We start from the raw sequence: 72,089 nt of genomic DNA, 5'->3' as shown, positions 1-72,089 counted from the left end.
CAGGCTGGATTGATGGATTAAAGTTCAACAAGATGACATGCTATGTCCTGTCCTGGGGTCATAACAATCCTATGCAGGACCATAGGCTCGGGAAGCTGCCCAGTGGAGAAGGACCTGAGGATGCTGAACATGACCCAGCAGCATGTTCAGGTGACCAAGAAGGTCAGTGGTACCCTGGCTTGTATCAGCAATAGTGTGGCCAGCAGGAGCAGGGCAGTGATTATGTCCCTACACTCGGCACTGGCAAGGCTGCACCTTGAATCCTGTGTGGTCCAGTTCTGGAGTGCTCATGACAGGAAGGCCATTGAGGTGCTGGAGTGTGTCCAAAAGATTACTGGAGCTGGTGAAGGGTCTGGAACACAAGTTGTGATGCACAGCTTAAGGAGCTGGCATTGTTTAGAGAAAAAGAGGCTCAGGATGACCCTGTTGCTCTCTATGATGACCTAAAAGGATGATGTAGTGAGAAGGAGATGTGTCTCCTCTCCCAGGTAACAAGTGACAGGGCAAGAGGAAGTGGCCTCAAGTTGTGCCAGGGGAATTCTAGACTGGATACTTCACTTAACATTAGATGCAAACAATGTAAATAACTCCATTTTTTATCCTTGAGATACATTAATTCCAAAACAAAGAGTGTGAAGTTAAGCACAGAGCAATGTTCTGGCCGACAAAATTTTCTGGCTGGAGAAAATGGCCACACCCACTTTAGTTGATGTACAAGAATGACTTCTGTGCTTATATAAGATTGTTTTCTTGGCATGAGCAATGCTGTTTCACTGCAGATTTGTATGTTTCGTATTTTAGTAGATAAATGTGGAGGTGAGTTTGCTATTTTTTTTAGAAGAAAACAACATACTACCAGTAAAAGTTATTTTAGAATCTGAGTTCAGCAGTGCAGATCTATGGTGCAGAAATGTGAAACTAAAAATCAAAGGGCATTCTTTCCCTGAATACTGTTAGAATTATTTTTCCTCTGTGGCAAGTCTTTCACTCAACCTCCTCCTATCTGATTGCTTAGCTGCGAAATATTTTGCTGTCCTCTGTATATGCTGCAATATGTTACTGATCAGGTAGCAGAGATGCCGTGACAGAAGGTATTGTTACTGGTAAGTAAAATATTTGAAGAAAATTAATAAGCAACAACTTCACACAGTTTATGGTATATTTTTTCTTCAGACACAGGTTTATCCTGTCACCTGTTTTCTTCTTGTATGTTATCAAGTAGTTGTTTCTGTAACATACTGTAGTTTGTTTTGCATTTGCAAGCTACATTGTCTGACAATTTGAAAATGCTTCTAGCATTTTCCCCAGTGGCTTGTTTCTAATGAGCAACTCCAAGGCATAAGATCTGTTTGCTTTCTGATTGCAATCTGAATAGCACATTAATATCAATCCTGATCCCTGAGAATACTCTAATTTACATTTATCCCGCGGAAAACTCCATCTAGTTAACAAGACAAAAGCAATTCATTTCTCAGATATAATAATTTCTCACAATATATGAAGTGTGATCAGATTGGCAAACATGACATATTTAACAAATTGTAAACCAGGATATTTTGATAATCTTCTACAGAATGTATCCTTTAAAGATTTCTGAGAAAAACGAATTCTGGAAGATCCAGAGAGAGCTGAATGGTGGTTCAGAGGATGAATTGTTATTTGGCTATGTGCACTCTGTACTTTGAATCTTTTATTGGATCAAATAAATTGGATCATACATATTCCAATATTCCAAGTAATTTGGCAAAACAGGTGTGATTATACTATCTACTAGTCTCCTCCTGTAATTCTCAAATTTTCTAGCCAATTTTAACTAAAAGTAGGAGACTCTTTGCCAAGTCTTGTCAGAAAAAGTTTTGGGTGATTATACATTCAGCCTCTTGCAAAAACAGGACTAATTTCACATCAGAATTTAAACAAGGAAGCTAGAAAGGTTTCAAGCTCAAAACCTAATTTCAAGCTTGAAACCTAATTTCAAGCTGGGAGCCTAATTTCAGGTTAGAAGCTTGGAATTTTGTCCAGTCAAGTTTTAAAAATATCTAAAAAAGTGATTATCTATTTCCTAAAAAAATCTCTTGTTATAATTACATTTCTAAAATTTCATAAAACCTGTCTTCTGGGTGGAGAGGTCAATAGAAGTGGTATTGTCAAAGAAAAGGCACATAGAAGGCAGTTAGTACACACTTTGCTTGACTTTCTCTAGTTAGCTACTCAGCTCATGGCTGAGGTTTTTATGGCATACAGAGAAACTAGCAAGAAGAAAACTAGTGAACACTTCAAGGATTAAAAATATACTTTGTTAACTCTCCAGAATATATTGGAAAATAAATAAATATATGATGGTAAGCAGAATTTTAGTTCCTCAACTGTTTTTTTCACCTATGTAATGTAGTTCCACTTCCTTAACAGCTTTTACATTAGAGCTTTAAAAATCTTGTTTGAAGACATTTTTCAAATAAACATAAACCATTTAGATGGATTTTAAGCAGAATTCAGCCTGTTTTGGAAGGCTGAAATCAGATTGGCAGATTCGTTATGCACTAATCCTGAGATTCTTTCACAAGTTCAAGAATGCACTTGATGTAACATAGGCTTTTTTAAAATCCGTAAAAAAGTGTCAAACATTGCAGAATAAATGTCAGTGTCTCAAATGAGGTTGTAACACCTATAGTTCCACACATTCCTACAGATGGGGACTAGAAATATACAGTCAACACTGATGTACTCAGACTTCAACATTCAAAAACTCAATTTATGAGTCAACATCATGGAAGATGAATTGCAAAAAAATGGCCATTTGTTTAGTTTATGGCTTTCATCTGAAATAAAGACATTCTAAATATAACATATGCTTATAATAACAGAGTGTTTTTAGATTTCTGGATCTTTTAAAGACCCAGTGAATTAAAAAAAATTATTGCATGGATGGCTGTCATGTCAGTTGTCTAGAAATGGGGGACAAAAGCCTTCTTTATACATTTACTTAAACATTTTCTTGCACTTGATCAGACATATCAAGAAAAAAATCAAAGCATAAAGTTGAAAATATCTGTAAAGCAAACAGCTCAGGCAAAATTTGTTTTCCTGACTGATTTTGTTGTTGTTTAATTGATATCTATCCTTTAAGTACTAAAAAAAATAGTTTACAATTACAGAAATCAATCTCAGTTTAGACCTGAAGGCTTACATTTAAACCACCTTGGGAAATTGGTTATACATAAGCATGGCAACTGTGGTTTCTGCATACGAGCACTGCATCCAGCTACACTTAGCAATTCAGCACTATATATTCTTGAAAGGGAGAGTGACATCAAAACCACTAAGCATTTCAGAGATCCAGTAATACAGACTGATTATTTCTTTTTTCAGATGTGGAGGTTTGTTTAACTGACAAATTGAATTTTATTTCCTAGTCAACTGTATCTTTCAATGACCGATCATCATCCAGCCCTGAAATAAATGTTACCTGATTAAAGTAGTAAAGGTTAAAACATTTAAAACATATGCTGTAGACCTCAGAAATCAAGTCAAGATGTGTAAGGGTATGAATTATTAGAGGACTTATGAAATCCGCCCTGAACAAATTAATTCATCAGTTTAGCCAAAGGCCTGTCAATGAATTCAAGAGCTTTTCAAAAAATGAAACATCTGTTGCATATTTAAAGGTTCTGTGTATATGTAAATGTGTAAATGTTGTAGATTATTCTTTCCAAGGTGGGATATGCAGTTTAAATAAATGTATTTGGAAGTTGCTTTATAATTGCTGTAATGTCCTTGAGGATCACAGGCAATTCATGAAGGGTTCCAGCAGCCTTTGAATTCTCTAGCCTTGGGAGTTATTGAGGCAAATTAGATCTTGAGTGAGGCTGAAAGATACATCCATAAATCTGCATAATGACATCATTGTCAAAACAACCTATTACCCCACAAGAGTTAATAGCAGCTTGCCTTTTTATTTTTTTTAAGGAATCAAGATTACATGGCTTTTTAGAAACAAGGTGAAATTCTTTCTGGATTCTGTTTTCTTTCTAAGATGACATAATAACCAAGGGTCTAATTTGTTCTACAACTAAGTACTGATTAATCTCATTCTGTTCAGAAAATAATTTGAGCATCACTCAGCTAAAAGAATCTGATGTTTTGTCTTTGTTGTGAAATGATGGTAGTGATTGAAAAATTTGCATTAAGGGAAAGTTTAAGCACTTTTTTCCTTTGGTATATTTAGACAAATTTTGTGCTGTAAATGAACACTCCAGATTCTGGAGAATACTTGATTGTGATAGTTTGTACTACTTATATAAACTCAATATGCACAAGTGTAATGAATACAGCCATATACTAACTGAGATATTTTAATCTTCCTACATTTTGCCTAAAGTAGTCTAAGAAAACACTACATGAATGCAACTGAATTCAAATCTTTTTCATACCATGTAGATGAAATGGAACCTCAACTATCTGGCTTAGAAGGTGACTTCTTTGTCTCAGTATCTATGGTGATAATCACTACTCCATTTATTTTTATGCTCCCATAGTTGTAGTAGTTAGGTGATAAACATTGAAGAAGCAATAATAACAACAAAATTGTCTTAAACCTGAATTATTCCCTCATACTTACATATACAAAGCTAGGTTAATATATTCTTTGAGAAAAAGAAGAAAGACATGCAATGAGTGACTGGATCTTGAGAACATTTTGTTCTGCCATTTTCTTCCAGTTAATTAAACCTATGATTGCAGGTCTGGAGTTTTAGCACATCCTTTTTTGGTCAAAGTCAATGGCCCTCCTTTTACATTCAGCCTTGGTAGTTAGTTACTAATTCATTTTACCCAAAAACTCACATGGAGAGAATCAGCCCTCAGGTTCAACCACAACAAACAGCTGAATCTCTAGAAAGGCTGATAAGCTCTGGACTGGCAATTATCTTGAATGTTGTGAGAAGGTGGGCTTGTGCAGGAAACAGAAGGAATAGACTTTTTTTTCTGGCTACATTTGTTTGATTTGAACATTATGACTTAGCTATTATAGCGTGGGGGTAAAGTTTGTTATTTTGTGGTTTAATTATGCTTCAGTTACTGATACTTGCATTAGAACAGCATTAATTACAAACTAAGAAAGGATTTCAGTCTGCTTTTGGGCCAGGAGCACATCATATGCATGTGCACATATATGTACAGGCCAACAGATTACTTTGAATAATCCCAACAGATATAGTACCTATTACAGTGATCAGATACCTAACAACAATTTTAAGTTACATCTGTACATTAAAAGGAAACTTTTGCACGTATACATGCATGAAAACTTAATTTTTAATATAGAATGTATTTCTAATGATTAGTTTCAATTAAAGTAACTTTAAAGATAACTGGTTTGATAAGTCCTTTGATGCTTTAGAAATCATATAATGATATTTCTCCTGTTTTATCTTCCATTTTATTTATAAGCAAATCCTTGAAAAAAGTATACCAGGAGTTTTACTGATATTATAATCTATTGCCATTGTCACAAAAGGTTTCATACTTTTTAACACAAGAGTGATCATTGGACAGGAATTGAAAATTTGTCTAAATCAAAGATATACTTAGTAGTGTAGTTACCATTGTTGTATGAAATGTGCTTAGGTTACTGACTTAATACATTTGTTATATTGAGAGCTGATTCAGCAGAAATAATCTCTGACATAGTGGTCCCAGACGTTTGTGGTTTCTGGCACCACCAGCAGTCTGATTCCCCTAGTAGAAGAGGTTAACTGACTTCAGAGTTAGAGAAAAATACCCTCGGGGATAGAGCAAAAATATCCCTGCCTTCCACACAAAACCCCAGCATTCTTACATGCTTTAGGGGAGCTGACTGGTGAATTGTTTGACAAGACCCCAGTTTAGCCTGTCTCTAGTTTACGTCTCTAGCATATTTGTATACAGCTATAATATTCCCCTAAAAACTGCCACTTCATCAAGCTACCCCACTTTGCAAGATGTATAGACAGCACAAAGAAGAAACACAGGAAATAACTTGTGAAAAGCACTGGATTCTACTCACAGTATTGGAATATATTTTTTTGTGTTTGAACAGGAGTCCTATACTTAATGGAGCTCCAGAGCTGCTTTAGTACGCTTTTTTGTGTGTATTGCATGTATGTCTCTGCTTGTCTCCTCAAAAGTATAACACATCATGTTATGGTTCAAAATTAATGATGTAAACTGCTTAAAACAGGTCAGAAAGGAAAACAACTTTTGTCTTTAAGAAAATCACTATACAGTTTTTCTCTATTTTTGGATCCTCATAGCAGCTTAGAAATTTACAGCTGGCACTCACATTTCCTATATTTTCATTTGCTTAGAGATACTCTGGCTAGGTTTGACCTGATGATTGAGTCAGATAGCTGTTTATAAGGGCTGTGTATTACAGGTTTATGATTTTAATTATGAAAGATGTGTGTTCAAGTCTTCCACACCAGATCACATTTTTATCTCATCTGCTTAGTAGGATTTAAATGAAGATTTTCTTATCTCTTGAGGATAACTTGCCATGTCATCCTACCCAACTCCCCCCATCCCCGAGTAGACTTTTTTGCTTTCTTCCTGTGTGTACTGCTTTTAAATCTCTCCCTTCATGCTTTGCTATCAATCAGATCTCAAAAATAGTGAAATTAAACCTGAGGAAGCAAGCACTTTTTATTTTTTCCTCAAGGAAAAAAGAGATTACGGGAACCAAACTCAATTGTAATTAAGCAATTTCTATAACTACTAGTCCTAATGGAAAGACCTGTTCCCTTTCTAAAATAATTTTTATTTGTAAAGTGAAATGTGTAACACGTAATAAAAGATCCTCTGAAGAACCATTATGCTGATTTCATTTAACCAGACGCAGAGCACAACTGAGACTGGTCCATGAGTCTGTTCACAGATTTTTCTGAAACATTCAAAACTGCTCTATACCAGTACCTGCTACAAATCCAGTGGAGCTGACAAGTCTCATTATCCAGTTCCCACTCCAGGCAATCATGAAATCTGAGTGTTGCTGACATGATCCATTTATATACAATATTTATTTAAGAACAAAACTTTACATTTTCCTCAAGTCACCCTTTAGCCAGACACTCAAAGGAAATGAATCAATACTTTGTAACACTTGCGGAATCAGTCTCTCAGGTTTATTCAAGCTGAGTAACACATCATCTGGCAGACAAACTTTAAAGGACAACTTTGCAGCAGTTGTAAGAATTATATTACCCTGGCTTCTAAGAGTTAGTAAGATTTAGGACTAGCCAGAGTATTTTTGAGGGAGAATGAGTTAACAATATAAGGAATATCTGACTCACTGAGTTAAACAATCAAAGTGTTATCTATTTTTATGGGTTGTGTATGTATTTAAGTGTGCAGAATTTCCAAACATCCTTAGTTAGCATTTTCAGGCTTTTATTTTACAATTGAGGAAGCAAAAGAGAGGAATGACTTGAATATCTTTAAGTTATTAAGATTAACCAGAAGTTAAGATGAGAAATATGCACACAGGCAGGTTGGAAATGGTGCCATATCTTATAGTACTGGGCAACAGGACAAGCTGGATTCTATGTAAGCAATCTGCCTGATATCTACAGCTCTTAATTTTTAAATAATAGCACAAGCAGCTAGCCAGAATTCAGTTTGACCTCCACAACTCCTCAGTCAATTCCTCTTGGTCAGAAAGACCGAGAGTGGAAGGTCCTAGAGAACCTCTAGCCCAACTATGCCTACTCTGAGTAGAGTCACCTTAAGGTGGTTGCTGAGGCCTGTGTCCAGAAGAGTTTTAACTCTCTTCAAGAACATGGATTATACCTCTTTCAGCAAACTGTGACAAACTGTGGCAAACTGTGTTCTGCCACAGCTGAAAAGCTTTTCCTTATCTTTAAATGGAATTTCCTGTTTCACTTTGCACCTGTTCCTTCTTGCCCTGGGGACCACTGAGCAATGTATGGACACATCCTTTTAATACCCTCACATGAATTACTTGTGCACAGAGAAGATCTCCCAAGACTTTTCTCAAGGCTACACAATTCCAATTCCAATTCCAATTCCAATTCCAATTCCAATTCCAATTCCAATTCCAATTCCAATTCCAATTCCAATTCCAATCTCTTGAATTTCATGACCTTGGATTTTCTCCATTATGTTTTTCTTGTTGTGGGGAGCCATAAACTTTACACAGCACTTCAGATGTGTTCTAACCTGGGCTGAACAGGCCAGAAGGCTCACCTTCCTTCAGAGGCTGAGCAATGCTCTTCCTGACATAGACATGATTGGGTATTCATACTTCTGAATGCATTGCTGGTTCATAGATAATTTGATGGACACCAGGATCCTTAAGCCCTTTTCTGCAAAGCTGCCTTCCAATTAGTCGACCTCCAGTCTATAGTGCTGTACAAGGTGACTTAACCACTGGTCTGGGACTTTGTTAAACATCATGAGATTACTACCTACCTGTTTTCCTGCATGTCACTGCCCCTCTAGCATGGGACCACAAATATTTGGTTTGTTAACCACTTCTCTCCACTATTATCTGTAAGCTTGCTGAGGATGGTCTCTGTCCTACCACTCAAGTCATTAATGGCCAGTATCAGCCTGAGGATCATCCTCCAAAATAATCTGCAATGGGACTGCAACTGGATTTTGTGTTGCTGATAACACCCCTTTAAGTCCAGAAGACCAGCCTGTTTTCAATCACCTCACTGCTAGTGAGTCCTAGTCCATTTTCATCAGTCTGTATTTTGAGGATGTTACAGGAGAAAACAGTGAAGGCACTGCTGAAATCAAGATAAACAACATATACTGCTTTCCTCTAATCCCTAAGACAGCTAACTTCTGAGTTCAGGCTGATCATCCTGCTACTTGATTTGCATTGTTTTCTTCTCTCAAGATCCTGGACTCCAACATCTCATGGTCTCTACAGACCAGGCAGAGCTCCAGACATCCCTGTGGCTGTCTGACATAAGAGGATAAATCTGCTCCCAACTGTCCTGACCTGTCTTTTCTAAATCCTGCCCATATCTGCCCACTGTGGCATTCAGCTGTGTGAGCTATCCTTCCACATCTCTGTGATCCAAGGATGCAGCTGCACACCAGGGCTCCACTGCTCTTTGCTCTGTATGGATGTGATTCAGAGCATCCTGTCAGGCTCATTTTCATTAAGAACTCTGAGAGCTTCTTGAATACTGTTGATGGGTAATGTTTAAAACACAGCAGCAAATAAACCATTGAAGATACAAAAGGCTTTCAAAAATGTTAATTCAGTGAATACCACACCATGAAATTCTTCTCTGTGGCACTTTTAATGCTGTCTTGCTTAATTAATGCCAATTAACTGAACCACCTCTTCTTTCTCCTAATATAGAATTAAACAATTGACATTTAAAAGAATTCTAGGTGCTGTACTTTCTATGGGTTAAGCTTTGAAATGCTGAGCATATCTGAGAATCACTCTTGCTTTGTTTTTAGACATATTGATGTGGAGGATGCTGTAAATGTAACCAAGCTGCCCTTTTTAGATGCACATCAGTTAATTTGTCTCCACTCTCTGTCAAAGAAGAGTGAACAGGAAGGCCACAATGTTACACATGAAATGCTTTCAGGGATATAGCACATATTTAAAAAGTGCTTATCCCTATTACAGTATTCGCTTTGGTTGTTATCTGAGCCTAATACTTCTCTTATGAAATCTAAACTAAGTCAGATACGAGCAGAGTTCAAATTTTAACATGGAGTTTGGATATATTCAACTTTTCAGTACCGGCAACAGCTTTTCAAAATGAAATCTTTTACAAACCTTTTCCTGAAGAAACGCAGTGTGAGATATTTTTGACATCACAGAAAATAACTTCTAACTTGTGCTAGAAAGATTCCTGAAAGCACTTACATATTCCAAAAATCCTTAAAGATACATGACAGAGCTAAATATTCTCTGGCCTTGGGAAACATTTTCATTATGGCCCCAGTCCAAAGATGGGTATTGAAACAAGTTCTATGAAATGAATTTGCACAAAAGATGTCCTAATCACAATGGGACAGCTTGTTTCCTAGTTTCTTCTTCGAAGTGAAGACACAGAAACTGCTTATAGTTGGCAAGAGAAACCTTAAAGGTAAAAAGAAATCTACTTGTTGACACACAGCCAACCGTTTCTAATAAGGGTGCTTTCCTCCCTTTGTTCTCCGTCCTGAATGGAAAAGCTAACTGTAATAGCAACTCATCCCAAATTCTGTTTCCAGCTAAGCCACTGAGGTCTTATCACTGACAAAAAAGCACAATGGATCACTGAACTGTATGCAGAGTTTTTCTGCCTTTTTTATCAGAGAAATTGAAGTGTGAAGTCTTAATGTCAAATTTGTCACTGTAAAATAGCAGCACTGCAAAATAACCTGTGTCAGAGTCCTTATTAAGCACAAACACTTTAATAAGAATCAAATGCAACCTTATTGAATAAACATGCATTTATCTTCAAACACAATTCAGTTTAAAAGCCTCCTTAGAATCAGAACCTGTATTCTTGCTCCTTTTTCAAAAATGCTCTCAGGATCAAGGTCTATTATGTACCTGAGGTCATGTACAGTTTACACGTATTTCTTCTGTGAGAATTTTAAAATCTGGTATGCTACTCCTTTCAGTTTTGGGGCTTTTTTTGTGGTTGGCATAGTTCTTTTTTTTTGTCATGTTCCTTTGGAATGAATCCATGACTACATGCGCGTTTTTAAAATAATTAACATTGATACTATTTCATGTTCTATTGCTGAACAACCTCCTGCAGTGTATGTGGTGTTCAATATCCATGGAGTTCATAGTTGCAGCAAATGTTAGTGCTTTCATGCTTGCTATATTCCTACTAGTCTCATTTAACTGGCTGAGCAAACATCACCCATCTTTCATTAACCTCCTTTAGAACAAAATTCTGGCCAATGCAGACAACTTAAAGAAGTAACTTTTTGCTGCTCTAGGCTGTGCAAGTCTATACAACTCTTAGAGCAGACAGGTAGCCTTTTGCACGTTTGCTGCAAGCAGAAACAGCATGCAGACCCATATCTACTGCCTTGCCTTGCTTCTGAAAATACTGCAGGATTCCGAATTTTGATTAGCTAGTCGAACTATCCATCTTCATTATACAGAATTTTGTGGAACATGCCAAAATTATCCAGGTTTTTTACTGCTAATGGTCATCCCCTTCTAAAAATTCACCAAAATTATGTAAGTTGAAAGATAATTAAAAGGAATGGAGAAATCATCCCAAATTTGCTGTGTTCTGCATTATAAATCAACACTGATTTAAAAACAGATCTTGCATGCTCCTTACACATATGTGTTTAAGTTTCAGAAGTGAAATTAGTATAGCACTATTAAATGCATGTGAAGGCATTTTGTCAAAGCAATAGCAAGGAGCTGGGAAGCAATACCCTTCATGTAACACTTTATTGCATTGCTACGGAGATATGAGCCAATCTGGATAGCTTTCTTGGTGGGGCTCAATTCTTTTTTCAGCAAGAACAGGATAATTGCTACTGACTGCAAAATGTAACTGTGCCCAGTTCAGCTCTCCTGAAGGCAGAGCGGAGGTGGAATGGCTGTAAACAAATGGGCCTCTCCTGATTTCTGCTCTTTCCGAATGTCCGATCTTTGTCTCTCAGCACCCGTCACCTCTGTGCAGCTGGCTGCTCTGTACTGTGGCAGCTGTGCCTTCCACTGCACCGGCTCCGTGCCCTGCTTCCTCACCTCCCCAAGCTTCTACAGAGAATAACTTTAGATCTGTTTCTCCCTGCTGCCCAGAATCATAGAACAAGTAAGGTTAGATGGCACCACAGTGGGTCATCTGGTCTAACTTCCCTGTTGAAGCAGGGTCAGCCTGGGGCACATTCCACAGGATCGTGTCCAGTGAGTTCTTGAGTATCTCCAGGGACGGAGACCCCACAACCCCTCTGGACAATCTGTTCTAGTGCATGGAACCCGCACCACAATGAAGTTCTTCCTCATGTTAAGGTGGAACTTCCGTGCATCAGTTTGCTTGTGCATCAGCATTTCTTTCTGTCCTATTGCTCCACACCACTGAGAAGAGCCTGGTTCCACCGTCTGACACCCTCCCTTCAGATATTTATACACATTTGAGATGGTCCCCTCTCACACATCTCTTCTCGACACTGAACAGGCCCAGCTCCTTCAGCCTGTCCTCACAAGAGAAATGCTCCCAAGGCCCCTGTTCCATGCTGGACTCACTCCAAGACTCTTTTCCCCTGAGGAGCCCAGAACCGGACACAACGCCACAGGGCAGGACAGGCCCCGCCACCACACCGCTCCCACCCCAGCCCGCGCCGCCCCGCCAGGAAACCTCGCGATACTTCCCGCCGGCCTGCCGGCGCCTGTAAGCGCGGAGCACCATGGCAGCGCACTTCTCGCGATACCCAGCGGCCGCTGCCGGTGCCGGGCGGGGCGAGGCGGACGCGCGGCCCCGGCCGCGGGCTCGGCTGTCCCGGCTGCGGCTGTCCCGGGGCCGCCCGCGGTGCGGGAGCGGGGACAGCCCCGGGGCCCTTCCCTGAGGCGCCCCGGCAGCTCCCTCGGCGCCGCCCCGCCGTGACCTGCCCGGCGGAGGGGCGGCGGCGGGTCCCCAGCGCGCCTGTGCCCGTCGGCCCCCGGTGCCTCTGCCCGCGGGCCCCGTCGGGCTTTGAACAGCCAAAAGTTAAAATGTGTGGTGATGATGTCCCAGGTAAGCGTCTTCCGTGTGTCTTGCTCTACAATATCCTCGAATTTTGTTTTTACAGTCATTTATTAGAATGTAAAATAAATAAAAAAACAGAAGGGAAAACAAAACCTTACACTCTACATTAAATGGTCATTCCTCACTAGAGTTAGAGAGCATTCGTCATAATTCCGTAGTGGAGTAGTGGTTGAAAGGAACTGGTGTGTGACAGGAGGCCATTACCGCCATGATTTAATACAGTTGCTGTTGACAGTGGCACATTTTTTCCACCTGCAGTAAGAGGGGTGATAAGGCAAACATCTTAAATACCAGCTTTCATCATTGGTGGCAAGTGTACTATACCCATGCTAGGAAGCCATAGGAGATTTTTTTGGTTTTGTTTTTAAAGACAGTGGTCCACATAAATTACGCTTCTCATTCAAAAGCCAAGAACTTGGTGAATCATGCTAGTTAAAGTAAGCAGTTCACGCTTTGGGTTTGGCCGCATTATTTTCTGGCCTTTTGTAAGCAATGGTGTCCTTTATACCATTTTATGTCTTAGCCTTTTTCTCATTCTGTTCCCCACTTCTCCTTAGGTTTGGAGCTTAGTAACACCAGTACTATTGCCCAGTGTAATTTATTCCACCTTGCCCTGAACTCCAGTTGTGATGAGTCATATACTACTCCTTAGCCTCAAGTAAATGCTTCGTTAAAAACAAAAACTCTGTATTCTTAAATCATGGCTTTGAGAGCCTTTAAACATGCGTGTCCATTCACTACTGTGGAAAAAAAAAAAGGAATTACCAGAAGTTCTCTGCTATTTAAACTTTGATTTGCGTATTTAAAAGTGTGCTGTACATAGCTGGTTTCAGTTTTTCAATTTTGGTTCCTGTTCTCATGAAATTGTGGAAAGAATGCTGCTGGGAGAAGTTAATGTACTCTTCTTTTTGCATTGAGATGAGAGATGCTTACAAATGCCATGAACTTTAAGAATTAGTTATGTATGATTTGTTGACAGTATAGCCTGTACTTCACCCTAGCCTCAAAAGGTTACATTTGAGCTTCACATCTTTGAGAATATCTGAGGGAATGGCTGAAGATCTTGGAGCAGCTTATGTAGCAGGTCCCAAGGTGTAGGGCTGAACTCCAAATAAAGATGGTGGGGGCATTATTAAAGACATCTGCAAAATGTTGAATTGAATGGAGAGGCTGTGGTTTATGACCTTGCTAGTGTAAGAACTAGTGAGCAATCAGTTTAGGTCTTTGGATTGACATTCGTATCAGGCAGAAGCGTGAGATGTCTCCAGAGCAGGCCCATAATATTTTTAGTCAGAAGTCACCAAATACTGGGAATCTGCATGCGTTGAGAGGGGAGTGGAGCTACTCGAAAGAGAGCAGTCTGCTGGTTTTGCTAAACAGAAAAACCTGGCCCATGTAATCTCTCCAACTAAAAGAATTACTTTAGAGGCCAAAGAATTTTGGAATTACGGTGTTTTGTAGGCTTGTACTATTTTTATTGTTACCTACATGTCAGCTTAGAGCCAGTGCTGGCTGCAGAATAGTGAACTTGGCTACATGGGTTCTTTTGATTTCTCTGAGTGTATAGAATTAAATCTATTTAGTAAATGAATTGTAGTTATAATTGATTTAACTAATAGATTGTGGACAGTAGTCCTGTAAGTGTACGCTTCCAAGCTCTCAGAACTTGATGAGGAGAGCCAGTCTTCTTTCAGTTTTTACACAGAGACATTAAAATGGGTGAAGGTGGAGTTTCTTGCCTTCAGAACTTTTTTCCTTACCTCTGAAAAGTGTCTGGGTTGATGTGTCCAGGAACATATACCACCACTGGTCATAGAGTGATGAATGCTTGCTCTGGTGCAAGACTCTGTCTGGCTCACACTTCCTGTAAAAAAGGTGCCTCTCACGGGAATTGATAATGACTTTCTTATAAGTATCTGAACTTACTCAAGCAAATGGATAAGAAGCAATAAAGGTTCTGAGATTAATCATGTATCTCCTTGTTTTGGGATGACTGAGCAGGACAAGATTAGAAATTGGTTCTGCAAACTCAGATGATGACCCTTTTTCTCTCAGTTCAGGTTTGGAGAACTTTGTATGCAGCCATTATTTGCGAGGTCTTTTTACTGTGAAGAGTGAAGACCTTGTTTTTTCTAGTAGAGGTATTTTGTTCTGTTTTTCATTGTCAGTATGATGTGAGGTCTTCCCACTTTGATACATACTACTGTGTTTGCCTGTATGAAGCCACTGTGTAAACTTAATGCAATGGAATTTGGATTTGCTTTTTTTTTCTGTACATCTGTTATTTCTGAAATAGTGGTGTTAAAGCAAGCTATAATTTTATGTCTAGCTCAGGCTATTTTGATTTTAGTGCTACCTTCAATATGAAGTTGTATGCATTTTGTCAACTAAATTTACATCCATTTTTTTAATAGTGAAGAAAGTAAATACTTTGTACATCAGACCAGTTTATCACTATGTGTGTTTTGGTTTTTTTTTTATAGACCACTGGCATATTGGGGAGAAATGCCTGGCCCCTTGTTCTGAAAATGGAAAACTTCATGAAGGAACAATAACTTCTCTTGAAAAGGACAAGAATGGAAAATCATTTGCTGTTGTATCATTCTTGGAATCTGAAGAAAGGAAAATACTAATAACAAAACTTTGTAAAGTCAAAGACAGTAGAGGACCCTGGAAAAGCTTAATATTTGATGAGGGTGATCTGGAAAAGCCATATTTTCCTGACCAAAATCTTCCATCTCCTGCAGTTGCTTTTAAATTATCTGACAATGGTGATTCTATCCCGTATACAATTAACAGATACCTGCGTGATTATCAAAGGGAAGGAGCCCAGTTTCTGTATAAACATTATGCTAATAAAAGAGGGTGTATTCTTGGAGATGATATGGGCCTTGGAAAGACAATACAGGTATTTTTTTTGTTTGTTACAGTGGGACAATATTGTATTTTCTGGGATCTGTAAATCTTTTTTAAAAAGCATTTTATTTATGAAGTTTATACTTACCTCTGCTGTTGCAGAGATGGGTGAGGCAGGACATGATGTCCAGGACAGCACTCAGAGCCAGGAGCCTGTTGCTGATTTAGGACTCACTCCTTACAGGCCATAAAACTTGGATGTGGCTTCTTTCAGTATAAGCATGAGTAATTACGATAATTAAAATGTTAGCGTGTTGAATTTACTTTGAGGATTGCTACCTGCCTATCATAAAAGCAGTTTGCACTGGAGTACGCTGAAAGAACTTCAGGTCCTTATCTGGCTCTTGCATTTAAAATACCTTTTTCCTTTTTTGCCGAAAACAAATAGTTTCACTGTTCTAGGAATGCAAAGGAACTGACAGTTTTACTCCCATCTCTGGAAACAGTGCTTTGGTATTCCATGCTACTTCTGTCACTCTTTTGGAAATGCAGCTTGATGCAGACTGATGAGAGGACAAAATGTTGCTGGACTTTTTCATTATGCTTTGAATTTGTGTGACCTAAATTATGTATTTTTTTACTTTTTTAAACTTACTTTACTATAATTAAGGTATTTTTATGTGTGGAAATTCTCTATAATCTTTCTGATTTAAAGTTAGCAGTTTGAGTTCTGTGGAGGATAATCTGTGTCCCACTCTCTTTTCTTTTGCTCCATGTGTCCAATGTAAGCTCATTCCTTCACTGACAGGTATTGACTGTGGTATCTATTGCCCTTCCATTTAGGAGAATGTTGACAGATGCCTTTTGGCACAGAAAAGTGTTGTTCTGTAGCAAACTTAACAAGAGGAGTGGGTGATCGAAGCTGTCAAAACTCTGCACAGAGCATGTAGAGGTGTATCACGTAGTTGTATACATAACTGATGATGCTCTGTTAACAGATGCTTATTAATACTAAACTCCATTTCTTTTAAGCATGACCGTGGTTATTGTACATGGTAGTTGAAGAATTCAGTAATTATGGAAGACTGCTACTCAGAGCTGCAAATAATCTGATTTAATGTAGTAAGAAATATCTGTCTATCTATCTATCTATCTATCTATCTATCTATCTATCTATCTATCTATCTAATCTATCTAATCTATCTTATCTATCTATGTGAAAGATAATAGTAAACTTGGGGGGGCGGTGGGAACTAAATTTAGTTGTCTTGATTGCATCTTGCATTTTTGAATCTCAGAGCTGATTCTCTAGGCATATTTATCACATAGTGACAGTGCGTTCCTATGTGGAATTTACATCTTATGGCTATTTTTTAAAATCTCTGTCAAGTTTTCAGAAGGAAGGTAGAGATTTCAAAGAATATCTTATGTGAAGAATATTGTATGTAAAGAATATTAAGCAGGGATTCTATGAGTACATAGGTCAGAAAAGAAAGGTTGAGGAGTCTGATCTGAGACAGTGGCCAAACTCATGCCTGACCAGTCTGGTGACCTTAGATAATGGGATAATGGTAATGGTCAATATAGGAAGATGAATGGATGTCTCTGCTTCTGTAGGGCCATTGATATGCTTCCACATGACATCCTTACCTCCAAACTGGAGATGAGTGGATTTTTATGGATGGATGAGGGACACTGCCATGGATAAGGAACTGGCTGGCTGGCTGGATGTAGCCAGAGAGTTGTGGTCAATGCCTCTGTGTTGAGATAGATGCCAGTGATGAGTGATGTTCCTCAGGCTCTGTTTTGGGACAGGTTGTGCAGTGTCTGCTGCAATGATGTAGACAGTGTGCACCCTCAGCAAGTTTCCAAATGACAAATCTGAGCAGTGCAGTTGACACAACAGAAGGAATGGATGCCATCCAAAGGGATCTGGACAAGCTTGAGAATTGAGCCCATGATAACCTTGTGAAGTTCAACAAATCCAAGTGCAAGGTGCTGCACCTGGGCCGGGGCACTCCCAGACATGAGCACAAATGGGGAGTTGTTGTAGGAAGCAGCCCTTACAGGACGGACTGGGGGATTCTTGAGGGTGAAGAGCTGGACATGAGCCAACAGTTGATTTACTGCCTAGGGGTGTATCCAAAACAGCATGTCCAGCAGGTCAAGGGAGCTCCCTCTGCTGCACTCTTCTGAGACCCTACCTGGAACACTGCATCCAGTTCTGGGGGTCCCCAGCACAGGAGGGATGTGGTCCTGTTAAGAGTAGGTCCAGAGGAAGCCACGAGGTAGGCACAAGGGATAGATGCTCTCTCCTGTGAAGAGAGGCAGAGAGATTTGGGGCAGTTCAGACTAGAGAAGGCTCTTGGGGGACCTCACTGTGGCCTTCCAGTAACCTTTGTGTTCAAGGCCAGGTTGGATGGGAGCAATCTGGTCTAGTGAATGGCATTGCCCATTGCAGGTATTGGAACTACGTGACCTTGTAAGGTTTCTTCCAACCCTTATCATTTTATGGTTCTCTGATCTTGTGTATTTTTTATAAAACACAGTGTTCATGTTTAAGTTCAGCATGGGAAAGGCAGTTCAGTGGATATGAAGTAAAATGTTAGAATTCACTTGTTTAGGAGAGTTTAGTACGTATGAAAAAATGTAACTAAACTTCACTGAATAACTGATATAGTTGTAGAGAAAAGTTGATTTGTGCTTGTAAGTTGGCTGAAGCTCACTGTTTCTGAGTTAGAGGATGATTCATGAGATAAAGACTTTTCTAGAAATCCTTTGAATTTTAATGTTCTTTGTACTTCTGAATTGATTTTTGCTTTTAATGGCCTGACCATATGGTTCATTCATAATAAGCTGAAGTTTAAATGAAGGCAAATAGAATAATGTTGTTTCTTAGTGTGATTACACTAGTTTGCTGTCAAGGCATTTAGGCTGCTTCTTGCTTTATCTAGAAGTGCCAATGATTTGTGATAATGAGTAGCTGTTTCTCTGCCTTTGTTACTCTTAGAAATTTGTGATGGAAATTCTTCCATGATTGAAGAATCTGGAAAAGATGTGGAGATTTGTTGTTAGTTGAATTTGATTCTAATTCTCAAAGGATTAAAAAAAAAAAAAAAAAAAGTACAAGTCATTAGTTAAACAACATATGCAAACTGGCAGTTCATCTTGACCTCTGTTTATGAGATATTATGTATAAAAATGCTTGGGTTACTTTGATTCTACATACCTTTCTTTCACTCTGTGGTCGTACATATCATGGAATTTCTTCTCTCTTCTGTCCATCTAGTTATTCTTTTCAGGCAGGTATTTTTTCTGCACTCCTGCTCTCCTGACTCATATTAGAGGGAGAAAGTTCTTTTTTGGGAAATCAGCAGTTAGTAGCTTTATCTCTGTCCTGCTATGAGCAGCTGTGTAGCAGCTGCAAAAGGAAGTAGCTGGAGTTGGATGCTCTGAATGAAAGGGGCCTGTTGAGTTTTCAAAAAAACGGGCACCTCTCTGATGATGCATCTGGTCCTTGCTGCTGCTTCATCCATGGATACTATTTATCCCAAGTGCATTTTGGATTTGTGTGTTCTGGCCAGATATTTCACTGCCTTCTTCCTGTTTTGGATTATGAAAGGAGGAGTTTGGAATATCCTATGCTGGGATGTTTGCTCTTGCTGTGGTGTATTATAATAAATATGTTCTCGTTATCACATTGAGTGGTTTGAGGCAGATGGGAGAGTATAGCACAAAAGAAAAAAACATGGTTTTGATGTCAACAGCAGGAATTTGAAGGAATGGAACATACAGAAAATGGCATATTAGTAAAAACCATTCCTCTAGTATAAGCCTCTTCTTCCTTTTGCAGAAATAACATAGAGAAGACAGTTAGAGGATATCTATTCCTTTTGTTTTGTCATCTGAAATTCAAGTACCCTGAAAAGCAGGGGAATTGCAAGACAAACATCATCTCTATTTTTTCCTGATTCATTCATACTCTGTCTCTTGTGTATTTTTGTGGCTTTTCCACTTAAAGAATAAAAGAGTGAGAGCAATTAATTGCTCTTATCATTAATTCAAGGAATTCTTGGGAATCCAAGGGAGGGAGGGATCTGATTTTAAAACCAACAAACATCACTTACCTACACCCCTCAGAAAAAAAATCTCCCCCCACTGAACCAGCTTCTGAAGTCCTGCCCAGGATTTTGTCCTAAGTGTTTATTTTTTGTGGAATTCATTCAATTTCTTATTGTACCTAGTCACTGAGAGTTGTTTTCTTTCTCAAGGTCATTTCATTTTTGGCTGCAGTGCTGCACAAAAAGGGAACACATGAGGATATTGAAAATAATATGCCGGAATTTTTACTGAGGACAATGAAAAAGGGCTCAGATTGTAACCCCAAGAAGGTACAACTTTTAGTGATACTATCCTAAGGATTTTCTTGAAAGGCAGCATTCAGATTTGTCTGTTTGTTTGTTCTAGGAGTTTATGTACATTAATTTTTAAAATTCAGCTGCTGAAGTAGGATTTCATGCCTTTCCTAGTACTGTTTGGGAAGCCTTCAGGTTACCAGACTGTCATAATGCCCTCTCTCTCTAGTTGTTACTGTCTAATATGTTACTACTGTTCGTCTGCACTGACAGAAGACATTTGGAGGTGTCTGGGTTTGATTTGTAGCTAAAATACATTGAAAAGCCCATGAGTAGAAAATTAGTGTTGTGTGACGATATTTTTAAAGTAAAAAAAGCAACGGGGTATTTAATTAATACAGATGTGTATGTTTGTAAATGTTTTGCTAATAGTCTTGTGACCTTGTATGTTCTTGATTGGCTGTCCTAATGTCGGAAGTATGTCTGGCTGATAATCTAAGTAATCAAATACCGTGACAGCAGATAAAAGGTACATGTAAAAGTCCTATGTGAATAAGATAAATCTGAAGATCATTTTAATTTTACCCATTACAGAAACCATATGATTTCTATTTTCCATTGTTGTTTTTATTTTGCTGGAGTAGTTTGAGAATTTGACTGGCATAACGTGTCACATGACTGTAGCTCTGTGAATAATGGATATGTGCTCCTCAGGTAATACAAGCTGAGAGGAAGGGGTAAAGGAGTAGCACTTTAAGTGCAAAGAAACAGGAATGTTTCTGACTAAGCATAAGAGAAGAATGTTACTTTGAGGACAATTAATGTTGAAACAGGTCACAGAGAGGTTGTAGACCCCTTCCATCTTTATGCGGTTTTTAAGACCTTAGTTGGGAAAGCCTAGCTTTGAAGTCAGTGTTGCCACTGCTTTTACTATAAAGTTGGACTGAAAATGTCCCAAGGTCACTTCCAACCTTATTGATTTTATTATCCTGTGATATTAAATGAATTGTGTGAGCGGTCCTAATTTTTTTTAACCCTTTTCAGGAGTATTTGTTTTCAAGTCACATGATGACTAGACTTGTGGATTTGAGGAAGCTGCTTATCCTTTTCATGCATTTATTTTCTCCATTTGTAAAACATTTGATGGTATATAGATGGTGTAACAAAGCAAAATGATACTGTTTCATCTCTTACTGCAGTTGTTAGAGTATAATTTGATTAAGTGGTGCTTTTTAGTATTTAATTTTAGTATTATGTTTTTTTCTGCTGTATTATATACAAATTGATTGCTTTTGAATTGAAATTAACTTTGGATATTTTCCATACATCCTTTGAAATGACAGAATTAAACAGTCAAACTGCTCAGAGTAGTAAAACAGTCAAGATCTTGACTTCAGTTTTTGGGAAATTGCTATGTTGTAGTTTTTCAACTGATACTACTATATATATTTGTTTTCAGACTTTTCTCATAGTGGCCCCTCTTTCAGTGCTGTACAATTGGAAGGATGAGTTAGACACATGGGGATACTTTAAGGTCTCTGTCTTACATGGCAGTAAAAAGGATGATGACATGAGTCGCATCAAGCAAGGGAAATGTGAAGTTGCTCTTACAACTTATGAGATACTCCGCCTGTATTTGGATGAATTTAACAGGTAATAGTTTTAATGTGTTTTTTTACACACTGGATTTTTACTGTCTAATTGTGCATTGTTTTTTTCAAGGATTTGTTTCTGTGTAATATATTTACTGTTAAATCCATTGACTCACTGTGCTGCAGAGAGGAGTTCCTGTACTATTGAATTTATCCTGTACTATGGAATTTAACTGTTAAATGAATGAAACAGTTCTAGTGGGTTGACCTTGGCTGGACATCAGGTGCCATCAAGCCACTCTATTAGTCCCATTGTCAGCTGGACAGGGAAGAGAAATTAGGATAAAAAACAGCTCTTTAGTTAAGATAAGGCAGTTTACTAAAGCAATAGCAAAGATCTATGCGTGCACAAAGAGGGGAAAAAAGGTTTATTTTCTTCTTTCCATCATCAAGCAGTGTTGAGCCACTGCCTGGGAAGCGGGGCTTCTGCACACATAGCAGCTGCTCTGGAAGGCAAACATCATAAATAACAAATGCCCCATTCCTCCTCCTTTCCTTAGCTTTTATATCTTAGTTGATACCATCTGGGATGAGTTATCCCTTTGGTCAGTTTGGGTCAGCTGGCTGAGTTTTGTCCCCTCCCAGGCTCTTACCCATTCCCACTCTGCTGATGTGGTGGGAATGAGAGACAGCACTGATGTTCTTCCAGCGCTGCCCAGCAGTCACCAAAGCACCAGTGTGTTAACACCACCTTCCCAGCTACACTCAGACCTCTGAGAGCTGCTGTGGGGAAATTAACTCCACCTCAGCCAGACTCAATACAAATGTAATTGGACTCTTGGTAGCAGTGTTTGAGTAGTTCCCATAAAATCAGTCTTTGCTGCTAACATAGTTATGAAATGTTCTCTGAAAGATGCAGGAATTGCCTGCCTGAAAGCTGATGACAGCTAAAAGATACGTAGAAGGTATTTCTGTCTTTTAGTTCAGTTTAAGGAGAGCAATCACCTGAAAATTTTAGCAAATGTTTGAAAAGGTATTTTCCTTATTATATGCTCTTTTCACCAGCTTGAGCCCTAAAAGCTTTGAGATTTAAATCCACACATTTCTCCTAGAGAGAAATCCTAGATGTTCTTTTCCGTTATGTCATCTTGGAAGTAGGGTATGAGTTGTGCTGATGGCTGGTGGTAGCAGCTTGCCCTCAGCAGCTGATGTAAGTGAATCTGCAGATCTTGGCGTTTTGGGTGTTGGGGAAGGTCCAGCCCCCAGAGAATACCCTAGTTGTCTGGAGATCCATCATCAAAACAATCACATCTTCATCTCTGTTCTCAGGTCTGAAGTACAGAGAGCAGAGAAGTAGAGATAGAAGAGTAAAGTAGTTTTGTTATCAGCCCCCTAACTATTTGTGTTCTTTTTGAGGAACTCTTCATGCTTGATCTGTGATCTGACTGTGGTCAGGAAGTAGGTGCATGTGGAGCAGAGCTGATGTGACTTGCACATTACTTGCAGGTGACTGCCTGCAAATACATTTCTTCGGCACACAGATTTACCAAACTGTTTCTGCAGAGGATGTGACTGACTCTTGACACCTGAAGAAGCTTTGTGACTTGCTTTACTGCAGTGATGGGTTGGCCTCAAAAGCTGCTCTTAAATAATCAGCTATCAGGAATAAGAATACATATGCTCAGTTATGCATGTAGATCAGTATGAGAGATTTAAGTGGAAGGAGCTAGGATATGAACATCTGTTAGACTTTTCAGAAACTCCAATATTTAGCATATTTTGGGAATGTAGGAACAAACGTATTTAGTGGGTAGCAAAAATGCCCCAAGATCAGCCTTCATTAGTGAGCTGAATGCAGCTTGCTCAGGAGACAGGCTTTCTACTAAACATCTCTGCACGTCTGTTTCAGCTTTTTGCAGCATTTTAAACTGGATATAGTTGTTTGCTGAAATATTCATATATATGAAGTGAACTCACAAGTTAGTAAATCTCTTTCTAGGGACTTGAAGACGTTTTTTATTATTATCACAGAATATGGGTCATTCTACCCCTAAGTTTTATTCTTGAACTGGCTTTGAAATATCTTTTGGTCACTGCTTATAGATATGTTCATTCTCATCGCAATCCCAAAGTATTGAAATTCCTCTGCTATACTGGTATTGTATAGATACTTTTGAGTGATACTTTCTTGTAGAACGCCATGCAGATTGAAATGTTTTCAGTTCAGTGGGATAATTTTTGTTGGGAAAATGAAACATATGTATTTTAAGCGTATTTAAGTAGTTTACTTTCAGGCACTTGCTTATTTTTTGTAAATCTTAATTATGGAGTTAATTTTAGTGGGATGTGGTGGATTCATTGGTCTACAGATTGAAAGATGCTTTCTTCGCAGGAAGCTTTTGATACAGGTAACAGTAGCTAATTTATTTGGTGATACAGTTTAGCCGTTATGTTCGACTCTCCTAATTGAATTTTACTATAAAACAATACAAAGAAATGGAGGGGAAACTAGGGAAATCAGTAATGATGTGTTATAGTGCCATCACAGCTATTTGTGTGGCTGATTTCACTTTTTGTATGAGGGATTATGGGACAAGTAATGTAAATTAATGAAATCTTTTTTTGATCTGCAGTATAGAGTGGTCTGCTGTGATAGTGGATGAAGCACATAGAATCAAGAATCCAAAGGCTCAAATAACTCAAACCATGAAGTCATTAAAATGCAGTGTTCGCATAGGTCTTACTGGAACCATTCTTCAAAACAATATGAAGGAACTTTGGTGTGTTATGGACTGGTAAATAAAATATTTTCTTTTATGCTTAAACACTTTCGTGTGTTAACTGTGCAGTGAGTTTGCGACAGGACTGGGTGATATGGACCCATCTGTGTAATAAAATAACAACAACACACAACTCTCAACCTCAAACACCTAGGTTTTTTTTGAGAATATAACTTTCTAGCAAGGTAAGCTCCTGGTATTTTATGGTTACTTAATACATTTGGAGTTCATCCCAGGTGGCTTCTTTGGGGAATTTGGGAAGTAGTTAAAATTATTCTTCCTCCACCTCCCATATTACCTTTTTTTTGGTTTTTTTTGTTTTTTTTTTTTCCTAAGGACACTCTTTTTTTCTTCCTTCACCCAGTAGATAGGGAATCATTACACAGCCTTGACCAACATAGGGCCTTTGTTCTGTCCAGTATGTGCAGGTCATTCTGACCTATTTAGAAGATAAAAGTAATAATATTTTACTTTTATTTTCAAAATGCACAAGTGCTCATATTTGAAAAGTAATAGCCAGAAAAGCTTTTAATGGTCATGGAGAGGTGCAATTGACCATAGATACAAATCTAAACCTCCTGGGAATGCTTTGCAGAGGAAGAACAAAGAAAACATACTTTAAACAAAAGGATATAGAGAACAAAAATTGCTGGAGGAATGTTTTAAGCTTAGTGTTGCATCTGGTTCATTAAAACTATGCTGATATTATTAGTAAATTGTTCCAACGTGTAAGGGTGCCAACAATTACTAAATTCTTTTTACTATTGAGTTTCTCAGTATTTTATTTAGTTAATTATAGTATCTGCATATTTTGTTTTTGTAAAATCAGTAAAATTTGAAAACATGACTGCTTAGCTTCCAGTTTTGGCTCCTCAACACTAGCAGCATTGTAGTTTAGAGGCTCTGTATACTTGTGATTTCTGTTGTTCTGCTAAACTTTTTTTTTTGAGATTGCAACCCTTTTCCTAAGGGATATGTTTTATCATTTGAGAATCACAGAAAACAGATGAAAAATGGCATGTCTTAGAATAGTATATGTTTCTATTTGTACTTCTTGTAATTTTTAGTAGTTTCTCTAATGACTGCTGCTTTAAAAGGTCTTGCTGTTAGCCAGAAAAAAAAATTATGGTATACTTTAAATCAGTGAATCAATCCCCCATCCCCTTTTGTTTTTTAATAGGGCTGTACCAGGACTTTTAGGTAGCAGAGTACATTTCAAGAAGAAATTTTCTGATCCAGTGGAGCATGGCCAGAGGCACACTGCAACTAAAAGAGAGCTAGCAACAGGTCGTAAGGCCATGATGAAGCTAGCAAGAAAAATGTCTGGCTGGTTTCTGAGACGTACCAAAGCGCTTATCAGTGATCAGTTGCCAAAAAAGGAAGATCGAGTAAGAGTGCCTTCACATTTCAAATACAATGCTAATGAATGTATCTCTTTTTTTTTTGTTTTCTTGCTGTTTTTTCTCTCTCGCATCATGTCTGTAGTTTATGGTTTTCTCTTCATCTTATTAACTTAAGAAGAATCCATAGCCTTGGAAAAAGTGCACTTGAAGTAGTGTGCTTTGTTCACATAATTACAATGATTGCACATTGAAATGGAGTTAATCAAGCATGAAAATGCTCAGCTACTCTTCTGACTGGTGATTTACACATCTGTTTTATGTGTGTTTTTGTCCTTATCTCTGCAAGCCTGAAGCAATATATGTAAATTTCTTGAAATTCTATGCAGAACTTCTGAATTTGCATCTTGACACTTTGTGTATGGAGCACTGTGCTTTTAACTCCCTCATTTTCAATCCTGAAATAAGTGAAAAATCTAAGACAAGCTGATTCTGTGACAGATCTGTAATCCTGTTCATCTGATGCAATTGTAAATATTATAAGAAGTGATAATACTGTATTGATATAGCTAAGAGTTCTGCTACATCTTTTCTTCTGAGTTGACAAATACGTAAATTTGCAGCTGGTTTTATTTTCAAAATTCGGTATTTTTTCTTCATCCTTAGTTTATAATAATGTCATCTAGGCTGTCTTCTGAAGGAAAGATTAACACAAACACGACTCAGTCTCTTTTCTGAATCTAGCAGGTTTTATTCTTTTCATTATCTTGTTAATGTGAGTATATGTTCAAGTTACTGCTGTATTGTTATAGCTCAGCGTGGTGCTGCTACTATGTGGATAGCGTAGGTTAAGGAATGATCTTGGGATTTCTGTCTCCTGCTGCTTAAGACTAAAGATGTCATGGAGATGCCACCCATGGTCTTTAAGAAGAGGGATCAGAGTTTTGGCCATAGCACTGTATAGATCCTTGCATTCTCATTGTTTATTCTGTTTGTCCCCCTTGCAGTAGTGCCCTACAACAGCTAATGCCTAAAAAGGGGAAAGAAAGGGCAAATTAAGCACCTTGAAAAACAGAGAGAAATCTGTAATTAACATTATGCATTTACTTCTCTCACTTTTCCTTCCTCGTCCTATTCCTTCACAGAAGTAATATTTAAAGCTTTTGAGCAAAATAGCAGCACGTTCTTATAGAATAATATTGATATACTTTGTAGAGTTTTGGGGTGGAATAAAATAAGTATGCATACATTTTGGCTATAGTTTCATGCCCTTTGGTGTCAAGGTCCACTTTTTTTTTTTCATTTGGTAGAATAATTTCCTGTAACTATTTGAGCAAGTGTAGTATTTATTTCTACCTTATTTTTAGTGATCTGTGATTTGTGTTTTTTGATGCGGTGGGGCTTTTTTGCCTTTCATTGTGTGCTTCACGTGATAATGCTTCTTGTGTTTTCTCTTTGGCAGATGGTGTTTTGTTCCCTAACTGAATTCCAGAAAGCGGTGTACCAGGCTGTGCTAGAGACGGATGATGTAACCTTGGTGTTAAGAGCAGGAGAGCCCTGTAGCTGCAACAGTGGCCGGAAAAGGAAGAACTGTTGTTACAAAGTAAGAACTTGACACTGTTTGGATTTTAGGGTGTAGTCTTCTGAATTTCTCCAGGGACGCTCTGCTGATGAAGAGCTGTTTGAAGCGTTTGCCTAGTTGCAGCCCGTCTGTTTGGGAAATCCCCACTGGAAATGTGGGAGCTGCATCCCCAACATGATGGAGTTAGGCACTTTGGGATTACTGTAAAACTGCTTTGTATGCCCTGAGCAGGTGATTGTTACATATGCAGTAAGTTCTAGACCTTTTGTATTAATAAATGCGCCTGTGATTTAGTTGATATTGGCAAGGGTACTGCATTGAGATGTTCAGTATATGTCAGGCATGCTGCTACCAGGTGCCTTAGATGGTTTGTGCAGGAGCTGCAGATGGGAGGCACCCTGAACTCAGCAGTTTGCCTGGGCAGTTCATTGTGTTCTAACTGCAGTTGTGCCTTTCTGTGCTGTTAAACATTTACTTTGCCTTGCTTCATGAGGGGAGAAGAGAGCCACCGAGCACAAGCCAAACTTTGTCCATGAGTAACAGCTTTGCAGATTTCTTCAGTCTTCTCTAGATTTCTTTAAACCTTGATTAGTCTAGCTTTGTGTTGTCTACCTCTCTCAGTGGGCTCAGATTAAGCACATCTTTTAAACATTTTAAGCATGTGTCACGTGGTTTTTTTCGGCCTTTTATCTTTCTGCCCTGCTCTGGTTCTTTCTGTAGTGTTTTGTGTTTTATTCCAAATGATATAGCTTCTTCAATTTCCCGCATCTTTCTTTATGAGCAATCTCCTTATTAATATTCCATAGATACTAGCCCTCTTTGCAGGCTTTTTATTCTAGTGGTGTTTCATAGAAAAAAAGAAATACTGCTGAACTTGATTCACAAAGGAGCGATAGGCAAGCCTTGAGATAGTTCATAAGACTATTCAACTATCTTATTCCATAGTTAACTCTGAAATTTAGTAACTTGAGAAGGCAAAGGAAAACAAACACTGATCAAACCATCCAACCATAACTAGGAAGATAGCTGGTGAGGTTCTTGCTGTTTTACTGTAGAATGTCTGAAGCTAGAATTTTGCTATTTGAGATGTTTGTAAAGCTTTATAGGCTTTTGCTGGAGACAAAAGTAAAGTTAGCAGTTGAAAAGTAAGAAATCATTTAAACTGCTCTTACTTGACTTAATCAGTTGTAAAGTTACCATCTTATTTACTGAAAAGCTCCTGGTTATCTCCATGTGCTGTCTGTAGAAGTTACTACCTGAAATGTTTAGCAAGCAATGAACATAGCTGTAGGGCTTTTTTCTTATTGAGAAGATGTTTCTAGTAATAGGGTGACAAAGCTACAGGAAAAACAAATCTTGGTTCAGTTTTATCAGAAATACACTATTCGTCTCTTGGGGATCAGTTATAGTACTAAGAATTATTAATGCATTAAATCTGGTAAGAATAGCATTTATTTGAGAATTTTACTTATTTTCAGTAGTATTTGCATATAATGTTTGGGGTTTTTTTGTAGGTAAATGCACATGGTGAAACGATTAAGTCATTGCGCTTCAGTTATCTAATGATCCTGCAGAAGGTTGCAAATCATGCTGCACTGCTGCAGACAGACAACACTAGCAAGCTGCAGGTTGGTTTCAGAAGTATCTAAAAAGTGGACTTGTGGAAAATGAATGGGAATGAAAACTCTTAAATAAAAATTGCTACTGGTCTCCTTTATAAGTCTTAACTAAAAGCAATTAATATATTTTGTGAAATTCCTTTTCCATTCAGTTATACAGAATATGACTTACTAAGATGTTGTACAAAACCACTTGTTTGTTTAGTTGATTCATATCTGAAAGTAAGGGTTATCAAACATGGAAGAGATTGTGGGGAGAATAATTTTAATGGTTCCTAATAGTGCCCTTTTTTGTTACTTTTATGAAGAGTGCCTGTAAGAGGAATGTCTGTGCAAATAAACAGATAATAGATAATTAGAATTTTTTTCTCTAGTACTTTATATTAAGAGCTGAATTTGTTTAAATAACAAGAAACATGTTTTAGAAGAAATTGCTCAAGGAAAGATCAGTATTAGCTTATCTTGATACTATGGCAAGCAACATGACCCACAAACAGCAGTTTTAGAAAAGCTTGTTTGTGAGCCTTAAAATCCAGGAAGGAGGAAAGGGATTTAGGGGTGCTACCTCTTTCTCTTAAAATCAATCAAGGAAGAGAAATCAGAATCTCCTAGCTAAGTTTGGAAGTTTGTTCCATTAAAGCAGTTTTGCTTTTTCAGAAATGTTACTTTTAGTGTCCAGCACATTATGCACAGCATATACCCAGATGTTTTCAGTGGGCTTTTTTGTGTCTTGCATATGTAGTTTTTGTTGTAGTAACATTTGATATTTAAATAACCTCTGAAATAATAGAATACAAGTATTTTGTGACTTAGAGTCTTCTGCATAATTATTGATTTTGCCAACATCTGCTAAAGAAACTAATTCTTTGTAGTATTTCTTGCCTTGAACGTTGAAGGCACTTATATGTGCTGTTCTTAGGTGAGAGATGTGATGTTTTCTTTCTCTCTGGAGAAGTGGACTTAAAGTGTGAGGTTGTGTCTAAGTTCAGAGCTGAGTTTAGCAGTGGAGCTTTATGTGGCTTTTGAACAGCTTAAGTGCATTTCCTGTACGGTTTTTGTTGTGGAACAATATGTAATTCCCATACTGGCTTGTTACGCCAGAGGGTCAAGAGAAATATTGGTGCACAACTGTTGGCTAATGCAAACCTCAAGGCAACAGAATTTTTTGAAACTAGCAAGTCTGGGCGGGAGAAGAAATTTTGAGTAGGATCCATGATTTCAGATTAAGAATCTCTCTCCTTTTTTTTTTTTTTTTTTTAATTAAACAGAGCAAAACACAGGATATGTTTTATCCAGCATTTTTGTAGTGGACTAAATGAAAAACCACATAACTCTGTTTGAGATACTTTGGCAGATAATATTTCAACCTGTTTAACTCCTTGCATGGCTTAATATAGCTCTGATTTTTAACACCTATTCAATCTTTCTGCTTTTCTTCCAGGAAGCACATATCAAACGAGTTTGCAGCCAGGTATTTTCCAGTTTTCCAGATTTTGTGCAGTTAAGCAAAGATGCAGCCTTTGAAACAATTTCAGATCCAAAATATAGTGGAAAAATGAAGGTAAACCTATTCCTTAGAAGAAAAATAAATATTATTAATAGTAATAGATGTGATGTATATTATATGGATATAAGAAAATGTACACCTAATAGTTTAGGGGATTTTAATTACTTTGCTTTTGGTTTATCATACAACAGCAAGTATCTCCTGTCATGATTCAGTATTTATTTGGACAAAGACTGGATAAGAGTAATTTGTGATGCTAAAATTTTCAGTGATTTTGGCTTCACGTGTGGATGGTGGGCATGGAAAGCTGCCAGGTGAGAAAGGATGTGGAGGTGCTGGTTAACAGTGGCTGGACATGAGCCAGCAGTTTGCGCAGGTTGCCAAGATGGCCAGTGGTATCTTGGCTTGTATCAGAAATTTTGTCCAGAGGATCAGAGAAGTGGTTGTTCCCATGTGTTCAGCATTAGTGAGGCCACACCTTGAGTGCTGTATCCAGTCTGAGCCCCTCTGGGCAAGAAGGACACTGAGATGCTGCTGGAGTGTGTCCAGAGAAGGGCAAAGGAGCTGATGAAGGGTCTGGAGTGTCAGGTTTATGATAAGCAGCTGAGAGAGATTGTTTAGCCTGGAGAAAAGGTCTCCCCTGAGCCTGCTTATTACTCTGTACAACTACCCGAAATGAGGTTGTGGTAAGATGCTGTCTTAATTCTGGCCAGAGTTAATTTTGTTCAGTAGTTGTGAGAGATTGGTGCCTGGAGTGGTGCAGGTGTGGCCAAGGGGTTATTCTGTATAAGCAAAAAGCCAAAGGTGTCCTGAAGTGCGTCAAAGGACGTGTGGCAGCAGGGCAAGAGAGGTGATTTTCCTCTTCTGCTCCACTCTTGGCAATGTACTGTATGCAGCTTTCTCAGCACAAAAAGTATATGAGCATGTTGGAACAAGTCTAGAGGGGGACCATGAAGATTATTAGATGGGTGGAACGTCTGTGAGGGAAGGCTGAGGGGAGTTGAGGTTGCTGAGTCTGGAGAAGAGAAGGCTCTTGAGTAATCTTATTGCCATCTTTCACTGATGAAAGAATTCTTAAGAAATCTGGAGAGGAACTTCTTAGGATAAGGATAAAATAGGATAAGGGATAACATGTTCAAAGTGCAAGAGAGTAAGTTTAGATTGGATAATAGGAAGAAATTCTTCATTGTGAGGGTAGTGAGGCACAGGAGCAGGTTCCCTGTAGAAGCTGTGGATGCCCCATCCCTGCAAGGGTTCAAGGCAGTTAGGATGGGGCTTTCAATCTAGTTGTTGTCATCCCTGCCCATGGGGGCATGGTTTGAAACTAAGTGATCTTTAACCCAAACTATTGTATGATTTGGTGGTCTTTGTGCCTGGAAGGAGGATAATGGGTTATATAGTTAATATTGAAAATAAGCTTGGTTTTGGATCCATTAATTTTAACTTCACAGTGCCAAAAACTGGTTCATACCTTTGTCGTGTGGTGACTTGCTTTTTGTTTTCTATTCTAAATTATAAATGGAAGCTATTTGTATTTTATACTGTGAAAGTAAAATCATTCAGGAAATATTTAATTTAGAAAGTTGTCTTACCATAAGAAAGTAATCACAGAAGAGTCAACTGGTACTAGAGCTTGGAAATGGCTGTATAAATTTTTAACATGTTTCTTTGGAAATAACTGAGACAAATGTTAGTAAAAGGTTTTTAATAACCTTGTTGCACTATAGTACTTGGCATTTCCTGTTTAGTAAGTAAATTCTATAAGCTAAGTGAAGTTCTTTTGTACTTTCATCTGGTCGTGTAGACTGACTAAGCATTACTTAGTCTTTTAACTTATAATTCAGTACAGACTACACAGAAATTTTGGTACAGGTGTATATTCTTTTGTAGATAAGCATAGTTGCAAAGGCGTAGTTTGTAGCATTTAAAAAAAATATTCAGGAGAGGGGGAAAAGTTGTTATTTTTTTTAATGAACTTTATTAGCTAAGCGGCCGTAACTGTTTTTCGGAGTTGAAAAGGTTCCATCTGCTTAACGTATCTGTTTTCCAACCAAACACAGATAAAACACACAGGGAAGCATTCTGTTATGGGATATGAATTGCTTCCACCAGTAAAACTAGATTTGCTTGTACCAAGGGTTAAAGAGTGGCCTGTATGTGGTGTTTGTATCCTACCTGTTGCTCTGGCTGCAGTCATCTCTCTGTGTTTTGCAAGCTCTAGCATTAACAATATGCCACACTGTGTTTTCTGTTCTGAATTTTGGATTACAACAAGAGCCTGGAAAAAACAGTCCCTACAGTCCAAATGTACAACATGTACAATCGTTGATGGTGTACCTAATATGGTGCAATGAGGACACTAATATATATGTGTAACAGGGGGAGGTAGGTAATACACAGTGATGAAAAGATTCAGCTTTTTTTGTGAAATTATCCCCTCCTTTTGACACATACTGTAGAACATAGTTTCCAAGCTTTGCTGATGTGTTTTTATTACAAGGTGAATTTCCTGCTTAGATTTTTGAATAGAAGTAGTTGACTGTATGAGAACTGAATGAAAGGAGTGTGCTGCTTTGTTTGGAAACCACTTTTTTGTTGTTGTGATGTAAGATAGTGTAAGGATAAGTGGTTCATGGGTTATGAAACACAGTGATTTCAGATTGTTCACACAGAAGTATTGGGGACTGCTTGGAAAAGAAGACAAGTGAGATTAGCTTTATAGTCCTGCAGTAGTTCTCTTTCAGACTACCTTGTTTGATGATTTCTACAGTTTTGTTGAAATTGTTTCTCAGAGAGACTTTTTAAGCTTTCCAAGTGTAAGGGGTTATTAAATGTCTGGGCAGTTGAATTTTTTTTTTAAAGATTTATTTTTTTTAATGGCACACATTTCCACAGACATCCGTTTGTGGGGTTTTGGAATACTGTTCTTAATATGAATCTCTTAGGAATAACTGTTGTATTGATTAAATTATTTTTGTTTGGGATATCATCATTCAGTAGGAAAATGGAAGTCTCGTCGAGCACTTTGCAAGCTGTGATAACCTCTACCATTAAACATAACTCTGATCCAGGCAGGTCTCGCTTTGAAGGCTTTAAAAAAACTGTAGGCTAACTTGAACATCTCTACAGAAAAAAAATTCTCAAAAGCAAGAGGTGAAATTTCATCACATGCAGATGACTCGCAATGTGTAGCAGTAGGGAAACATATTTAGATCCATGTGGACTCTTACAAAGAACATGTGACTTCTGCTTAGGTATTATCAAGTATTTGTGTTTTGGACTAAAACTATGCAGGATAATATCCTGATGTGCAAGTGTAATATTTACTTCTCTTTGGTGCAAAAGCATTCATTACTTTTCCCTGTTAGAGTTGTTTCTTACGCCAGAATATCTAAATTTGCAATAGGGATGAAATTGATAATTCCATTTAAGCAAATTGTGTGGATTTATTTTTTTATCCTTCTACAGGAAATTCACTATTTGATCTGTACTTTAATAATAACAACAATAACACAGAAGCCAATTCTCTCTAGTTTAAAAGAATGTAGCTTCTGTTTTACATAAAATGTAAATGTAGTATAGCTCTTGTTAAATTACCTGTTGTGTATTTTTTCCCCAGTAAAATAAATCCTAGTTTATATGTTCATGTACAAAAAAATCTGTCATTTGTACCTTGTTTGCACGTGTAACAAGCCAGCTAACATTTACTAAGGAGCTCATAAGTGACATATATTTACCGTTTTATGTTCTAGATATTGTCCAGAATTGTAACGTTAATACAAACATTCATCATTATTTAATTGTCAAAAATGTGTTAGGCCTATAGTGAAATAACTTTTGATTAACAGAATATCTATTTATCAGTGAATAAATACAATTTCAAATATATTTATTGCCCAGTCGGAAAAAGCTACAGTCATAGTACAGAGAATTCCTCTTTTCCCATTGTGTATGGCTTCTGGAGCTGTCATTGCCAGATGTGGACATGCTTCTTTTAAAAATAACAGTATCACTATTATACACAAGGCTCTGGATTATTTGCTTCCCCACCAGAAAAACGTTGTGTGTGGGCGGATTATTGGCATTTCAAGGTCTGTGCAGAGTCTGGGAAGCTGGATCCTACTGTAAACAGAGCAACAGATGAGAGTGGGAGCGGGGAGGGGCATACTTCTCACTGATTATTTTAAGAAGACAAGTTCCAAGAAGCTCTGAACTCAGATGTAGGACAGAAATTTTAAACAGACCTTGGAGTTTTCAGGATAAACGTTTGCATTTTTGAAATGAAAAAACTCAGAATCTGAGCTAATATGTAACATAAGTAACTTTTTGTTGCAGTCGGTGCACCGACCCAAGTAGCTTTTGAATCTACCTCTTAGTGGTCTGATTGCCTTTTTCACAGTACGATTTCCTTGTACATCCTTGAAAAATGCAGAGTCCCAGGATCTCCATTACTTTTGGCCCATTTATTATATTAGTAATGATTTTTGTTATGGCTATGTTTTGTTTTGCAAATAAGTACAGTGTAGCTTATTTGGAAGTTGAAAACATGAGTAAGTGTGAATGAGATGACCTGTAGATAAAAATTTCTTCATTTTTCTGCTGTGATTCATTTGCAGGTCCTTCAGCAGCTTTTAAATCACTTCAAAAAAAATAAGGATAAAGTTCTTCTTTTCTCCTTTTCCACAAAGGTGAGCTCTCTGTGATTTTTACCAATTAACTACAACAGTTAAGTTCTGGAGTGTGAAACTGAAAGTTGACACCTTGTCAACCACATTTCCTTATTGCTTCTACTGTGAGGAGTAGTTATGAGGACAGTGTGCCATACCCCACAAGCATGTTGAAACCTTATGTTACCTCATGATGAAAATGGTGATAGCAAAACAACCGTAACACTCTTCTGCTTTCCCTAGAGCTTTTTGAAATAGCTGTATTGCTTTAGGTGCAGATAGCTGAGTTCACCTGGTATGTCTTGAGTTAGAGCACTGTCACAGCTTGGCTTGACTACTGTATTGTAAAACCTTTGTATTAGCACTGAAAGTTGTTAAATTTCCTCATTGTAATGACTTTCAATCATCACCAGGAATGAAACTTCAATTCTTCCTACACTAGTTGATCTGAACTTAAAACTATCTAATTGGAGCAAGACATATGTGTACCTTTTACTTCTAAGGTACTTGCTCCTTGGTCTCCTCATTAGGGAATAATGTGTTTCCTGAAATAGTGCCCTCTATAGTATTGACGTTTTTATTTTAATATTTGTAATAATAGCACTAGAAAGTATTTTTAAAAATAATAATTTGAATGGTAGTTCAGGAGTCTTAAATACCTCTTTTTTTTTTTGGTTTTAAGAAAGAATGCAAGTTTAATGTTTAGATGCAGTAATACTCATGTGTCTGAGGCTAAGTTTTATGATGTCCAGTACCAGACTGACTGCTGGTACTGCAGTCTCTTTCCCTTCATGTCCCTGAGCTCTTGACTGTGTGCTCTGTGCTGGATGTGGTGCTCATTTACTGTATTTCAAGTAATTGTAGCCTGCTAAGATGGGAGGAAGCTGCTTAAATGGACTGCCTGCTGATTGGGTTGGTTTGAGTGACAGGTAGAGATGAAACAGGCCGCTAGTTTTGGAGGATGGAGTCAGACCACAGCGGACCAGTATTAATCACCCTGAGTGCTGTAGAATCATGGCTAAAGAGAATCATGAATGTTGATAGCAAAACAGCAAAGATTTACCCACTAACAGTGGGTGGTGTACTGAAAATATATTCAATAAATGTGGCCCCTGTGATCATATTTAATGAAAAATATACTATTAAGTATCTTTTTCTTTTCCTTTTTTCTTCATTTTTCCACTCAGTTGCTCGATGTGCTGGAACAGTACTGCATGGCATCTGGGCTAGATTACCGAAGACTTGATGGAAATACAAAATCAGAAGATAGGATCAGAATTGTAAGAGAGTTCAACAGCATTCAGGAAATTAACATATGTCTTGTATCTACAATGTAAGAAAATATAACCTGTGGTTTGTTTCAATATGTCTGTGTAGCGTTCAGTAAATTGTTTACTCTGCATTTTTCTTGCTGAGTTTGTGAGGGATTACTTTTTGAGAAGGTGAGACTAAGTATAGACTTACTGCTTTGTTTTGAAGCTTCTTAAAATATGTGGGCACCTTCTCCCTCCCCCTTTCCTGCTTCATGAGGATTTCTAAGATCAGAAAGAAGGGGGTCTTCTGGATCCTACTTTTAAATTTCCAGTTGTTGTAGGATTGAGGATGCAATTTTAAGCACTATTATTAAAACATTATTGTTATGTCATTATCTACAAAAGATTTTTAATTTTATTTTAGACAAACTTTATTTCTTGTGTTACACTAGTAGAACTAGTGAGTGTGAACATGAAATGCCATATTGAACTGAAAAATTCTCTTACTGTTACTGCATGTCTAACAGCTAGTTGAAATTAAAGGTAAAATGGAGGATGTAACTCACACTGCACAAAGTACTGCATTTGTTCTATCCATGAAGGATATAGGAACCATTCTTTTCTGCTTTGGACTAACTGAATTTTTGGGTCATACCTAAAAACGTTGAAAGGTAAAATTACTATGAAGCTAAGTATCCTGTTTCGTTAATTTTGATAGACAGTTGCTTTTACATCTTAACTTATATTTCAGTCCAACTGCAGGGCTGGTTTGGAAAGATGAGAGGCTGAACTCTTACTAAATAGAGGGTTTTACATTAAAAAGAAACACACTACATTTCAAAAAATACCGTAATGTACTCTGAAAGAAAAACCCAACCCAAATATTGTTATTCAGTATTTCACAGTTTGAGAATGCGAGTCCTCTGGAAAGATCCATTAATTTTGGCAGGTTTCCATATTCCCTCCCTTTCCAGGTATAACTAACCCAAAGTGACATCATACTTAGAAGGAAAAGGCCACAACTGCCTTTACATTGACATCAATTCCATAAAACCAAAAAGTGGCGAGACTCCATAAGTTTTTTGTTTCTGTCTCCATTCACTCGTATACCTGAAAACTTTACCTTTCTTGTCTGCTTCAAGCAAGCAAAATTTAAAGTAATCTGTTAAACCAGGTGCTTGATAAATAAAATGGGATTGACTTTTTCAATTTTGCAGTACCTCTTTCAGAAAAATAACACACTTGGAATTAGTGATGTCTATGCCAATGTGAATAATTGCTTTAACAGTTTATTTAATCATAGTATTTAGAATGTGCGTGCAGAGGAACCTGTGTCTTTTGTATGACAATTAGCCAGTCAGAAAAAACTCACTATTTCTTTGTTCTGCATCTGGATGAGAAGTGATATTTTCCTCACTTTTGCTCCTATAAAATCATTCATCTATGCGCGTGCCAAATTCCAAGTTTCTGAGCAATTTTGGAAGGTTCAGCAGTTAGATGCCTCAGGTTAGATGTATGCTCAATTTCTTATCTGGCTTTCAAATTTTACCTGAAAACACTCTAGAGCTGTGGAGTGTAAGATGACGTAGATTGTGCTCCTGTGACTCCTAACCTGCAGAGCAGACAAATTTCAGACTGACTTTTTTCCTTTTAATGACTGATACGAATGTTGCTAATACTCAGCTTTGTGGCCAACTGTGTTTTTAACAGCTGAGTAACTTCCTGTACAAATACACTTGTGTTAGTTGTTAATGCTTACAAGTATGATTTACCTGAGATTATGACCATTTTAGTGGAAGCTGCATAGCATTATTGTCAAAATGTACTTGGATACAGAGGAAGTAAAATTTTGTCTGTCATTTTCCTGCTTCCATAATGCTAAATGGCATAAAACTGGTTATGAATTTCATTATAGTATTTAGGGATGTTGTCCTGTGTAGGACTTAATGGGAATGAAGTAACAACAGGGATTTTTACTAAATAAGTTTATAGCAGTTGGTTATGACCTACTATTCATACAGTCTGTAACAATCTTAATATTTACATGAGAAAACTGCAGTTTATGGCAGTGATTATTTGAGTACTTGGTGGTTATTAGTGCAACAGTAACACAACGCTGTACTGCACTGTTTTCAGTATCTTTAATGTATTTTTTTTTAATCTGGGGAAGGATGGGCAAATATGGACCTAACACAGACAGTCTAGTTGCAGTTTTTTTCTTATTATCATCTAGTTCTGGTTTTTCATTTTTTTGTTTTCAGGGCTGGTGGACTGGGTCTTAATTTTGTTGGTGCCAATGTTGTTATACTGTTTGATCCTACATGGAATCCAGCGAATGATCTTCAAGCAATTGACAGGTACACTCAAAATACAAAACTTCATCCATGTAACACTCATTCACGCGTGATCCATTCATTCTGTAATCTGATTGTCCAACCAAAACTTTTACTCAGGAAGAAATATTTTACATTGTCTGATTAATGCACAAGACCGTAGGAAAAGTCCAACTAAAATAGATTTTGCATTGATGTAATTATTTTTAGCCTTAAATTTTGCAATTTGCGTTCCTTTATTTCTTTTTTGTAGCAGTGGGTCAAACAAAATCTCAAAAACTCCTTGTGGTTACTATAATTTTTTGTGATCTCTAGAATATGTGTGTAGATAACACATTTTTCTTGTGTTTTTCATGAAGAATACATTGTAGTTGACCTTAGTTCAAATGATGTTTTGAAAAACAGAGGTTCTTAATGTTTTCTTCTACTTTACCATTGTGGAGATTAGTGTCTTTTAGCACTCACATCTATCTCTGATACTATGGTATTGGAGTACTTCCAGTAATACAGATTTTTCTTTCAAGGCTTTTTGACATTTCCCTAGGAATCTAAGGCAGACCTTTTAGCAACTGAAGTAAAGAATATTAAAAAAAAAACTACAAAGAATATTATAAACTATAAAAGAATATTAAACATTCAATAAATTCCTATATTTTCCTGAGCAGAAATACACATGTTTCTGTTACCTCATGCAATTACGCAGTTCTGTTTTAAGCGTCTGATTTCTAGTGTGTGTTGCACCTGTTCTAGAGCAGTATATCAGAAAATGAGGACTATCAGAAACATGTATTGGGGACTATGTTTAAAGAATTTTTGTTAGATCACATCACTATGAATTGTTTTAGCCTCCTGTGAATTTTGTGGAATATAGTCTATTAAAAGTCTCAGAATTTAGCATTTGAATAGAACACTGCCAGTTCATTAGCTGTTTTTATGATGTTGTATCTTGTAAAGTGAATTACATAGGAAAGAATAGACTGCTCCAAGTAGTCCCTGTGGTAATTCTTGTATAATGGAAATAGGAAAATACTTTGAGCAAAAGTAGGTAGAGACACAAAAGGGAAAAAGCCCCAAGCAAACATAAGATATGCAGGATGGATGTGTTTTCTGGAGAGACGGGAGACAGTTCTTGTGATATAAAACAAGGTGAAAGCTTTTTAAACTGGATACGCTTGGGGAGAAATATGGAATGCTAAAGGTAAAGGAAAAGGAAATTAATTACTGAGGAATATTCAGAAAGGTAAGGAAAACAACCCAGTCAACATATGCATGATTTAGAATAGTCCTGTTTTATTAGAATGCTTTCATATATTTAGTTTGTTTGTTGTTTACTATTACCCTTAAGAGCTTTCATTTCTTAAAATGTTTTTAATATGCCATGTTCTTGCAGAGCTTATAGAATTGGCCAACACAGAGCTGTTAAGGTGTTTAGATTGATATCCTTGGGAACTGTGGAAGAGATTATGTACTTGCGACAAGTTTATAAACAGGTAAAGCTCACAAACTGTTTAAATTGGGAGCACTTCTACCAGTTTCAGGGACTGAAAGCTAATCTTTTTTTCAGGGACTGAAAGCTAATCTAGCCTATAGAAAAATTGTAGTTTAGCTTGTGTTTATAGTATATGATGTTACTTTAACTTACTGAAGAAAGGTGCATCATTTAGCAGTTGTTAAAGAATGGAACTGAATTATATTTGTATTCAAATTTTTCTGTAACTATTGACAGTTTAATTATGCAATGTACATTATTCAGGTTATACAGGGAACTGTTTTTATTTGAAAACTTATAAAGTACAACTGCGATAGTTGTAGTTAGTATCTGCAGCAGTCTGATTCAGACAGCTTTTTCTCATGAAAGTCTGGAGAAAGTAAAGCAGAAATCCTGCTGATGCTGTAGAAAAAAAAAAAAAGCAAGCAGCATTCCAATTTTCCTGATTCTATAAACTTGTGTATAAAAGAAAATGTCATTGGTTCTGTTATGAAGATGAAGTGATGCTGCTTGCTGGAAGACTCAGCCTTGCTCTTTCTAGATTTTTTGACTTGCATCGATAGGCTTTGCCCTGGTTACAGCCACAGTAGGGATAATTTTTACAGTAGCCAGAATGGGGTATGGCCATGGCCTGAAAGTTATTCCACACCACCTCCTGTCATTCTTTGAGAGTTGGGGAAGTGGGCTCCTCTGGGTTGTGTAGCATGGTGGAGGGAGAGGTTTGGTGTTATTGAGGGTTTCCAGATGGTGTACAATTGAATGTTCACCTCTCTTGTACACTCCGTTATTCATATTGTTGCTGTTCTTGTTCATTTCTTACTTCATTGTTGTTTCTGATAAATTGTTCTTACAACCCCTGATCTTCACCCTGAGCCTCCAATTACCCTGTTCAGCCAGCTGCAGGGGGAAGGGATAGAAGAAGTTGCCAAGTGGTTTGTGATTTGTAATATTTCAGTGGGAACATGAAATTGGGGAATATCATTCCTAAACCACAACAGGCTTAATTATCAAAGATCAGAGAAAGAAAAGTGTGGGGTCTGAGGAACACATAACCTAGGAACTATTTTCTGATGAGACCAGAATTGAAACAAAAAATTAGCAAGCTCAAACATGATCAGCAAAGAGCAGGGTACAGAATAGTAAGAAACTAGGAGAAATATAGACTTGGTTTTCTCAACAAAAGTTGAAAATTAAGAAATTAGATGATTGATTTTTCCAGTTCTGATGTTACAGGCATGTAAACTTGAGAAAGGAAGAAAACCATTGGGATACAGCTGTTCTGAAGAATGCATTGCATTTTATATATATATATATATATATATTTGTGTGTGTATATATATGTATATATATATATATATATATATATATAATATGGACTTCATTAGACTTGAATAATTAACCTAAAAATTTGAAATTCTGTCCATAGAAATGAAAAGTTGTTTATGAGTCTTCAGTGCCAAGCACTTGTAGCTGGGTTATTTACAAAGAAGTTGGAGACTGAATGAGTGGGAAATGCAGCAGTAAAGAGTTTGTCATTATACTCCCCAAATCTGAATAAGTGACAAATTAAAATAAGGTTCTAAGATCATCTGATTTCCTAGAGCAATAGTATAAAACGTATCTATCTTCAGGAAGATAAATCTTGAGCTGCTGTTAAGTATTGTGTATGGTTTGCATTAAAATGCTTCTGGAAGTGTAACAGTGACTTTTATCTCACTTAAAGTTTGTGTTTTGTAAAAGCCAAAAAAGCTGTTAGAGTTCTATTTCTTTTTGAAAAAAATGTTCTAAATAAGAAAGAAGAAGAACTTGAGGAAAAAATTAAAAGAAGTAGGTGAAATAATACACTCGAAAGGCAAGTTAAATATAACACATGGTAAGTCATGAAACAATATTTATTGAACAGTGTCTAAAAACATGCAAGCTAATAACACATCACGAGCACAAACTGTACTGCTCTATGGACATTAGTAAGATTTGAAAGAATGTTCATTGCAAAAAACCCTCTAAACTTTATTTATTGTTTACATGTACATTCACAGAAAAGGTTAGAGATGTTCCTGTTCTCTTGTGCAAAGTACTTTTGAGAATTCCTTTAAACAGTGAGTATCAATAGGAAAAGTCACAGAAAGTCTCAGGCTAAGAAAATGAGCAATAACAGATTACAACCAGCTATATTCACTAAAGTCCTAAAGAAGGGGATCTACTTTGCAGAGATTTTTGGAGTTGATGATCTTGTAGAAAAAGTGGACCTGGATATTGTCTGTCTGGATTTCTAGAAAGCATGTATAAGTCTTGAAAGGACTTGTAAATATTTTTTTGTTTTGTTTTGTTTCTTTTTTTGTTTGTTTGTTTGTTTGTTTTTGTTTTTCTTTTTGTTTTTATTTTTCAAATTGACTTGTATTTTTCAAGTTGAGTAAGTAGCAATAAACAGAGTCGTTACTAGTCTGAGGGTTGGGGTTTTTTTGGCTATACTTGGATGCGTTCCCTTAGAAATAAATATGCAGTGCAAAGGAAGGTGAAAAAAAAAATGCTAATAATTTAGTATAGTGGAAGCTGAGCTGTCAAGATGTAGAGGAGTGCCAGTAATATGTATAGTAGGTGTCTGATAATAAACAACAATGCAGTGGAAGTCTTCAAATGTTCTATTTTTTTCTATTTTTTTTAATTCAGTAAAGCCAAACAGGTTCATATTATCCCACAATCTATTATACCAACATCTGCCAGGGAAATTAAAACAAAATATCCTCTCTTAGGAATTTCTGCTTGTTCTAGCTAAAGCTGTGTATATAATGTGGGTGCCAGGAAATTCTGACGGGCTGTTGTAGCAAACACTTCTGAATTCTCTTGTGTTGTTCTGTTTTAGCAACTTCACTGTGCAGTGATTGGAACTGAAAATGCGAGGCGGTATTTCGAGGCAGTACAAGGATCAAAGGAACATCAAGGAGAGCTTTTTGGGATTCATAACCTTTTCAAACTTAGGAGTCATGGGTCCTGTCTTACCAAAGACATATTGGAGGTGTGAAGTACTGCCGTTTTACTTTTGGATATGAGTTTTACATTTTTCCTTTCTTCATGAGACTTTTTGGTCATAGTTTTGAATAGAAACACTATAAAACAGAATGGTGAAACTTAATCAATACTTGTCTGTGTAGTGACTTGAATAAAATAGGCATGCTAATTTCTCATTCTGATACAGACCAGATAACTTTCTGTAAAACCAAGAATGGAAAAAGCCAAAAGAATGGATTATAATTTTCATAAATTTCCTAGTATGTATATTTCTTATATAACAACTATATAACTTATTTCTTTATACTTTCATGCAGCTTTTTGCACAGATACCTTTTATTCATCAGTAACTCAGTCTGACCTTTTAAACCAGAATTCTTATCATAAAAATATTTTTTATGATCACATTAACCTCTTCAGAGTACGTTCTGGGTTGTCAATAACTGTTTAAAAAAAGTGTTTGCTGCAGCTAGCTTACATCTTCAGATTTACTGCAGCTTTATTCCATGCTTTCTTTTTCTTTCCATCTTCCCTTTATTTTGTTATTTTTCCTCTGCTAGGAATTTAGTCTGGACCTTGCTGATTCTACTTTTGGTGCTTGCACTTTTGAAAAAAGAAGGAAACTTCTTTTTCCTGTGCTTGTCTTTGTGTGTTACAAAACCTGCTGTTTATGTTAACATATCCCATTGTTTAAGAGGGAAGGACAGGTAGAAGCAGGAGTCATGACAGCAACTACGTGGTTGAAGGAAGAGAATCGTCCATGCAGCTCAGAAAAGGTGAGATGTCTGTGGACTGTAGACCAGAGCATGACAGGCCTCTGGTTCCTATATAGCAGTGGCTAATGTGGGCAATATGTCATTAGGCTGATAATATTTTTACAATGTTGTTTAGAAAATTTTGTTTGGGGAATTGTGGAAAGGAGTACATGTTTAGATGATTGAAAGCTTCAGGTTTTGTGGAGCTCTAGAAGACATGGGCTATTTAGTTGTTGTAGTCAGATAATCCGAGAGTAATTACCACCAAACCAGTGATTTGTTCAATACTGTATTTTTTATTTTTAAATATATATGTAATTATCTAATGGTTTATTTCTGGAATAAGATTTTAATTTTTTTATTTTTTCCAGCAAAGGTCAGTTTAAATAGGAGCATTTCATTTGTAGGAATGTATTTGACAGAGTGCCATGTTCAGGTTCTTCGAGTAAAGTTATCATTAGATTGGATTGCACTGAATGATATTACAAATTAGCCACTATTTCTTACACCTGTGGGAGATGTCCGTGAGTAAATGTCAGTATTTAATGTGTGCACTTACGTTGATCTCAGTCTTGTATTGATAATACATAACTGAGTGGTCATGATCTCAGATATGACTTGCTGACAAACAATAACTTTTAAAGCTTATGTTAAATGCTTTTTGATGAACAGAATTATATCAGGATTAATATATGAATTTTAAAATGTCTCTGAGTACAACATTTTGGTATTTACTCTTCTGACTTCCATTTACACACTGTCATAATTATTCTTACCTCAGTAGTAGGCAGTTCTGGAGCTGTGTTCTGGAGTTTAGCATTTTAAAAATGTTTTAAGATTTTTTTACAATTTTAAGATTTTTTGGGTATAATTTTGTTTGATTACAGTAGGTCTCAATGAATATTAGAGTGGAATGTTAGCACCCATATACAAGGAAGTTAACCACTGCACTGAGATTTATTTTTGTCATGAATGTCGTTACACACAAATATTAAGGTTTGAATCATGAATTCACCTTCCAAAGTACCCTTGAAAAATGAAAAGTAGCAAGGAGATTAGTATAAACTTGAAAAGTATGGATGTGAAGTGGGAAGACATAAGTTGTTTTAGCAGTGTGCAGCATATGTTGTCTCAGCTACATAATACTGCTTTTTTTCAGTGTTGTTCTGCTAGTGTTGTTCTGCTAAAAATATTTTACTGCCAGAGACTTCAGTAGTTTCTCAGTAATTATTTTGCATTTTATAATACTATTTTGCATATGTCTTGCTTGAGTAGCAGTGAAAATCCATTTCTTTTACACTGCTTTGGAATTAGGCATGTTGGGTATACTATTAATGTTAAGTAACTTTGCTGTACTTTCTTTTTTTTTTAGTATGAACGGCCAGACTATCAAGAAGATGGAGATCCCCAAAGCATTCAGGCACAATTAAAAAGAGAAGAAACTGATTTTTGGGATGATTTCAGTGATGATGATGTTCTGGAGAGTTCTGTGAAAAAATGTGACAGAAGGAAGACATACAATGAAAATAATTTTGTAGGAACAAAAGGACAGCTTTCCTTATTGCAGTGTGGATTCTCTAAGTTGTTGCAGAGAGAAATTGAAACCACCAAAGGAGGGGATGATAATTATAATTCCCACCATTCAAGTTCCGTTGATCATAGTATAAGAAAAAATGTAAATAGCAAGCATGGTGGTTTTCAGAAATGTCAAACCAATGTGCCTGTTTCAGAGCATGGGAAAGCTGTTCTGTCTCTAAATGGAACTGATAAACAAGATATGCATAGGACAGACTGGCTTGGTTTAACAGATTCTGACAAGGAAGGGGACAGAAAAAATGAGGATCAAGGCATTTCAAAGCAATGTGATATAGTCATGGAAACTGAAAGTAGTTCTGAAGCGGATGATGATGATGTCATCTTTCCTACTCAAGTTAAAGTATGCCAGCAACCAGTGCTTACTAGAGAAGTTGAAATGCATAGGTCAACATCTGAAAATTGTGAAGAATTAGCGAAAGAAAAATCTGGGTTTGTATTTAATGGAAACAGTAAACAATTTGGATTCCGCAGTACCGTGTCAAATTTCAGCAATACCATGTCTTTTGAAGACATAAAGAATGACATAGATTTGAAAGGAGCGAGTGATGTAAGTGATGAGTCTGATGATATTGAACTTTCCCATAATTCTGAATTAAGAAAGCTAGGAACTGTGGGTTTTCCAAAGTGGAAGGAGGGATGTGCCTTTAACAATGAATTAGACAATGTCTCCAAATCTCTGCTACAAGCAAAGAAGCCTCATAGAAAAGGAAAGCAAAATGGTTCTCAGAATATAGATGAATTCTCATCCTCTGAAGATAACTTTCCAGTTGAGAAAATTCATGCTAGGAAGCAAAGCTTAAAAAGTAAACAACAGAGAGGCCAATTTCAGTTTGGATCTAAAATGCTGTGTCCTACCTCAGTTGCACAAATGAAGTCTAGCAATTATGCTATGCATAGAACTTACGCAAGTAAAACTGTATTTAAGCATCAAGAGAAAACAATGGAATCTATGGATAAATATTTAGGTAACTGATGAGTTAATTTGATTTTATTTCAACTGAAGTAATAACATATGTCTAATTTACCATTGTCAGCAAATTTTAAGTTTTGTACGTGATTTTTTTTTGTTACAAGAGGTAGTAAATGTTCTGCTAAGTTATTATTAAGTAATTTATTTCTGTATCTTTCTCTTTATATTAGTCTTACTTTTCTGTATTATGGGGTGACAAGCTGCTTTGTAATTCTTGGTTAAACTCTTGACATCACTTGAAATATGCCAAGATTCCCTGACTAAGTATTTGACTGTAAAATCTTAAGAGTCTTGACAGGGCTTGCTAAACAAAATGCATAAAAAAAAAAGTGGTGTGGGAGTTCTAAACACTATGTAGAAGACTTGATTCCTAATGACTTAATTTTAACTACTGATGTTGCAGTCATTAAGCCATAGATGCTTTGAAATATCCTTGTCCATCTGAAAATAACCACACTGAAATTGCCATAGTATTAAAATATCTGGATAAATCCAAATAAGTGTTATAATTGTTGTTAATTATATAGAACTGAGAAGCTTGGTGCTGAGTGAAATCGTAACAAATTTTACAACTTTAATGCAATTTTTTTTAATTGCAGTATCCTTTAGTGCAAATGTGCACCCTTCAGAGTTTTTAAATAACCAACATCTTTGTATTTTTCTCGTAATGTATCAGATGGTGTTCAAGAAGTGGCATATATTCATTCAAATCAGAATGTGGTTGGATCCAGCAAGGCTGAAAATCACTTGAGCCGGTGGGCAGTGCGAGACGTATTTGAGTTGAAGCAGTTTTCCCAGCTCCCTGCTAATGTAGCTGTCTGTAGTGCCAAGGTAAAGAGATATTTTTGGAAATGTCATTTTAACTTCTTTAATCCTCATTTTTCATCTTAAAAAGCTCTAAAAAACTTGTTTTTCTGTTACTGGCCACCATGAATGATCAAAGACACTGAGGATGGGATGAAGAGAATGCTCAGTTGGAAGTCTAATAAATTACTTCATTTTTTTGGGATGGCTTTTACATTAGCCAGCTTTGAAAGAGTTGGTAATTTAACAGCACAGCACCCTCTGTGGGATTTTTCGGTGAGAGAAATGGTGGGATTAAATATTGGGTTTTTGAAATCAAATTCTGTGCCATGATTTTCTGATTTGGGCCTTGAAAAATCTTTGGTTTGTCCTGGATCCAGTTAACAAAAATCCAGTTGCCACAGTACATTCTGAAACCCCTGTAGCATAGAAATTTGAGCAAACATCAGTTTGCAGACTCTCTTGAGGAGGTGAACATATGCAGTTGCTATAGTTGAGTCAAACTGTCCTTTTGATATCTTAAACAGAGAACTAGAGTTTCCTGGGAGTTATTTGCAGGAGCAGATATGTTTAATACTTTTTTTGTTGGTCCTGTAGTTTGTTTAATTGCATTTGGAATACACACAAATCTGGAATAAATTCAGGTGCAGCTTCCAGATTTATGTTCTTATTACACAATGTTTTTAATCTGCTCTGATGATCTGGGTACTTGGTTGCTTGCTTTGTAATAACATTTGCAGCTTCCTAGACTGATCTTTAAGATAAACCACAATCACAGAATAAGTAATTGATGAATGTGCAGCTTAGTCTTTACAGACGTGTTTGCTATCACAACAGAAATTGTAGACATACGACTGTGTTGTTCTGGGGTGTTGAGCATCCACAGTGGCTAGAAGAATTTCTTCCAGTGCTGTTGTTGTACTGTATTTAATTAAGCCATTAGCAGAGTTGCCAAAAATTTTTATACTGGGAAGATCAAATCAGGCGAACTAGTAGAAGTAAGTCCTTTTCAATTCTAACACATTTGCATTAGAATGTTCCTCATTAGCAGAAAAGTTGATCAAAAATACTCAAGAGTACTGTAGGAAGGTACTTATTAATTGGCTGACAACATTATCAAAAGCAAGTAAAAATGAAAGAAAACTTTGAAGAGTATTTTGACTGTCTGTTGATTCACCTCTGTTCAAAACTAGTTTGTAGTGTTCATGTAACTTTGAGCTTATTATGTGGTTATGTGACTGCAAGTATTGCAAATTAAATTCTCTTGATTAACTTGTCAGTCAGATTTTTTAAGGTATGCACTTTTCACTCAGAAGCAGCAGGAGTATCACTTCTCTTGGAGATCTAAGTAGGAAAAAAGAACATTAAAGTTATGGACAAGGCTGCTTCTTTTTTGCCTTCCTGTTATTCATTTATGTAAAGGCACTAATGTAGAATAAAATCTAGATAACTGCCTACTCTTAAATGTGGCATTTTGAGCTTTTTGTGCTCTGCTTAAAAAGAGATCTTCTTCCTAGACAACTTTGAAACGTTCTCTACTTTGAATTTTACTGCTACTGTTTTTCTTTCTTCATAACTTTGTATTTGCTTAGACATTTTGTGAAAAAACATGGTCACTATTGTGCTTCTGGCCATCAGGCTTTGCTTTCATTCGTTGAAGCTAGAACATTCACTGTCTGAGCATCTACTTGTTTTATCATAAATAATGCTACTTAATGAAAACATTTTTAGATTGATTAAAGTAGCATCATGTGTAATGTTAAAAATACAGCTGAGTAATTTGAATTTCCATAATTAAGTAAATAAAATTACAGTTTTGAATGTTGGAATGTTAAATGGAAACCAATAGCTTTTGAAAGAAAAATTTTTTTTATCAGGAATGTATATATTTCTTACTGCTGCAGATTTCAAATATCATTGTTGTAACAGTTTCTCGGAAACTTGCGTAGCTCTTTCGTTGGCTATGGGTATCAATTATTCTAGATTCTTAATTAGAAGCTTTTTTTACAGTCTATTGAGGTTGAAGCTTTATATGTGATAGCATCATGAAGGCACCTGAATAATATTTATGCTCTGATAATATTTATGTCCCTTTTAAAGCACAGTTAATAGAATTGTTTTATTTCTAAGTAGAAGTAATCAGGGAAGGTTATTTTCATTCCATAGACAGGTCTGCTGAGGACCAAAAACTATAATGTCCTTAATGCTCATTTGTGTCCTGTGTGTTCATTTTACCTATGCCTATTCTGTCTTCCTGCTTTACAATTTCACTCAGTGAACAGTCTGTAATAATATATTACTGACTTAATCAATTTTAAATACATTTTTCAAGCAATTACTTACATTTCTGTGAAAGGGGTTCAAGAATTTTGAAAAACTAGAAGTATTCTGTTGAATTGGATGAGTCATAAATTGGAAATACCAATTCCTACAAATCTTGGTGGAAGACTGATGTTTTTGTCTCATGCTTACATAGAAATCTGGAGTGACAGGATAGTAAGTAATGTTCTAATAAGCTAGAGTAATTAATAAAGAAAACCCCATGTAAGAATATTTACATGTTGATTTCTTGATATTGACTAGCCATCTAATCATATTTTGGGTTCACTACTCTTGAACTTTTAGAACCGAGATTAAGGTCTTTAGTTTCAGTAGCCAATTTCTGGAAATTATGTAAATATGAGTAACAGAAAAAGTAAGTTTTTTATAGTGCTGGAAAGCACTATAAAACAATATCTTCTTCCTGATTGTCTACCTGTAGTAGCTAAAAGTATAAATTAGGTCTATTGGTGCTTAATTTATTGTTGGATGATGGAGACTAATGTAGTTGCTTAAGTTGTAGTAACTGCTTAAAGCTGGAGCAGGCTGCAAAACCTGTGAGGTCTCTTCTTTGAAAGTGAGAGAGGTTGCATGGGAAGAAGATCCTTGAGAGCCAAGTTTAGAAGGGATGGGAGGCAGCAAGTCTTGTTCCTCAAAAGATAACTGAAGGTATGTAGAACATCCTAAGAACATGAGTATCTGACAAGCTTGTATTTAAATTGGTTATAAAAAAAAATGTAAGACTTGAACACCTCTTCTTTCCTTGAGTTTAGAAGGCCAGTGTTAGACCTGCATAGCTGGCACTAGTGTAATTCTCAGTGAAGTCTCTGTTAACCTTTTGAGCTGTAGGCTTCAATCAAGCTTATTTTTTTTATCCATTAATAAGCATTCAGTCTATCCTTAATTTTACCTGGCCTAGTATTTATTTGAACATCTTAGCTACCTTTTGTCTGAACAGGTAGAACATACTATTTTAATCTGCTATTACTCTGTACCTTTAAAGGCTTAAGGAAACAAAATTTTGATTCTTTTTATAAGGAATAGATTTCGCTATATTTTTTCTTGCTTGCTTTGTTCTACAGGTTCCATAACAGTCCTGGATTCAAGACTGCAGAGCCCTTTACTCTTCTTTCCTCAGAGCTGATGGGGAGTGCAGTCATATTGGTTTTTATATTGCTGTCTATATATGTTTTTTAAAGGAGTTTTGCCAACCAACTAGTTTAGCTAAAATTTTCACGCTTGCAGTACTGAGTGCTTGTTTAGTCTGTATTTCTATAAGTACTGTAGGACTCTGGAAAACTGTTTGGTAACAGTTTATAAAGTATGTCATAAGAAACAAAAACAGAACATCCTGATACCTTTCGTACTGCTTAGCAGCTCTGAAAGGTAAGAAAAATCCAGAAGTAATAAATGTGACAGTATAACCTATGCATTAGTTGTACAAGAGAGTAAACCATAATTTGATTGAATATCATTAGTCAAAGTAAATCCTGTACAGCATCTGAATTAAAGAAAGTTTTGTATGACAATAGTAGCAGCAAACATATGTGGAAAGGTATTTTATCACATGATCCTGAGGAAAGGAAAATAAATTGTGGAACATGTTCCTTTTAGCAGAGAAGCCCATGGGACTGCATAAAAGTAGAAGATGATGCTCTAGCTGTTAGGTGAGTTGAAGCAGCTTTTTGAGTGTAGAAAGACATTGTCAAGTTGTTACAGAATGGGTTTTCATAGTCATCTACCAAAGTGGAGATTCATTTATAGTTTATTTCGGAAGTGTGATGAGGGAAGTACTTAAAAGGCTAAGATTATCTGGAGTTTTTTGATAGACATGGCATGATGTCTCTTAAATGTGGCATGCTTAGAATTAGAATTATAATAAAAATACTGTAATACCAATAGTCCCTGTATTGAATGTAATTATCCTTTGTGTGAAAATTATCTGTATTCTGACCATGGCCCAAGACTGTCAGTATTTGATTGCTGTAGATTTTGAGAAGAAAATACATAAAAAGTATAGAAAATGACCCCTTTAAAGTGCATCTAGTTCAAACTCCATGCAATCGGCAGGGACATCTTCAGGTTGCTTAGAGTCATATCCATCCTGACCTTGAATATTTCCAGGGATGGAGCATCCACCACCTCTCTGGACAGCCAGCTGCAGTGTTTTACGATCTTCACTGTAGAAAAGACTTCTTCCTTATGTCTTACCTTGATCAAAACCAGACCCTGCTAAGAAGTCTTTCCCCATCTTTCTTACAGACCCCTATTAAGTACTGAAGGGTCTTGGTAAGTTCTCTCCAGAATCTTCTCTTCTCCAGGCTACATAACTCCAAGTCTCTCAGCCTTTCCTGATAGGATAGGTGTCCATCCCTCCAGTCATTTTTGTGGCCTTCCTCTGCACTAAGAGCAGAGGGACAGAATCACCTGCTTTGAACTGTGGCCACACTTCTTTTGATGCAGCACAGAACAGTATGGCAATCTTCCCTCAATGGGTTGATGTTTCTGATAGTGCTGCTAATGCAGAAGGAACTGATGTGTCCATAACTGGAGTGTTAAGAGACTTGGTAATCAAAAAGCTGGGGATTTCTGTTCCATGCAGAAGTGTGGCAGGCAACTGCTTCTGAAGAGACTTTGGAGATATGGGTTGCACTATATACTAGGTTAATAGTACATCTCTGCTTCCTTTGTAGTTATAAACTTTGCTTGCATATCCCAGAACCTAAAATGTCACAGAAAGTAGACAGGCCTGTCTCTGTGCAGTTTGAGATCTCTTGCTGCTCATAATCTTTGCTAAGAAGTCATGAGTGTTAAAGCGTGAGTTTCATTTCCATTTTTGTTGCCATAATGGAGGGAGAATCACACAAGGTTATAGTATTGTAAACACCTTGAAGTAGAAAATGCATGTCATTCAGTGTGGCACATAGCCACTCCAGTAAAAATTAGTGAGAGCTATTATATGACAACAAAACACACTTGATGTGCTGCTTCACTGAAGATTATTTGTAGGAAGGGTTTTCCAGTCTGTTATATACAAGGGGGAAGCAGGAAGATTATATTGCAAGTTAATCTAGTGGAATAAATAACTTATTTTCTCCGGGATTATTTTGTTGTGCTTAGCCTGATTTGATGACATTGAGCAATCTGTGTCCTGCAGTTGAGTTGAAATTCAAGTCTTGTGCAAATAGACTTTTTAAGTTTTGTGTTGCATTTTCATTAAACAAATGGAAAATTTCTGATTAAATTAGATTAAATTAAAGATTTCATTAAACAGATGGAAGATACCTAACCCTAGGTATCTTTGTTATCACATCACTATATGTTAAGAACATAGATGAAAACCAAAAACAACTATCTTGTGTAACCACAGAATCATGTGGAAAACAAAAGCTTCTTCAAGCAAGCATGTGAAATGAACTTGTAGATTGTACATGGTGGACTTGCAAAGCCAGACTGTAATTTTCAGAGCAGACCTACATTTAATTCAGCCTTTCAGAGAGAAAAAAGTCTTGAGTAATTAATGGGATATTTTGCTCAAAATTATTCTGGCTTTAATTTTGTGGGAAGAATGGAAGTGTTAACAAACTGTGTAAGGGCTTAGTCATCTACTAAGGCCTTTTAGAGGGATTTTTTTTCCTGATGGGCTCCACGTTCCAAAAGTAAGCCGATTTTCAGTGCAGAAGTTTTTTGTGAACCCAAACAGCCTTGAGTTTTTTCGTAACTCGCACTGGAAACTTTTTGGAAACTTTTATTTTTGAAACTTTTTCTTAGCTACCCTAAGAAAGAGAAACCTCCCAGAGGCAAGATTTAAATATCTTCCTCTAATGTTTCTAGTCTATTCTGCATTAAATGGCTGCATTTCTTAATGAATTTCCTAATTAATTTCTGTGTTAATTGGCAGAGACAGCATACGTTAAATGTTTTGAGCAGTGTGGAAGTCTGGGATAGGCTTTCTCTAGTTCTTACCCAGCTGAATTTGTGTAGTATTTCTTCAATAGGAATTCAGGGTGTGGAGGGGGGGCTGTGTGAGCATGGGGAAGTCTTTGGAGAAGGCTTGAAGGTTTCACAAAAAAGACAGAAGATGGGAGCAGGGCATACTAAGTAATTTGAAAAACTGGTGATGTCCCATGTTAGAGCGAGTTTGCACTTCTTAATATGTGGAAAAGTATTAGTCACAAAAACTTGTACTATACCTGTTGAATATGTGGAGTTTCTTTTTCTGTCAACTGCATGTTTTCAACTTAAGTTTACTTAAAGTTTTACTGAAAAGAAATGTACAAAGACAGCCATTCAATTGAGGATTAATCACTATGGCAACAGAAATGTGGTGACTGAAAAGGGGGAGGATGTATTCTCCCCTCAGCTTCCTGCCAGCTGTCATATTCAACCTCTGCAGCGTGAATTCAGGCCAAAATATAGACTGTGACCAGCTCTAAGAAACTTTATCTGTATTTTTATAAATTTGTACAAGAATTGCACTATAAAGGAAGACTTAATCCCCTGAATTGGATGACAGACATTTGGCACTATTGCCAGTGTTTGACAGAGAAATAACGAGATGCTTTGTAGTAAAACCTGGATTAATGGTAAACCTCTCTTTATGTTATTGCAATGTGGTGTAAATGAGAAAACTAAGCATGCTGTCAGCCTAGGAAAAAACATGCCCTTTGTATCTCCAATGCAGATTTAAGTACTGTTGAGAATACTTTAAATACAAAAGTTGTGTCATTAAGAACTCTGCTTTATCTTATTTGTATTACACTGACATTTTGTAAATTATTTAAACAAAGACTTTCTATCAGTTGTAGGAACTCTGATTGCAGTGTGTTTGCACAGCTTTCAGATTCAACAAGTTTAGATAGTTGTTTACAAAGAGTAGGCTTTTGGGAGATAACATGCCTTTGTCCTTGGTCTTTTGGAATGGGGAAATACTCAGCTTTAAAGTATGTGTTCCCAAATAATTGGCCTATAATGCTCTTTATTGAGTTTTCTTGTTCAGTTTGCAATGGAATTAACCATTCCACTATTTCACTTTTGGTTGTGTTTTTATAATGTAGTAAGTTAATTATGTGGCATTCTTTGAAGCTTGGACTTTCCATTATGAGATATAGTGCATGGCATTTGGTTTTGCTGCTCTTTGACAGGATGAGAGGGTAAAGGAAGATGGGTGCAAGTCCACAGCTTCTGCCAGAGTGTGCAATTACCCTAAGCTTTGGATTCTGAGCTAGGCTCCTTCTCAACAATAGTGATAACTGTATTGATTCAAAGTCAGCTTTTTGGTGAAAGACAGTGATATGTCTTATAGAAGACTTTAGGTAAAGGTTCAAAAACTAAGTAAGATTGCTCCTAGTGAAAAATTCTTGGTCTGTCACCTCACTGTAAATGAAACAGACTCAAAAGTAAATGTGAAATAGAGAGGATGCAACCTGTTCTCAATTGATACAGTAGGCAATTCTCCAGTACCAAGCAAAAGGTTAGAGTTTATGGAATGTTGTTGTCTCAGTTTATTTATGCAATAAAGCTACATGCAACATACATGGGGAAATGACTACATATTACTCTAAAACTTGTGTAATTTTATCAGCTTTAGTTTTAGTGGTCTCTTGGTGTTGGCAAAATATTTTGGAAGAGTAATTTGGGTCCATAATAAATCTTAACAGTTTTTATAACTTGAGAAATATTTCTGCTGTTAGTCTGCTGGGATACATACAGGTATTAGGTGCACTTGTAATCATAGCCAGCATACTTTGTTTAACTAAGGAATTTTGATATAAATACAGTTACCTTAAATTATTCTAAAATTTTAAGGTAGGTTGACTTCATTTTGTAGGACAGTTAAGGTACTGACTGTTGGTTATACATAAATTGTAATTCTCATTCTACAGCCTTATTTTGTTAGAACAGATGCATTCATTCAGAGACTGCTTTTCCATTAAGAAAGCTAAATTAAAGCAAAAACTAATGTCCACATCAGAAATAATTCTGAAATATTGTAAGATTCAGGCTCATTTCAAACTGGAATTTATAACTCACCATAAGTCTCTGAAGTACGGTTTATTCAGTAGTGTGTTCTTGGCAAGGAGAAAAGTAATTCTAGTTTATTTAACAATTCTGGGAAAGTAGATCCATTTTTTGCTGGTTGTATTTATTGTCTTCACCATGTGGACCTAATTTTTAAAGAAACTGCGTGAAATTTTATGTGGACGCTATTACAATTTACCTTCCTTGACATACAGAATAATTTAGGAAGCAATTCTTGTGTGACATGTACATGTACTAGATTGCCTTTAAAAGGTCCCTTCCAACACACACTACTCTATCAGTCTGTGTGGTAAAGAGAAATAAACAAGACCAAGAATGGACAGACAGGTATCAAGCATTTCTTGTTACTTTGTGTATGTCCTGGCAGCAGAGAAACATTGGTAAAATAAAAACAATATCTAGCAATAACCTATGTTCAAGAAAAGCATATAGAAGTGCGGTGACTCCTGGATTCTTTGTATCAGCGTGGAACAAGACTCAGACGCTCTGTAAATGCTAAAAGCTGCAGTTGCAGTTTATTATAAGAGAGTCTGCAAGGAGCTGCTCGGCACAGCCACGTGCAGATTAAAGAGATAAAGGGAGGGAAAGACAGAGAGAAGAGGGAGGGTAGAGAGAGAGAGTAAAGAAGGTAAAGAGGGGAAGAGAAGAGGAAAAGAGAAGAGAAAAGAGAGAGAGAGGCAGAAGAGGAGAAGAGAGAGAAAAGAGAGAGAGCAACTTCCCGTTTGTAACACAATAAATCCACTTCCATCATGACTATTCTGATTCCCTAAGAACCAATCCAATACAAAATACTAATTCTATAGCATTTACATGTAGCCTATAGGAATTCTTATATTAGCATAGCATGTGACATTCTAAACTCTAAGATCTAATCTTTGGGTGCGGGTCAGTCTTTTGTGTATTTTGGCCTTGCCCTCTGGCCAAAGGCATTGTTTAATTAAGAGTGGATTAGCTTCGGTGAGCCATCCTATTGTGTTTATGGTAATTCAGAAACTAGGGCTTTCCTGTTCTACCTTCCCCAACAATTCCCAGAATCTGAGCATTCATATTTGCAAGATTCCTCAGTTTCATCTTCTCCAACATAGAAGGGTCATAATTATTAATATATATAATCAGAAAAACTGCTAGGAAAAAAACACCAAAAAACAAAAACCAAGAAAACAAAACAAAAAATCCCAAACAAACCTCCAAACCAGACCAAAAAGAACAGAAGAAAAAACTGCAAAGGGGAAAAAGATCAGTTGAAATAATTTAGAATTGTAGTTTGTTTAGATAAAGGCACTGGAATGCAGTATCAAATCATCAAATTAATAGCAATCGTCCAAAACCAACTTAACTCACGATGTATTGGGAAAGTCATGTGCTTTCTCAAATTTGGAGGGAAGTTGGAAAATATGAATCAGGATATGGCATAGTGGTTTTTTATTTGTTGTAAGATGCACTTAAAGAGGCCAGTCATACTGAATTTACTGTGTTTCTTTCTTTTGTATTTTTTGGGTGACTGCAAGGCAAGTAGACATTTCAGAATGCCATTCTTGCTTGTAAACAGTGAAACTACAATGATAAGTATTCTGGATATCTAACAGCAGTGGTTTCATGCGCAGTTAAGAAGCATTATTGGTGACTGCAAGTCAGTATTTGGCAAGATATTTACTGTAAGGATACTTTGAGTAATAAGGCACTAAAGGAGAGGAAGGTGCTTGAACGCAGTGCAACTATGGCTGAAAAGTAATTATGCAAACCTTTCCAGCTTCAGATTCAGGCTTCTGAAGGATGTTCATTATCCTCCGAGCCTCCTTTCTTAGCAAATTGCCACAGACATGTGACAGCATTGAAAAACAAGTATCAAAACAGGAATCTCTGTTTCTCTTTTTTCTCTACTCATTGGACTCCCAGCTTCTGCCCTCTTGCTCTCCCATACTTTTTCATCTTCTTGTATTTAAAAAAGTGAAACGTTGTCGTTTGCCTTGCTTGAAGGGACTAAAGTAAAGGAAGTTACTGGCTTCAGGTGTCCAATCATCTCAGTCATGTTTGATGATGCATATACATGGACTAGCATTCATTGCCCCAGAGTGCCTCTTTTTGCCTGTTACAGGAAGATACAGATGCAGATACTGAAGTTTTGTACTGTCAAACATAGACAAAAATTGGGTTTGGTGGTTGTATAAGTTTTTAAAATAACTGCTGTAACTGAGCAGCAGGAGACAGATTGCCGTACAGAGCTAACAGATCCAAGACTTGTAGATTCAAGATGGAATCTTGAAGTAGATATTACAGCTACATTGTAACACATTTTTGCTTCATGCCTGTGTTCATTCTTCTTGAAGAGTGTTATCCTTAAATGGGTTTTGTGACCCTAAATGCGCAGGTACTCTAGCATTTTTGCTAGATTCTTGATTGCTGCATCCTATTAGGTAATGTATAATTCAAAGAAATCAAAACTCATTACTGGTATCCAAAATTTGATATATACTATCAAGAGTTAGAAAAGTACATAACAAAAGAAGAAGGGATTGAAACCATCACAGAATAAATGGAACATGAAAAGTGTCAGTAAATGCTTTCTTTGGAGTGTTTTTCAGTTGTACTAAGAATCCCTGGGTTTTCTGAATACTTAAGAAAAAGTGTACTTCTGCACAACTACTTAATTATCTGTCTTCTTTCCCATTGCAATATATAAAAAGTGTCTGAAGAGTAAGTGTAGTAGATCAAAGAGGAATAGGAGAAGAAAACAAGGATAAGACAGGAAGGACTGGCTACAATTTTGTGGGTTTTTCCATAGTTCACAATAGCACTTCATAATTTTGTTTTATTGTACTTTCATTAACATTTTCTTTGCATTTAGTGGGATATTTCTGGAGTGTAACTTTTTCTCATTCAATTTTTTTTCAATTAAAAAACACTGCCTTCTACTAAACCACTTGCATGGTCTTTGTCTTATATGTATGCCTTTAAAAGTAAATAAAGTGTGCATTTCTTTTGAACTTGCTGTGAAGGTTTTCTTGACATAATGAAAGTGCACAATGTTTAATAAAGTAGTAAAAATACTGCATTCAGTAATTCAATCAAAGTTTTTTATCTTTGATGTCAATGTAATTTTTTTGTTCACCTCCTAGCCTTCCCCCCAAAGTTTATGAAAAGAGAAATGTATAAATAATGGTGTTACAGATAATTCAGTATAGACAAACATAATTTGTCATATGACCAACAAGTATTGGTCAAGTTTTAAAGAAACTTTTCCACTTAGCCGTAGAAATTTTATAACGTGCACTGCAAAGGCATATTGTGTTCAATGTATTTAAATATTTAGAAAATACTTTCCTGCTTGCTGTCATTCTCTCTGTCAATATTCTTTTAACATACAGCAGACACTGTATACTGTGACATACAGTGAAAGATTTGTTTCCTTTATTATTCCGTCATTCAATATCCAAATGTGACATACTGAATTGCATTCAGTAATACAAACAGATTAAATGTGCTAGTGTCTGTAGACGAGCAAGAGTCAGAGGCTCCTAGCTGAATCAGGTTGTCTTGGTTTCAGTCTTGCTTTGTGAGATTGTCTTATGCATGTGGTAAATGTGATGACTCATGCAAACATGGCCAACACTGTGCACTCAACACTGCATTTCATGTAGAAGTGAGGAGTGTAGACTGCGTGGAGTGTCAGTGAAAGGGCTTGAGGAACAGAAGAATATAGAAAGCTGTTGAAGTTTTTATTATGAGTGATTTAGAGGGCAAATATTGAAAGATAATTTAAAAGATACTGGCCATGAGAGGAATTAATTTACAAGGGCAATGCAGGAAGTCAAATTCAAAAGAAAGCAAAATAGTGTAGAATTTTGACAGTCCTGGAATATTGACTGAAGTTTTCACTCTTTTGGTAGTAATGCTAATTTTCATCTCATTTTGCAAATATTGCTTATACATAGACCCTGTCATCCATTGTATCATTCAGAGTAATAAACATCGGATTTAACAAACACAGAGACATCTAAAAAACTAGGTATTTAGGTTTATTAAAAAATGTTTGGTTTTTTTGAAAGAAGTTCCTGGATTTAGGCATTGGGTGTTGGGATTTCTAAAACTGGCCAGTTCAGCAGAGTCGATTGTGTTTCAGCCTAACTGGGTATCATGTAACCAATTGCCTTTGCTTTGGGGAGCTGGAAGTATTTTAGGAGTTACTCACAATGGCTACAGATTTTAACTGGAATTAGCTCCTGCAGTTCTTGCAATAATTTTTTTTACAGTAACTTTTTCTGCCTTGAGTTATAAAAACCCACCTTCAAGCAACATTTAAGTAGAAGAAGAGATGCTCTTTGTATCTTTGGTGGTATTTTTATGTTGTTCTTTTGGGTGGTGCAGTGTACTTAAAATTTTATGCTTCCAGAACTAAATATTGCCTTTTGTGCATTTATATGCAGTTAGCAATACTTCAAACATTAAATGTGGTTCTCTGCAAATATAAACAATTTTATGACTTTTAGTGTGTTTACAACATTTGGCTTTTTTCTCAAAGATAGTAAAAATCTTCTGTGTTTGAGCAGATGAGTAAACCGAAGTATTACTGCCTCTTATACTTAAGTCTTGTTTAATGAGAGGTAAATTGATGCACATTTATGGGGGTTTAACACAACTTTGAGTCAAGCGTTGACATTGTTAGTCTTGTATTCTATTCAAGTTCTACTTTCTTGAATTAAGTTATACAGCCCTGGTTTCCTAACAGAGTGAAAAATAAGCACGTCTTCTCATAGTGAGATTGGAAAATTATGAGTATTTTTCATGCAAAAAAATCCATTAAAATTAGTATTTTTAAAACTATGATTGCATTCTACTTTGAAAATACATTTTCTAAGTAAAATTCAGTATTGCCCATGCGTGTGTTAAAAAAAAAATTAACAAATGTATACAGGACCAGCAAGAGAACTGTAGAATATTTATGCTGTAGTAACATCTACTAATTCAATCTTAATTTTGTTACTAGTATTATACTATTATTGGGAAAATAGAGTTCTTAATCTTAATTGAGGTGGGGTTTCAGTGTTGTGGGGAGTAATACAATGGTGAAATAAAATTTTAATCTTTGGAGCTGCACATTTGTCTTAAAGTAAAAATATATGCCTGTGGACTCTGTGATACTAACATATCTCTCTGCATGCTAGTTTGAGGTTACTTACCAAAGTGGTGGGGTGAGAACACACGTGAGACCCTAAAGCTCAAGAACATTGGGAACAGCCCATGAAAATAAAGGAAATGGATACAGATCAAGTAGAAAAACACTGGGAAGAAACAGTGTAGATCTGAAACCAGATTTTGAACAGCAGATGACAAGGTGTGAATGCAATTTGTGATTTCATGTCTAAAGTAGTGTTAATAGGGAGATTGATGATATCACTAAGCAGCTATGTTTTGGCAAAGGGGAAATTTTGATGAGAATTTGTGAGAATTTCAGAAAAATAACTCAGGTTTAAGTAGGATCATATTTTTGTGCAAGATGACAGAGAACCAAGACTTCCTTTCAATGTTCCTGAAAGTTTGCGACTGAGTAGGGAGTCTACATTTCAGCTCTGAATCCCAATCCTAGTGTTCAGTCCAGTAATGCTGGTTACAAGGGCTGAACTGGGTGAAGTTGGGTGCATTGTTACATGAGAGGCACAGCTGTTCTAATGATTTCAATGTCTCATTTTACTAGAAAAAATATGAAGTCCCAGAAGACAGTACTTCAGAGGAGAAAGTTGTTAAGGAAAGGCAAGAAATGTTGATGAACACTAACCAACGTCATCTGTATGTTACACATCCTGTGACTCAGAGAAGCACAAGAGTACACAGAGTAGGTTCAACCACCTTCTTGATTGGAAAGACACCCAAAAGAATACGCAGGTGAGACTGTTTTGGTGAGCTGGAAATAAAATTCTAAGGTTGAAACACACTTCCCTTTGAGTAGAAGCATTTGTCTTTGTTTCAACCCTACTCAGGGAATACTGTTATTTTTTATGGCAAGAGTGGAACTAGTGGGAAACTTTGACTCACACTACTCTACTACACTACTGTAATTGATTAATAAAATGAGATGAATCCACAAATCACTTGAACATGTTGATTCAATGGTCGTATATTACATAACTGTGTAGATGTCGTCACCATGAGGGTTCGTAGTATGTGCATCATGGGCTACTACGAAATAGTGTTTAAACTGTATAGACAGGAGGCATTTTATAATGTTAGCTTCTGGCTGCCTAATGATTTTGCCCAGATCTCATCACTTGCATTGAATGGCTGTTAAAAAAACTGGGCTTCATATTTTCTTTTTTAGTGTGTTTTTCTTTTCTGATATCTCTTTAAGGCTTTTCTCCCCCGGTTATTTTTGGAGGGATAACAATTTTTTGTTTCCTTGTTTTCTTTTTCCCCGAATGATTGGTATTGTTAATATAAGTATTAAATTCCATTGTTATGTAGCTATAAGTTCAATAAAAACAGCCCGGTGGTTTGTGGAAGTAGAAAGTAGAAAGCTATAGCTAGCTAAGCAAACCTACAGAATAGGTATTTGGTATATATTTACAATTTTCATGTAAATTACTGTATGAAAATTAATACCTATGTAATGTCTGTGAGCATTCAGAAGCTGTAATATCAGCTAGCTGACCTCAGTTATCTATACCATTACTGCTGAAGTGCCAGTCATTGTCAGGTTTTCTTACAATTATAGACACTGAAAATTATAGATATTTATGAGGCATGTAAAGGACAACCCTTCATTCTAAAAATGTTCAAAATCGTAATTAGTTATGAAAAATTTATTGAGGTACAATTTTCAAAGGCAGTGAGGTGACCAAAGCTGTTATTCCAAGATCCTAAAAGTATATCTAGCAAAAAGCTGAAACAAATCACTCTTAAGCATTGAGCAGGTTATCTGTTAGCACCTGCCATGCAGTTAGACTCTGTAGTACATGTGGATGTGCCATGGAGTGAATGAGGATGATTATATAATTCAGTTTGTTGTAATTGTAGGGCAGAGTGGGAGACTGTCTGTAGTCACCACACTAGCTAGCCAGTAAAGTAGTATTTGAGGCAAACAGGGTTAAATCTTACTACCTTTTGGAGCCCTCATAATAGGAAAGGTGACATGTTTTATATCCTTTCTCCCACATGGGGTTGTAAACCTACCTCTCTAGCTTTCCAGTAAAGTTTCCTTACCTCAGACTAGGGCTAACTCAACTAGAGTGATCTACTTTAATTACAGCTTGGCTTTTTAGCAGAAAAAAATATTTTGTAACTCACTGGGTAGGATGATATGGACAGTTTCTCTTGTATATTCATTTATCCAATTTTTGTTTAGCAAGTCTTCTTTAAAAAGACTTGAAGCAACCATTTCCTCCCTATTTCCCCCTACTTAAGGGTATCAGCATAACACTTTTTTCCTTCTTGATAATTACAGGAGACAATTTGAGGAAATGGTATCTCACTTTAATATGGGATCAGTGAAAGACCTTGCAGAACATATTGCAAAAGCTACATCAGAAACCAGGCAGAATATGTTGAAGGAATTCTATATTTCCAAGCATCCAGAGATGGAGCCTTTCTTCTCACTTGAAATACCAGCAGAAGCTTCACATAAATGTGAGGAAGAAGAACTGGGTGCAACACACTCCAGGAAGAGAAAATCCACTTTTAATTTTGGAAGATCTAAGTCTAGACCTTCATCAGCTAAAGGGCTACTTCTCAGTGTAACGACAGAAACACAGACCCAGGAGAGCCATAAAGGAGAAGCAGAACAGCTCCACAAGGACTCTGACTTGCAAGATATGTTTGTTGATGCAAAATGTAAACAGTCACCCACTGTTGCTACTCAACATATCCAAAGAAGAAACAGTCAGGCATTCAAGGATTTTATGGCATCTGGCTCATTAAGCAGTAAATCAGAAATAATTGAGGTGCTGCCTGTAAAAAGTTGTAAAGGATTGCAAGACTCAGAAAGAACACAGTTGCCAAAAAAAAGATCCATGTCTCAGTCAGAAAATGGAGAGAGAAAATCTCAGATTTGCAACAAAAATTCTTTTGTGGACTTACTTGGAGATACCTCTATTCTTGATGAAATCTTCAGAAATGATGGAAATGCATCTACAGGATCACCAAGGAGATTCTCTTCAGGACAAGCAGAAAAATCAAAGGGGAGACCAAAAGATTTCTGGGATATGCTGAATGAACAGAATGAGGAGAGCCTCAGAAAGCTCACAGATGTAGCAGTCATAGAGAAGCTTTGTGAAAGAGTCCCTCATTCTGCAGTGACAGAAGATAAAGGAGTGTGTGAACATTCTCTTTGGAAAAGAAATGAAACTTTTTTGTGGAAAAAATACACTGCGGATGATTGAGATGAGCCAACCACTGTTAAATTTTGTAATGTAGTAAAATGAAAGTTTTTTTATGTAAGTTGCACTATAACTATTTTATTTGAACTTTGTCAGGGTCATGCCACAAAATGTGGTAATTCCATGAATTTAAAGGTAAAATAATTCATATTTATAGTGATACAGAATGACATTTTACAAGTGTGAATATGTATGCAATTAGATATGCAGTGTATGATACATATGTGCATAGTCATACATATGTACTATGTATTGTAACCTATGATATATAATGATTTTATATTAAACTTTTTTAGAATTTTCTGAGGGCACTTTGCTTTCTTTTTCTGATTGTATCCCTAGGCTCAATAGAAGTATTAAGGAATTTTTTCCCTTTACTTAAATTTGGACATTTTCAGTCATCTCAACACAATTTAGAGATAATTGGATTTGACAATGATACTGCATATATTTTCTGAGGTGCTAGACTTTGGAGGAGTTCCTGAGACAGGGATGATGTCTTTGCATCTAATAACTTTTGATTTCCATCCTCCATTATTTTGCTCAGTCTCTGACGCTGTGGATCTTTGAAATCTTCATAGGATCCTATAAAAGTGAGTTTCTGAGCTTTGTTGGTGTGAAGAACCACCAAGTTTTAAAATTTGATCTTTTTCATTAAATGATATTGGGTGTCAAATTTAATCTCATTACATTTTCATCTCCTGTTTTTATTTTTATAGACTTCTGTCATGTCTTTATCAGGGAATATGCAGCACAGTATTTGTGTTGGAAATATGCAGTACAGTGTACATGTAGTAAGAAATTTCAGCATCTTGACAGGTTACCATCTTACATGTGGAATGCTGGATATAATAAGACTTCCAAATGAAAACTATTCTTCACAGATTAGAAGAGTATAAGATCCTCAGTGCCAAGTAGTCTGTCACATTTTTAGTACTACAGGACTGTGTGAAGAGTACCTTGTAACACATAACTAGGAGAGACTAGGGCTTCATGTTGCTCTGGAAACGTTAAATCGATTTTTTGATTTTTGTAATCATTAGTATACAGGTTTAAATTGAGTATACTGTATAAATTGTTTCAGGCGAAGGTAAATGTTATGAAATTTTAAAACCCTGGACGCTGAACCTGCACAGCAGCAGTCTGTGAATGGTGGTAGTTTTTGTGGTCTGGAAGACTGCCCACTGGAAAATAAGCTTAAATTTGATCTGGAGCACCTTCTACTTTAGGTCATGGGAAGCTTTTGTAGACTACACTCTGTCTCTGTGGTAACCATTGTGCACATATTTGAAGTGGAAACCATCTAAAATCCTGATTGTGAAATCTGACTTAACTACCTGAAACAAGGAGCTGAGAATTTAACATAAACGTTAAGTAATAAAAGCCTTGGGTTTTGCAGGTAGCTAATGTAAGTAAGATTAATGTGTTCCCTAACTTTTTCTTACACTGAATCTCTGCTGTTACCACTTCATTATACCAAATGGTATAATGGTCAGTTGGAACAGCTTTTAAAGAAAAGGTATGAACTAAGAAAGTAAAAGAAGCTGTAAACTGTTAGTCGTTGGTATATTGGAATTTTGTATGGCTAAAGGAAGTCAGCCTATAGCCAGGGAATACCTACACCCTCATTGATGTTAATAAGCATGAGATAAATTAAAGCCTTTTGTTCATGGCATCAGTATTGATTTTCTTTACAGGTTAGCATTCTTATACTTAGAAAGGCAAATTGCTCTTTAGGTAAGAAAGAGAAGGTTTGGTGGAATAAAAAATATGGTCATCAAATATGTTAAAAAAAGAGGAAGAGAATAGCCCCTTTGTGTCTACAGCAAAAAGGGGAGTTAAGTGGCTTAAATTGGACCAAAGATGATTGAAGTTAGGTAATAGGGAAAGACTTTAGGGAGTTAGTAGGTTGTGTAGTGCCAGTACCTGACATATTCAAGACTAGGAGAGAAAAGTACCTGCTAAAAGTCGCATAGATGAAACTGTCCTTGTTTTAGGCCAGAAGGAGGGACTGATAATCTCTACCTGAGGGCCAGAAGAGACTAGATAACCTTGTTGATTTTACCTGATACCAGGTAAGGGAGGCTTCACCTTAGCGCCATGTTTGTCAGTCATTGTGTGAATCAGTAGGTACTGGAGAGGACAAAATCTGATTGGGGAAGGTAGGATTTCTATTGATTCCCAATTATGAAGCTGTCATCATTTTCCTGAAGTAATCAGAAAATTGTGTTTCTCTTATAAGTTGGTGGTATGCAAAAATCAAAACTTCCACAGATATGCATGTTTTATTCACATGTATGCCAAATACTGACAGTATTATTTGTGGAAATCTGTTTGTTATATGCAATTGAATTGAGCTATAGGAACATGTCTTGAAGTAATATTTATGTCACTCTGTAGCTTCCTGCAAATTTAATGTATTTTGCAAGGAAATATCACCTAAGTAATAAACATTGCAACTTAGTGCCCTAGGGATCTGTCTGTAAAATATTTTTGTCATGAAGATGTCTGTATAATTTTAAAAAATTAATCCGAACAAATTTTAAAAAGAAGAATTTTACCTGTGTTTGAAGATGTAGTCTTCAAATATTAAAATTGAAGAGATCGGTTCTGTCTTAGAAATATGTGGTTATCATTTTGTTTGGGTTTAAAAACAAAAAATAATAGTGTGGAGTTCATACTTCCATGTACAGGTTCCATGCAGGGAGGCATGGACTACAGGAAAACTCTTAGCAGCCTCCTGGCATAAGGAAATAGCTTCATTGTAGTTGTCACCTGATCTGCATATTAATCTTCCAGGAGATGGAGCGGCATTGCTTCCTTGAGGAAATGACTTGGTAGTTTTTACTATTCTCTATTACTGTTCCCTTTTTACTGTTTTTTTACTTATTGGAGTTCCTATGGTTCTGGCTGTGGGTCCCTGACCTTGCAGGTGGTACTAGCATTTCCAATATTGCCTTCAGTGGAAATTCTTTGACTGGAAAAAAAAAAAAAAAAAAAACAAACAGGTTGCCAGTGAAATAGTAAGAAATTTGGCCTTGTCTATGCTAACAAACGTAGCTATCCCAACAACTATCTTTCAAGACCTAGTTAAAGCCTGTATGTTCTGAGTTGGATTTGCAGTGAGGTTTGGATCAGAAGTTGTTTTGCAAGGTGGGGCTATACTTAGAACTTCCATTTAGCTGTAGCTGTGTGGTACACAGATTTCATATTTGATCTGGGGAAGGGAGACTTAATAATTTCATGTAACGAATATGTTTGAGCAAGTTGAGATGTGGATGCAAACATTTGTCAACACATTAAGGCAGTTTGAAAGGATGTATTTGCTTAGCTTCAGCAGGTCATGACTACAAGCACCAGAAAGCAGACTGAAGCTAGTGCCATGGCTTCAGCACAGTGAGTAAAAACCAGCATTAAGAAGAGGAAAGGGTGATTTGTAATAGCATAATCAAAGTAACACAGGGTAATTTAAAGGTGAGAATATACTTACTACGTAAGAAAAATATGACTTAGAAATCTCAGCTGCAGAAGGAGGAGAGGATTTTCTTCCAAGGAAGCATTTAACTGCCTTTGCTGCTACATGTTTTTCCATTCCTACAGTTCCTGCATATCTTATTCACTGCATACCTTCCAGCTTATGCAACAAATGATGTAATACTGTTACAAATACTCTGTTGCCTCGTGTTTGCACATTCTCTGATTCAGTACATCTTGACTTGGTCCATTCTATAAAAAAAGAGTAGTGACCACTTAAGTATCAGTCACCGTGTCAGAATCTACTTTCATTTATGAGGGTGCCTGAAAGTAGATAATTAGCTTGGGATGACTAGGGAGATGCAATTTCTGCTGTTGAAACTGGATGTCTAGATTGCAGATGGGAGAGGTAGGCAGTGATTCAGAGCATTTAAGAGGCATGTCACTTGTCCTGTAGATTATGTGTGGATCATAGCAGTGATCCTTGTGAGTCTGTATCTTGTGTGGGATTCTGACAGACAATTCTAAAACAGGAAAAAAGTAGATCTAAACTGATAATTGGAGGGCTTTCAAGTGAAAACTGTGTTCTAAAATAAAAAATGTAATTGAATGTAAGCATGATGTATGATACTTGAGGACAGATTGTCTCAGTTCTCTGAGTTTGCCTGAGCTGAAAGGATGGAACTGAATGGTCAGAACCTGACCTAGTGTCTGTGACTGAATTGAGATTGTACATGTAACTTGCACAAGCTGGAGCATAAACAGGCCCACTGCACTAAAGCATTGTTTTCTGAAAATATGCAGAGACAGTTTAGGTGCATTACAATTTGCATTGGTCTGTTGTAGCATGTCACAATGACTGAATGTTGTTTGTATATCTAATAGCAACATTCTCAGTCCCTAACAGTGTACTGTGAAGACAATGACTGATCAGAGGAGATAGCTGGGATGCTAAACACATATCTGCTAACCTCAGAGTGAATGTTTTTTTCTTCAACGGAACTGTTTATCCTAGAGGGGTTTTATTCCCCTTTTATTTGTATTGAGTTGTTTCCATCATGTGAATGTTCATGTAAACATGATCTTCCATATCATCCTGAAAATCGTTCTGTGCTACTTATTTTAAAAACAAATGCCATATGTCTGTTCATGTTATTTGAGGTAAATGTGCACAACTGTCATCAGCACTTGCCTCTCCATGATTCTCATGGTTCTGTGATGAAGCTTCTGTGACAGTTTCTGCTTGTTCTGGTTTATAATTCTATGGCAAGTAAAACATTCATACTGTGATCTGATTGGAAATGTAATTTAATTATCTCGGAGAAAGCTTTTCTTAAAACATCTCTTTCACGCTTTTGTCTCTTCACCTCCACAGCAGACTCAGAGATTAGCTTGGCTTGGTCCCTCGATATGTGTATACTATAATAGCATAACTAGAGGCATTTGTGCTCTTCTTGCCTCTCTGCCCTCACTGTTTTGTAGTTGTGGTTAAAGTTGTAATTAAAATACGCTAATTCTAATTTAAGAGTCTCACACTTGGAAGGAATACTGAGGAATATTGTCTCATTAGTCAAATATTGAGGGTCTGTTTCTGCTTCTGGTGCATCACTCTGCACTATTTTGAAAAAACAGAACTTATGTTCCTTGTAATGGACATCTTGTTTACTTTACTATGTGCCCTAATCATTAGAGTTAAATAATATGTATTTAATACAAATGTACTTATATACTGTCTTTATACTGCACGGATCTATGTATATAGAAATTAGAATTATATTTTAAATTATACAATATAATCAACTTCTAGCATACAGTACAAGAAATAATGATTGTATAAAATAAATATTTTAGGCTTGAGGCCAAATAAATATTAGATATTTTACCTAATATTTGACATACTGCTGGTTGAACCTTGGGAACATAGAATTATTTAGTGGTTTAGAATTTTGTTCTGTCAAATTGTTCAATTGGATATTTGCCATTTGAGTCTTCAATGTCAAACTTATAAACCTTAGGCAGATGAGAAACCAATGAAAAATTGTAACATCAGAAATACCTGGATTCATGTGCCATGCACGTCTCTGATTCTTTGTAAACTGCAAATAAGAGAATGTGCAGTCTCTTATTTTGTTTTTATACTGCAGTTTAGGAAAATGTACTTGGACTAAATTGTGGTATTTCTTTTTAAACATTTCTGGATATATATTAAGGTATTCTCTTCATAAATTCCATTTCACTAAAAGAAATAGAAGCAGTAGGAAGCCAGTTAAAAGTGAAAGTTGGACTTCCTATTGCTTATGTAATGAAAAAGTTAAAATAGGAATTTAATATTTTATAATTAAATTATCCTCTTTAGTAATGAGAAAAGCTTTTTAACGTGATGGGAGTATTTTTAATGTTTTCATTTATGCTTTGGTTCAAGCATTCTATATATTAATGTTCATGAGTGCCAGTGAGAGGAATAACCTAAATAGTGACTGAAAAAGCGAAAGACATTGTACTTGTTTGCATCTGGAGACCCTGATGTCCAATCTCAAAACTGCCACTCTTACCCCAGGAAAGATAAAAGTTTAGGCCTTTTTGCAGAGTTTACCCTTTATGGTTAGGTATTTAGGCTGTGGTAATAAGTTGAGTGTGATTACAATTTTTCATTCATACATGAAGTCTTTGCTTCTACCATAAGAAGAGACATTTGTGACCTGGTAGGCTTGAGGATGATGTCTCTGGAAAAAAAAAAAAAAGAAAAAAAAAAAAGAAAAAAAAGAAAAAAAAAAAAAGGTACGGAAATTATTTAAGAAATTCTAAGGGAGTTTAAAAAATTTTACTTTCCTCACCATTAAAATCCCAACATCTTAGTGTTTAAGACCCAGAGTGAGCAATAAAACCCTCTGTAATTGACTTGCTGTACTTTAAGCATGTCACTTTTTAAGCAAAAGTTTATCTTTCATTGTTTTATTCCTTCAGGGATGAGGAGCAGGTATTCAAAAGCTCTGGTAACGTTCATTTTTAACCTTGCAGGGTTACAACGTAACAGATTGGAAGTCTGTGATCTGTGTCTGGCTTTATCTTTTGGTTTTGTTCAGGCAGTGAACTGGGAACTAGCTAGAAAAGATTGTAGTTACCCAGTAGCTTAGTTTGGATGCACTGAGATGGTAGCCCACAGTGCAGCTGTGCTTTGCAGCTGCAGAGGCTGCAGCTGACCTGTGGTGCAACCCGGGATTTCTTCATCCTTGGCTTTGTGCTCACAGTCAGAGGGGGAAAACTATAAATTTTAAAGGGAAAGAAATAAAGAGATCTCTCTAGAAGTGTGGTGATCTGCAGAGAAGGAGGGTGATGTCTCTGGAAAAGTTAGTATTGCTAAGCATACAGTAGAAGACTATGACAGAATGCATGAGCAGTTGTAATGCTGTAATTTTCCAGCTTCTGGGTGTTTTTATAACATTATTTCTAGTGCAGTTCTGAAAAGGTGATTTTTGAAAACCTCCAAGCAAAACTGTAAAGAGAAGGGTATTCCTTTACTCAGAAGTGATTGATTCCCATGTGGATCTTATGAAAATTCGGAATCACAATTCCAATTACTTGGTCAAATGGAGTTGCTAATAGCACTAGATCACAGTCTCTTTTGTAGACTAGCCAATTAGTGGAAGAAAGGATGTAGTTGTTAGTAGATGTCACAGAAACTGGTTGAAAACAAAAGAGTGCAGGCATCTGTGAAATCTTGGTTCTATTCTACAGTCTGGAGACAGTGTTTGTGTATTTAACACAATGGATCATTATGCCCTGCCTATGTTGCATCTGTCTCTTGAAGTCTGCTCTGCTTTTTATTTCTTTCTTGGTAGCCCAAGTTCTTCAGCTTGTTTCCAAGCTAATGAGCTTCCTCAGTGTCCTGCATGGGCACCATCAATGAGTATTGACAAGCAACAGGCAGGATTTCTCAGCTCTCAGTTCTGGTGCCACAGCAGCTTCTGGGGGCCAGTACCATAAATTGCATGAAAAGATCCAAAATGCTCTATAAATCCTTTAGCCACTCAGTTAATGTATGGGAAGGACATGCATGTAGTCTGGTGATGGAGGAAGTGTATGAGGCAAAGTAGTCATCTGTTTTGGCAGAGTGTTCAGAAAATAATGTTGCTTCTCTCTAGGAGAAGTATGGAGTGTGGGTAAACAACAGTTATTAGAACCTGGCCAAAATCTGGTAAGTTTTCGGAAGGCTATTACTAGGCATGATTGCTTGCAGTAAGGTAAACCTCTTGCCACCCACAGTATCTCTCCCGAAACATGCAGATAAATAGATTCTCAGTGAAATGGCTATAGAAAAAACATGAGGGAAAGTGAGATTGACCCTCTTCAGTTCCCTTTTCAGAACAGCTGGTTTAATTGAATCTTAGAAGAAAAACTCAGCCTGACAGAGACATGGAGCAGGAAGAATTTCAGCTTGAGCATTAAGTTTGACAAAGTTATGAGCAACTGAATTAGGTTCCTCTAACAGAAGGTGTTATGCAAACGTCATTGGTGGAAGTATCAATGTGTATGATATGCGTACAGATGTACATTTGTATGCATAAGCAGATAGTATCAATGGCTCCGTTGTGTGATGGTGTTAGTTTTCAAGTACAAAGCAATGGAAGAGGCACAGGAGTCAGTCTG

General features: G+C 36.7%; 2 protein-coding genes across 2 annotated transcripts; both read left to right on the top strand.

Moving 5' to 3' along the window:
- The first annotated feature begins 12,458 nt into the window (after positions 1–12,458).
- LOC130265125 (DNA excision repair protein ERCC-6-like 2) lies at positions 12,459–43,129 on the top strand. The gene is made up of 14 exons (XM_056513954.1): positions 12,459–12,722; positions 15,218–15,642; positions 19,862–19,981; positions 21,405–21,598; positions 24,171–24,332; positions 25,498–25,705; positions 27,120–27,260; positions 28,754–28,867; positions 30,300–30,419; positions 34,982–35,053; positions 36,220–36,365; positions 38,547–38,642; positions 40,009–40,108; positions 42,971–43,129. The coding sequence occupies exons 1-14, from the start codon at positions 12,701–12,703 to the stop codon at positions 43,127–43,129; spliced, it is 2,079 nt and encodes a 692-aa protein (XP_056369929.1). The 5' UTR covers positions 12,459–12,700.
- Positions 43,130–50,547: 7,418 nt separating this feature from the next.
- Positions 50,548–66,441, top strand: LOC130265126 (DNA excision repair protein ERCC-6-like 2). Its single transcript, XM_056513955.1, has 3 exons — positions 50,548–51,227; positions 61,295–61,482; positions 63,038–66,441. The coding sequence occupies exons 2-3, from the start codon at positions 61,358–61,360 to the stop codon at positions 63,969–63,971; spliced, it is 1,059 nt and encodes a 352-aa protein (XP_056369930.1). The 5' UTR covers positions 50,548–51,227; positions 61,295–61,357; the 3' UTR covers positions 63,972–66,441.
- Positions 66,442–72,089: the final 5,648 nt, after the last annotated feature.

Source organism: Oenanthe melanoleuca, chromosome Z, assembly GCF_029582105.1.
Source record: "Oenanthe melanoleuca isolate GR-GAL-2019-014 chromosome Z, OMel1.0, whole genome shotgun sequence".
Classification (NCBI taxonomy): domain Eukaryota; kingdom Metazoa; phylum Chordata; class Aves; order Passeriformes; family Muscicapidae; genus Oenanthe; species Oenanthe melanoleuca.
Note: the sequence above shows the minus strand (reverse complement) of the source record. Positions and strands in the feature narration are given on the sequence as shown.

What these genes read in the sequence shown, in the direction of transcription:
- LOC130265125 (XM_056513954.1), top strand. Translation starts at nt 12,701, where the DNA reads ATGTGTGGTGATGATGTCCCAG. An exon ending in AATATAGTGGAAAAATGAAG is followed by an intron (nt 30,420 to 34,981) that starts GTAAACCTATTC and finishes ATTCATTTGCAG; the next exon opens with GTCCTTCAGCAGCTTTTAAA. An exon ending in GATCTTCAAGCAATTGACAG is followed by an intron (nt 38,643 to 40,008) that starts GTACACTCAAAA and finishes ATGTTCTTGCAG; the next exon opens with AGCTTATAGAATTGGCCAAC.
- LOC130265126 (XM_056513955.1), top strand. Translation starts at nt 61,358, where the DNA reads ATGTTGATGAACACTAACCAACGTCATCTGTATGTTACACATCCTGTG. An exon ending in ACACCCAAAAGAATACGCAG is followed by an intron (nt 61,483 to 63,037) that starts GTGAGACTGTTT and finishes TGATAATTACAG; the next exon opens with GAGACAATTTGAGGAAATGG.